At 46.3% G+C, this 72,089-nt stretch overlaps 3 protein-coding genes across 3 annotated transcripts; 1 reads left to right on the top strand and 2 right to left on the bottom strand.

Annotated features, from left to right (window-relative positions):
• Positions 1–19,917: 19,917 nt before the first annotated feature.
• PtA15_14A96 (uncharacterized protein) lies at positions 19,918–25,252 on the bottom strand (the record flags this gene model as incomplete). Its single annotated transcript, XM_053163269.1, has 5 exons — positions 19,918–20,107; positions 20,256–20,367; positions 24,637–24,792; positions 24,863–25,005; positions 25,146–25,252. The coding sequence occupies 5 exons, from the start codon at positions 25,250–25,252 to the stop codon at positions 19,918–19,920; spliced, it is 708 nt and encodes a 235-aa protein (XP_053026770.1).
• An 11,069-nt stretch (positions 25,253–36,321) lies between these two features.
• Positions 36,322–43,394, bottom strand: PtA15_14A95 (uncharacterized protein; the record flags this gene model as incomplete). The annotated part of the gene is made up of 11 exons (XM_053163268.1): positions 36,322–36,327; positions 38,763–38,781; positions 41,503–41,670; positions 41,740–41,816; positions 41,903–41,926; positions 41,991–42,224; positions 42,297–42,534; positions 42,617–42,644; positions 42,744–42,858; positions 42,922–42,990; positions 43,065–43,394. The coding sequence occupies 11 exons, from the start codon at positions 43,392–43,394 to the stop codon at positions 36,322–36,324; spliced, it is 1,308 nt and encodes a 435-aa protein (XP_053026769.1).
• A 1,715-nt stretch (positions 43,395–45,109) lies between these two features.
• On the top strand, positions 45,110–46,681 carry PtA15_14A94 (uncharacterized protein; the record flags this gene model as incomplete). The annotated part of the gene is made up of 4 exons (XM_053163267.1): positions 45,110–45,130; positions 45,206–45,298; positions 45,381–45,680; positions 46,616–46,681. 4 exons carry the CDS (start codon positions 45,110–45,112, stop codon positions 46,679–46,681), a joined length of 480 nt encoding a protein of 159 aa, XP_053026768.1.
• Between the last annotated feature and the right edge of the window lie 25,408 nt (positions 46,682–72,089).

The raw sequence follows: 72,089 nt of genomic DNA, 5'->3' as shown, positions 1-72,089 counted from the left end.
AAATATGACTAATTAGGTAGTTTCTTGGTGTTTCCGCCACTATATCTCAGGGCAGCGTGGGAGTTCTTCCATGATATTGAAACCAAAATGTTCACATGCCCTCAGAGATTCATTGGTACAGTGAATGACCACAAAACCCCCAAATGTAGCAGCCACAATGTGGTCGGTTGCCAAATATCACTAATTTGGTAGTTTCTTGGTGTTTCTGCCACCATATCTCAGCGCAGCATGGGAGTTCTTCCATGATATTGGTATAAAAATGATCAAATGGCCTGAATGGATCATGGTGTACCTTGAATGACCTCAAAACGTCCAAATGTAGCAGCCACAATGTGACCAGTTGCCAAATATGACGAATTAGGTAGTTTCTTGGTGTTTTCGCCACTATATCTCAGCGCAGCATGGGAGTTCTTCCATGATATCGGTAAAAAAATGATCAAATGGCCTCAAGGGATCATGGTGTACCTTGAATGACCTCAAAACGTCCAAATGTAGCAGCCACAATATGATCAGTTGCCAAATATGACCAATTTGGTAGTTTCTTGGTGTTTCCGCCACTATATCTCAAGGCAGCGTGGGAGTTCTTCCATGATATTGAAACCAAATTGTTCACATGCCCTCAAAGATTCATTGGTACAGTGAATGACCACAAAACCCCCAAATGTAGCAGCCACAATGTGATCAGTTGCCAAATATCACTAATGTGGTAGTTTCTTGGTGTTTCTGCCACTATATCTCAGCGCAGCATGGGAGTTCTTCCATGATATTGGTACAAAAATGATCAAATGGCTTCAAGGGATCATGGTTTACCTTGAATGACCACAAAACCCCCAAATTTAGCAGCCACAATGTGATCAGTTGCCAAATATCACTAATTTGGTAGTTTCTTGGTGTTTCTGCCACTATATCTCAGCACACCATGGGAGTTCTTCCATGATATTGGTACCCAAATTTTCACATGCCCTCAAAGATTCATTGGTTACCTTGAATGACCACAAAACCCCCAAATGTAGCAGCCAAAATGTGATCAGTTGCCAAATATCACTAATTTGGTAGTTTCTTGGTGTTTCTGCCACTATATCTCAGCGCAGCATGGGAGTTCTTCCATGATATTAGTACAAAAATGATCAAATGGACTCAAGGGATCATGGTGTACCTTAAATGACCTCAAAACGTCCAAATGTAGCACCCACAATGTGATCAGTTGCCAAATATGACTAATTAGGTAGTTTCTTGGTGTTTCCGCCAATATATCTCAGGGCAGCGTGGGAGTTCTTCCATGATATTGAAACCAAAATGTTCACATGCCCTCAGAGATTCATTGGTACAGTGAATGACCACAAAACCCCCAAATGTAGCAGCCACAATGTGGTCAGTTGCCAAATATCATTAATTTGGTAGTTTCTTGGTGTTTCTGCCACTATATCTCAGCGCAGCATGGGAGTTCTTCCATGATATTGGTACAAAAATGATCAAATGGCCTCAACGGATCACGGTTTACCTCGAATGACCACAAAACCCCCAAATGTAGCAGCCACAATGTGATCAGTTGCCAAATCTCACTAATTTGGTAGTTTCTTGGTGTTTCTGCCACTATATCTCAGCGCAGCATGGGAGTTCTTCCATGATATTGGTACCAAAATGTTCACATGCCCTCAAAGACGCATTGTGTCCCTTGAATGACCACAAAACCTCCAACTGTAGGAGCCACAATGTGATCAGTTGCCAAATATCACTAATTTGGTAGTTTCTTGGTGTTTCTGCCACTATATCTCAGCGCAGCATGGGAGTTCTTCCATGATATTGGTACCAAGATGTTCACATGCCCTAAAGGATTCATTGGGTACCTTGAATGACCACAAAAACCCCAAATGTAGCAGCCACAATGTGATCAGTTGCCAAATATCACCAATGTGGTAGTTTCTTGGTGTTTCTGCCACTATATCTCAGCGCAGCATGGGAGTTCTTCCATGATATTGGTACCAAAATGTTCACATGCCCTCAAAGATTCATTGTGTACCTTGAAGGACCACAAAACCCCCAAATGTAGCGGCCACAATGTGATCAGTTGCCAAATATCACTAATTTGGTAGTTTCTTGGTGTTTCTGCCACTTTATCTCAGCGCAATGTGGGAGTTCTTGCATGATATTGGTACTAAAATGATCAAATGGCCTCAAGGGATCTTTGTATACCTTGAATGACCACAAAACCCCTAAATGCAGCAGCCACAATGTGATCAGTTGCCAAATATCACTAATGTGGTAGTTTCTTGGTGTTTCTGCCACTATATCTCAGCGCAGCATGGGAGTTCTTCCATGATATTGGTACAAAAATGATCAAATGGCTTCAAGGGATCATGGTTTACCTTGAATGACCACAAAACCCCCAAATTTAGCAGCCACAATGTGATCAGTTGCCAAATATCACTAATTTGGTAGTTTCTTGGTGTTTCTGCCACTATATCTCAGGGCAGTGTGGGAGTTCTTCCATGATACTGGTACAAAAATGATCAAATGGCCTTGAGGGATCAATGTGTACCTTGAATGACCTCAAAACGTCCAAATGTAGCAGCCACAATGTGATTCGGCCACTATGTCTCAGCGCAGCATGGGATTTCTTCCATGATATTGGTACCAAAATGTTCACATGCCCTCAAAGATTCATTGTGTACCTTAAATGACTACAAAACCCCCAAATGTAGCAGCCACAATGTGATCAGTTGCCAAATATCACTAATTTGGTAGTCCTTGGTGTTTCTGCCAATATATCTCAGCGCAGCATAAGAGTTCTTCCATGATATTGCTACAAAAATGATCAAATGGCCTCAAGAGATCATGGAGTACCTTAAATGACCTCAAAACGTCCAAATGTAGCACCCACAATGTGATCAGTTGCCAAATATGACTAATTAGGTAGTTTCTTGGTGTTTCCGCCAATATATCTCAGGGCAGCGTGGGAGTTCTTCCATGATATTGAAACCAAAATGTTCACATGCCCTCAGAGATTCATTGGTACAGTGAATGACCACAAAACCCCCAAATTTAGCAGCCACAATGTGGTCAGTTGCCAAATATCACTAATTTGGTAGTTTCTTGGTGTTTCTGCCACTATATCTCAGCACACCATGGGAGTTCTTCCATGATATTGGTACCCAAATTTTCACATGCCCTCAAAGATTCATTGGTTACCTTGAATGACCACAAAACCCCCAAATGTAGCAGCCAAAATGTGATCAGTTGCCAAATATCACTAATTTGGTAGTTTCTTGGTGTTTCTGCCACTATATCTCAGCGCAGCATGGGAGTTCTTCCATGATATTAGTACAAAAATGATCAAATGGACTCAAGGGATCAAGGTGTACCTTAAATGACCTCAAAACGTCCAAATGTAGCACCCACAATGTGATCAGTTGCCAAATATGACTAATTAGGTAGTTTCTTGGTGTTTCCGCCAATATATCTCAGGGCAGCGTGGGAGTTCTTCCATGATATTGAAACCAAAATGTTCACATGCCCTCAGAGATTCATTGGTACAGTGAATGACCACAAAACCCCCAAATGTAGCAGCCACAATGTGGTCAGTTGCCAAATATCATTAATTTGGTAGTTTCTTGGTGTTTCTGCCACTATATCTCAGCGCAGCATGGGAGTTCTTCCATGATATTGGTACAAAAATGATCAAATGGCCTCAACGGATCACGGTTTACCTCGAATGACCACAAAACCCCCAAATGTAGCAGCCACAATGTGATCAGTTGCCAAATCTCACTAATTTGGTAGTTTCTTGGTGTTTCTGCCACTATATCTCAGCGCAGAATGGGAGTTCTTCCATGATATTGGTACCAAAATTTTCAGATGCCCTCAAAGATTCATTGTGTACCTTGAATGACTACAAAACCCCCAAATGTAGCAGCCACAATGTGATCAGTTGCCAAATATCGCTAATGTCAGCCTTAGAGTCAACACAGCTGACCTAAAAGCTGCCTTTTCTACCTTTCTACAAATGAATTACTTCATATCTTTTTCATCTTAAGAGATAACCTTGTTTTGACTTCATATTCTGTTTTCCCATGCAATTTTAACCCTAGTTACAACTTACCACTTCTTTGTAACTCTACTCCTTCCCTGAGTACTTGAGTCATGGCGCGCATGCGCAGTTGTGACGTGGCAGCGCTACCAGGCGCGCCAACCACTTGTACATATGTAATTATGTAAGCAAACTCTGAAAATTTTCGAAGTCTGGATCCCCCACTGCCTGAGGAGGATCTACAGACTTCAGCACACCAGAACCATACCCCAGAGACATCCAGGATCACTAACCAGAGGCCACTTCACTCCCAGTATCACCACAGGATATTGACAGTAAGTACCCTCTTCTACTGACCTTGTTTATCTCAGAGGAAGATCTGTTGCTCTTGACTGCTCTCTCCCTGCTTCTGTTTCTCTCTTCTGCATCAAAAGATTCACAGGTTATCTCTTGTTAAGACCTTGAAAACCAGAGCAGAGTAGTCATCCTACTTCTGAATCCCACCACCGTTTCCTTGGTGTGAGTGGAGACTGTTGCATTTCTAGCACAGTTGGCAGCCTACTTTTCCAGGTAGAGCTTGGCCCATATTAAATCATAATTAAAACAGATCAAGTTTCACTCTTCTATTTCTCTTCTCTCCACTGCTTGTATTTCTTTATCCCATAAAATTCAATCAGTGTCCCCCTTTTTTCTTGTGTCCTGTTGTCACATAAGAGACTCAGGCTCACAGCTAATTTGGTAGTTTCTTGATGTTTCTCCCACTATATCTGAGCGCAGCGTGGGAGTTCCTCCATGATATTGGTACAAAAATGATCAAATGGCCTCAAGGGATCATGGCTTACCTTGAATGACCTCAAAACCTCCAAATGTAGCAGCCACAATGTGATCAGTTGCCAAATATGACTAATTTGGTAGTTTCTTGGTGTTTCTGCCACTATATCTCAGCGCAGCTTGGGAGTTCTTCCATGATATTGGTACAAAAATGATCAAATGGCCTCAAGGGATCATGGTGTACCTTAAATGACCTCAAAACTTCCAAATGTAGCAGCCACAATATGATCAGTTGCCAAATATGACTAATTTGGTAGTTTCTTGGTGTTTCCGCCACTATATCTCAGGGCAGCGTGGGAGTTCTTCCATGATATTGAAACCAAAATGTTCACATGCCCTCAGAGATTCATTGGTACAGTGAATGACCACAAAACCCCCAAATGTAGCAGCCACAATGTGATCAGTTGCCAAATATCACTAATTTCGCAGTTTCTTGGTGTTTCTGCCACTATATCTCAGCGCAGTGTGGAAGTTCTTCCATGATATTGGTATAAAAATGATCAAATGGCCTCGTGGGAACATTGCGTACCTTGAATGACCTCAAAACGTCCAAATGTAGCAGGCACAATGTGATCAGTTGCCAAATACCACTAATTTGGTAGTTTCTTGGTGTTTCTGCCGCTATATCTGAGCGCAGCGTGGGAGTTCTTCCACGATATTGGTACCAAAATGTTCACATGCCCTCAAAGATTCATGGTGTACCTTGAATAACCACAAAACCCCCAAATGTAGCAGCCACAATGTGATCAGTTGCCAAATATCACTAATTTGGTAGTTTCTTGGTGTTTGCCACTATATTTCAGCGCAGCGTGGGAGTTCTTCCATGATATTGGTATAAAAATGATCAAATGCCCTCAAGGGAACATTGCGTACCTTGAATGACCTCAAAACGTCCAAATCTAGCAGGCACAATGTGATCAGTTGCCAAATACCACTAATTTGGTAGTTTCTTGGTGTTTCTGCCGCTATATCTGAGCGCAGCGTGGGAGTTCTTCCACGATATTGGTACCAAAATGTTCATATTCACTCAAAGGTTCATTATTTACCTTGAATGACCACAAAACCCCCAAATGTAGCAGCCACAATGTGATCAGTTGCCAAATATCACTAATTTGGTAGTTTCTTGGTGTTTCTGCCACTATATCTCAGCGCAGTGTGGGAGTTCTTCCATGATATTGGTACAAAAATGATCAAATGGCCTCGAGGGATCAATGCGTACCTTGAATGACCTCAAAACGTCCAAATGTAGCAGCCACAATGTGATCAGTTGTCAAATATGGCTAATTTGGTAGGTTCTTGGTGTTTCCGCCACTATATCTCAGGGCAGCGTGGGAGTTCTTCCATGATATTGAAACCAAAATGTTCACATGCCCTCAGAGATTCATTGGTACAGTGAATGACCACAAAACCCCCAAATGTAGCAGCCACAATGTAATCAGTTGCCAAATATCACTAATTTGGTAGGTTCTTGGTGTTTCCGCCACTATATCTCAGCGCAGCATGGTAGTTCTTCCATGATATTGGTACCAAAATGAACATATGGGGTTAAAGATTCATTGTGTACCTTGAATGACCACAAAACCCCCAAATGTAGCAGCCACAATGTGATCAGTTGCCAAATATCACTAATTTGGTAGTTTCTTGATTTTTCTTCCACTATATCTGAGCGCAGCGTGGGAGTTCTTCCACGATATTGACACCAAAATGTTCACATGCCCTCAAAGATTCATGGTATACCTTCAATGACCACAGACCCCCAAATGTAGCAGCCACAATGTGATCAGTGGCCAAATATCACTAATTTGGTGGTTTCTTGGTGTTCCTGCCACTATATCTCAGCGCAGCATGGGAGTTCTTCCATGATATGGGTATAAAAATGATCAAATGGCCTGAAGGGATCATGGTGTACCTTGAATGACCTCAAAACGTCCAAATGTAGCAGCCACAATGTGATTAGTTGCCAAATATGGCTAATTTGGTAGGTTCTTGGTGTTTCTGCCACTATATCTCAGCGCAGCATGGTAGTTCTTCCATGATATTGGTACCAAAATGATCAAATGGGGTCAAAGATTCATTGTGTACCTTGAATGACCACAAAACCCCCAAATGTAGCAGCCACAATGTGATCAGTTGCCAAATATCACTAATTTGGTAGTTTCTTGATGTTTCTTCCACTATATCTGAGCGCAGCGTGGGAGTTCTTCCACGATATTGACACCAAAATGTTCACATGCCCTCAAAGATTCATGGTGTACCTTCAATGACCACAAAACTCCCAAATGTAGCAGCCACAATGTGATCAGTTGCCAAATATCACTAATTTGGTAGTTTCTTGGTGTTTCTGCCACTATATCTCAGCGCAGTGTGGGAGTTCTTCCATGATATTGGTACCAAAATGATCAAATGGGGTCAAGAATCATTGTTTACCTTGAATGACCACAAAACCCCCAAATGTAGCAGCCACAATGTGGTCAGTTGCCAAATATCAATAATGTGGTAGCTTCTTGGTGTTTCTGCCACTATATCTCAGCGCAGCATGGGAGTTCTTCCATGATATTGGTACAAAAATGATCAAATGGCTTCAAGGGATCATGTTTTACCTTGAATGACCACAAAACCCCCAAATGTAGCAGCCACAATGTGATCAGCTGCCAAATATCACTAATTTGGTAGTTTCTTGGTGTTTCTGCCACTATATCTCAGCGCAGTGTGGGAGTTCTTCCATGATATTTGTACCAAAATGATCAAATGGCCTCGAGGGATCAATGTGTACCTTGAATGACCTCAAAACGTCCAAATTTAGCAGCCACAATGTGATCAGTTGCCAAATATGGCTAATTTGGTAGTTACTTGGTGTTTCCACCACTATATCTCAGCGCAGCATGGTAGTTCTTCCATGATATTGGTACCAAAATGATCAAATGGGGTCAAAGATTCATTGTGTACCTTTAATGACCACAAAACCCCCAAATGTAGCAGCCACAATGTGATCAGTTGCCAAATATCACTAATTTGGTAGTTTCTTGATGTTTCTCCCACTATATCTGAGCGCAGCGTGGGAGTTCTTCCATGATATTGACACCAAAATGTTCAAATGCCCTCAAAGATTCATGGTGTACCTTCAATGACCACAAAACCCCCAAATGTAGCAGCCACAATGTGATCAGTTGCCAAATATCACTAATTTGGTAGTTTCTTGGTGTTTCTAGTGCCACTATATCTCAGCGCCGCATGGGATTTCTTCCATGCTATTGGTACCAAAATTTTCACATGCCCTCAATGGTTCATTGGGTACCTTGAATGACCACAAAACCCCCAAATGTAGCAGCCACAATGTGATCAGTTGCCAAATATCACTAATTTGGTAGTTTCTTGGTCTTTCTGCCACTATATCTCAGCGCAACATGGGAGTTCTTCCATGATATTGGTACCAAAATGTTCACATGCCCTCAGAGATTCATTGGGTACCTTGAATGACCACAAAACACCCAAACGTAGCAGCCACCATGTGATCAGTTGCCAAATATCACTAATTTGGTAGTTTCCTGGTGTTTCTGACACTATATCTCAGCGCAGCATGGGAGTTCTTCTATGATATGGGTATAACAATGATCAAATGGCCTGAATGGATCATGGTGTACCCTGAATGACCTCAAAACTTCCAAATGTAGCAGCCACAATGTGATCAGTTGCCAAATATGGCTAATTTGGTAGTTTCTTGGTGTTTCCACCACTATATCTCAGCGCAGCATGGTAGTTCCTCCATGATATTGGTACCAAAATGATCAAATGGGGTCAAAGATTCATTGTGTACCTTGAATGACCACAAAACCCCCAAATGTAGCAGCCACAATGTGATCAGTTGCCAAATATCACTAATTTGGTAGTTTCTTGATGTTTCTCCCACTATATCTGAGCGCAGCGTGGGAGTTCTTCAACGATATTGGTACCAATATGTTCAAATGCCCTCAAAGATTCATGGTGTACGTTGAATAAACACAAAACCCCCAAATGTAGCAGCCACAATGTGATCAGTTGCCAAATATCAATAATGTGGTAGCTTCTTGGTGTTTCTGCCACTATATCTCAGCGCAATGTGGGAGTTCTTCCATGATATTGGTACTAAAATGATCTAATGGCCTCAAGGGATCTTGGTATACCTTGAATGACCACAAAACCCCTAAATGCAGGAGCCACAATGTGATCAGTTGCCAAATATCACTAATTTGGTAGTTTCTTGGTGTTTCTGCCACTATATCTCAGCGCAGCATGGGATTTCTTCCATGATATTGGTACAAAAATGATCAAATGGCCTCAAGGGATCATGGCTTACCTTGAATGACCTCAAAACCTCCAAATGTAGCAGCCAAAATGTGATCAGTTGCCAAATATGACTAATTTGGTAGTTTCTTGGTGTTTCTGCCACTATATCTCAGCGCAGCATGGGAGTTCTTCCATGATATTGAAACCAAAATGATCAAATGGCCCCAAGGGATCATGATGTACCTTTGATGACCACAAAACCCTCAAATGTAGCAGCCACAATGTGATCAGTTGCCAAATATCACTAATTTGGTAGTTTCTTGGTGTTTCTGCCACTTTATCTCAGCGGTGCATGGGATTTCTTCCATGATACTGGTATCAAAATGATCACATGCCCTCAAAGATTCATTGTGTCCCTTGAATGACCTCGAAACGTCCAAATGTAGCAGCCACAATGTGATCAGTTGCCAAATATCACTAATTTGGTAGTTTCTTGGTGTTTCTGCCACTATATCTCAGTGCAGCATGGGAGTTCTACCATGATATTGGTACCAAAATTTTCACATGCCCTTCAAAATTCATTGGGTACCTTGAATGACCACAAAACCCCCAAATGTAGCAGCCACCATGTGATCAGTTGCCAAATATCACTAATTTGGTAGTTTCTTGGTGTTTCTGCCACTATATCTCAGCGCAGAATGGGAGTTCTTCCATGATATTGGTACAAAAATGATCAAATGGCCTCAAGGGATCATTGTGTACCTTAAATGACCTCAAAACGTCCAAATGTAGCACCCACAATGTGATCAGTTGCCAAATATGACTAATTAGGTAGTTTCTTGGTGTTTCTGCCACTATATCTCAGCGCAGCATGGGAGTTCTTCCATGATATTGAAACCAAAATCTTCACATGCCCTCAGAGATTCATTGATACAGTGAATGACCACAAAACCCCCAAATGTAGCAGCCACAATGTGATCAGTTGCCAAATATCACTAATTAGGTAGTTTCTTGGTGTTTCTGCCACTATATCTCAGCGCAGTGTGGGAGTTCTTCCATGATATTTGTACCAAAATGATCAAATGGCTTCAAGGGATCATGGTTTACCTTGAATGACCACAAAACCCCCAAATGTAGCAGCCACAATGTGATCAGTTGCCAAATATCACTAATTTGGTAGTTTCTTGGTGTTTCTGCCACTATATCTCAGCGCAGTGTGGGAGTTCTTCCATGATATTGGTACAAAAATGATCAAATGGCCCCAAGGGATCATGGTTTACCTTGAATGACCTCAAAACCTCCAAATGTAGCAGCCACAATGTGATCAGTTTCCAAATATGACTAATTTGGTAGTTTCCTTGTGTTCCTCCCACCAACGGTGCAAGAGCTACGCTACGCTACAAAAAGCGGCGCTTTTGGGTAGCGTAGCGGAAAACCGCTGCTCTCAATGCAGAGTAGCGATAGCGCTAGCGGGGAAAACGCTACATAGAGCGGTAGCGAAGCGCTACCACCGCTACTGCAAAAATCACCTGCGCGTAGCGCAGCGATTTTTTTGTGATTTCGCTACAGAATAGTGTAGTGAAAGCGGTGTAGCGCAATGGTGCGCTATTTGCCGCTATCAGCGCTAAATGGCGCTAATTAGCGCAAAAGACGTAGCGCGTGGCCCCGCTTTTCCAGCTAAAAGCGCCAAGAGCGTAGCACAGCGGATGTCTTTGCCTTTCCAGCAGAAAGCGCACGAGGGGCGCCATCCGCTAAAGCGCAGCTATTTTGGTGGTTGTACATACCAAAAGTCTGCCCACAGGTTGAACCAAGATGATCACATATATAAATTCCGCCCAAATTCCAACATCAGTAGTAAGCCAAAGTGCCATCAGATCCCCTATCCCCTTGATTTTATTGCCCTTGCCCTTCTGCCTTGCTTCAAACTTTGAGATTTCTAGCCAACAAGTCACCCCAGAAAACCAAAAGGGCTCAGATATCCATACAGTTGGTGATGATACCCCTAATCCGTCCATCCCAATCCGTCAATCTGCCCAAAAAAGAACTGTCATCGTAACTCCTGGCTTTGTTCCTACTCAATCCGACTCCAGACGGGCTCTCCATACTAACGTCCCACCCAGACCCAAGGGGCCTGTAACCTCTGCTAGTACATCTACTCGGAGTTCAACTGCAGCTTCAAACCTCCAGACCTCTCAAGTGAGTAATATTTTGGTAGAGCCTCATTTCATGTCAGTGTAGTATGTAATCTGAATTTAATTGTGATAATGTTCAATATTTATCAACTGAAATCAGGATCATAACAATTCCACCCCAGAATCCAACTCGAAAGAACTCTACAACATTAATCAAGACTCTGATGAGGAAAACGCCAAGGCCGCTGAACGCTCAATGAATTTCAAGTCCAAGAAGACCTCGCAAGGACGGCACCGATAGCGTACTTTTATATTTTGTGCAGGTGGAGGATACTACGTCGTACACCTGTTCCTGGTGTCCAAAGATTGTGAAGGCCTCGAACTTGTCATACTACAACCTGAAGATCCATCGTGACGGCTCGAACTGCAAAGGAACCATTCGCGCTGCTTGTGCTGGTCGAACCCAAGCGATTGCCGATGGTGCCAAGCTTCCTCTGACTGCCGCTCAGGCCAATACTCAGAATAAAACCGAGTCCATGAACAAACCGGGTACCACAATTGCCTCATACATGACCAAGGGCCGCTTCGACAACAACACTTTCAACAAGCTCATTGTTTTCTGGTTGCTCCGACACTCCCTCCCATGGCTTCGAGTTGAAGACGAAACCCTTCGCATTGTCTTTGATTACCTTCAGCCTTCAACCTACCTCCACTCGCGAACCTGGGCAGCAACAACTGCACACAGTCTGTATCTTTCGCTTCAGCGTGGTGTCTTGGAAGGTATCCAGGTGTGTTGAATCTCAGTCCAGCGGGGCTCATATGATTTCATGTTTGATTCGTTTTTGGATGATGCACTGACCAAGTTTCATCAAATCTTTAGGACGCCGAATCAAAGATCAGCTTAGTATCTGATGTGTGGACGACCAAAGGGGGCCATAAAACCTTTTTAGGCATCTCTGTATGCTACATCACCAAATCTTGGGAATATCGTTCACACCACTTATCAATAAAGTATATCTCCTGGAATCACAACGGAAAGTATCTCGCTTCCCCGTTTGCCAGAGTCCTCATCAAGCACAATCTCCACCAAAAGATACGTACATTTTACTACCTCTCTTGTATTTTACCAATGTAAGACTCAAAAGTGGTTGTGAAACCCTTTTGCTGAATGGAGAAGGGGATGAAGGAGGTGCAAGCTCTGCCCTTCTATACTACCAGCTACAAGACCCACCAAGGTAAGCTTGGCAAGTTTTAATAAGTGATAGGAGTGGTTAGCTCAAGATAAGTTTCTCGTGACACAGTATAAAAAGGTTGTTATTCAGTATGTAAGGGTTGTTATATGTAAGTAAGAGGGTTGAGTGGGTACGTAAGTGTTTTGGGTGATGGGTGAGTATAAAACTTGATGAGTAATAAACTGAGGAACTACAAATGGGGGGGAGAGAGCTCCTTATATAGACAAATGTGAGGGATTTTGGCTCCAGGGAAGCCCCTGAGGGAGGTATTTTAGCTGGCCTGGGCTGTACAACATGAGGGAGTTAAGAGGGAGTGGCTGTGTAAAATTTATGCAAGGGGTGCATACATGAGGAGGGGCTGTGCCAAATGATGTCATAGTTCATGCAAGGGGCGCATAAGCTGTGCAGGGTATGATCATGTGATGTAATAAGACCAAACAAAGTGGAGTTAGAAGGAACTAGAATGTGGGGAACCATTCAGTTGAAGGGGCACAGCCTGCAGGGGCAGTGCTGCATGATGTCATGTACACAACAAACAAACCCAAACCAATATATGTAGTGGGGATAGAATGGTGCGGGGAATGTGTCTTGAGGCACCTGACAGGTGGTTGACTGGGTGCTACAGGTTGTCCAAAGGGTCTAACTTCCAGTGTAGTGGGGCTTCAGTGATGCTTCCAGGGGGGACTAGGGGTTACTTTAGCCATGGAGTCCATTTATGGTGTCCAATGGATGGTATCTTGAGGCCTTCTGTATGTACATGAGAAAAACTTTTGATTTTTCCACATTTTTGCGTACCACACCGACCGCAAACGTTTCTAAATCTTCAATAAGCTCACTTTACGGTTTTTTTCTTGTTTACATCCTTTCGAAGACGACTGATTCAGGTTCAAACAACTTCACCATGGTGAAGGAGTTATCAAAGCTGATCAAACAGCACGATGGAACTACCTGGGACCCTTCGGTGAGCCACCAGCGCTGCTTTTGCCACGTTGTTGCTTTAGTTTGTGGTGCAGGCCTCGCTGTAATCAAGCTTTCCACCGCCGATGGTCCCCCCCACTCAAAAAAACCCAAAAACTTCCCAACCCTTGAAACAATCAGGAAAGAGGGAGAGATGATCAATGATGGCATCGAGGCTTCAGAAGCTGAGGACAAAATTGATCCCAAAGATGTATCTGATGAAGAGTCGCAAGCCGAATCCGAATCTGAAGTTGATGATCGAGACAGTTCTGGGGGCGGGGTGACTAGTAGTAGCAAGAAGTCCAAAGCAAAGTACGCAACAAGTGGTATTGGTTCCACTTTAAAAAAGGTCGGTCCAATCAGTCTCCATATGTCATTTCAGTCTCATCAAGCTAAGTCAACTCGCACCTTTTGCTTGATCCCTTCTAGATCGACTATGTATGTCGCCGAATAGCTAGTTCCCCTGCGAAACAGGCAGAGTTCCAAGTCTGGGCGCATAAGTTGGGCTATGATGGCCCAGGGATCATCGGAGGCTATGGTATATGATGGAATATTGCATACGAGAGTAGGAATCGAGCATACCAAGCGCGAAAAGTAAGTTGAATGCTTTCTTTCAGTCAGATTGACCGACCATCAAGAGTCTTAGACTTGATGTTGTACTTTTAGGTTGTGAATCAACTCTTGGCCAACGAAAGTGAGAACGGTAGGGGGAACTTTTTCAAACGGTATGAGTTCTCATCTGGAGAATGGGACAACATCAAGGTTTTGAACAGCGTTCTCAAGGTACTCCGCAGCTTTTTTATTGATGCATTTATGATACTCACGTTGATCGTTTTCTTTAACTTACCCACGACAGATATTCCTGGAACTGACCAAACGAATGGAGGGTGATGGACCCTCTTCCTTGATGGTCCTTTACGAGTACAGCCGCCTTCTCAATACCTTAGATCAGCTCAAGACAGCATGTCAAGGCAACATCTTGGAAGCTATGTTTGATCCAATGATCAAGGTGGCCACCAAATATCAAGATCTTGCTCTTCAGTGCAAGCCTATACTGATGGCCACGGTATTACATCCTGCATGGAGGCTACTTTTTTTCACTAACAAATTCCCTTCACATCTCGCGACCGTTCAAGACCTCCTCAATCAAAAATTTAAAGAATGCCAGCTGTTGCTCAAGCCAACCACATCTCCATCAACCAAGGAAGCATCGCAAATCGTGGCCCCCGACAATGATGAATACAATTTTTACCCAAGCAACCTTGGACCCGACAATGATGAACAAGAACTGAGACGATACCACGAAACAAGCCTCTCCCTCAGTATCAAAGGGAAGGTCTTGCTCTGGTGGAAGGTACATGTCTGCTTGTCTCTACTTTTTGTCTGATTATACCCTCTAGAACTAACACTCATCTTTGCCAATCCTGTTGTGTTTACAGGCTCAGGCCCCATCCTTCCCTGTCCTCGCCTCCCTTGCCGGGGACTACCTCACATGTGCGAGCAGCTCAGCCTGTGTTGAGCGAACGTTTTCAGCGGCTTCTGACATTGCTACAACGGGATGTGGCTCGCTTTCACCCCGAACAATTGAAAGGGGCATAAGCAGCCACTTGTGGCTTCGTCAAGGGGTCAGGGCTGTGGGCGAATTCGATGACTGTATCGCCGTTCTCGACGCGGCCAAGAACAACAAGAAGTTTCATAAATCCCTTCAAAATGAAGACTGCTCTGCTTCATTTGCCCTCATTTCACCAAACATACCATACACGAGAATCTTGTAGTAGACACACAACACATATACACGGAAACCTTAGATTTCAATGAAATATTTTCCTTTTTCTCTGCCCGCCGCCCTCTTGCTAAATAAGCGCCAAATAAATCGCTAAAGTAGCGTTATTACCGCTACTTTAGCGGCTAGCGAAGCAAAAAGCCGCTCCGTCAGCAGCAAGCGAAGCGCCAAGCCGCTACTGGCCGCTAATATTAGCGCGCTATTTTCCTGTGTTTTTTCGCGGAAAAAAAATCAGCGAAAAGTGGAGCGCTGAGCCCGCTACTAAAAGTGTAGCAAACAGGGCCAAATTCGCTACGCTTTTGCTACGCTGCCGCTTTGTGTAGCGTAGCTCTTGCACCGTTGCTCCCACTATATCTCAGTGCAGCCTGGGAGTTCTTCCATGATATTGGTACCAAAATTTTCACATGCCCTTAAAGATTCACTTTGTACCTTTAATGACCACAAAACCCCACAATGTGATTAGTTGCCAAATATGGCTAATTTGGTAGTTTCTTGGTGTTTCCGCCACTATATCTCAGCGCAGCATGGTAGTTCTTCCATGATATTGGTACCAAAATGATCAAATGGGGTCAAAGATTCATTGTGTACCTTGAATGACCACAAAAACCCCAAATGTAGCAGCCACAATGTGATCAGTTGCCAAATATCACTAATTTGGTAGTTTCTTGATGTTTCTCCCACTATATCTGAGCGCAGCGTGGGAGTTCTTCCACAATATTGACACCAAAATGTTCAAATGCCCTCAAAGATTCATGGTGTACCTTCAATGACCACAAAACCCCCAAATGTAGCAGCCACAATGTGATCAGTTGCCAAATATCACTAATTTGGTAGTTTCTTGGTGTTTCTGCCACTATATCTCAGCGCAGCATTGGATTTCTTCCATGATACTGGTACCAAAATGTTCACATGCCCTTAAAGATTCATTGTGTACCTTGAATGACCTCAAAATGTCCAAATGTAGCAGCCACAATGTGATCAGTTGCCAAATATCACTAATTTGGTAGTTTCTTGGTGTTTCTGCCACTATATCTCAGCGCAGCATGGGAGTTCTTCCATGATATTGGTACCAAAATGTTCACATGCCCTCAAAGATTCATTGGGTACCTTGAATGACCACAAAACCCCCAAATGTAGCAGCCACCATGTGATCAGTTGCCAAATATCACTAATTTGGTAGTTTCTTGGTGTTTCTGCCTCTATATCTCAGCGCAGCATGGGAGTTCTTCCATGATATTGGTAAAAAAATGATCAAATGGCCTCAAGGGATCATGGTTTACCTTGAATGACCTCAAAACGTCCAAATGTAGCAGCCAAAATATGATCAGTTGCCAAATATGACTAATTTGGTAGTTTCTTGGTGTTTCCGCCACTATATCTCAAGGCAGCGTGGGAGTTCTTCCATGATATTGAAACCAAATTGTTCACATGCCCTCAGAGATTCATTGGTACAGTGAATGACCACAAAACCCCCAAATGTAGCAGCCACAATGTGATCAGTTGCCAAATATCACTAATTTGGTAGTTTCTTGGTGTTTCTGCCACTATATCTCAGCGCAGCATGGCAGTTCTTCCATGATATTGGTAAAAAAATGATCAAATGGCCCCAAGGGATCATGGTTTACCTTGAATGACCTCAAAACCTCCAAATGTAGCAGCCACAATGTGATCAGTTGCCAAATATGACTAATTTGGTAGTTTCCTGGTGTTCCTCCCACTATATCTCAGCGCAGCGTGGGAGTTCTTCCATGATATAAGACACCTTACTCAAATCTGGTACAAACGTTAAATCAATCTCAGGCATAGTAGAAATTTAGGATATTGAATATGATGAGTCATATATATAAGCCATTAAATTTGAACAAAGTTGATGTAGCATGATATATTGAAGCTGATTGTTGTTTTTTTTTTTTTTTTTTTTTGGAAAGTAGATTTCAACACTTCTGCAAGGTTCAAGTGACAATGATTCATGCCTCCCCATTCCTCCTCCCCCCTTCTCCTCCCTGCCTGACTTAACAGACTATTTTTTCTCAGGAATAATTCATATGAGTATGTAAAAATGACCTATTTGATCTGACAACAAAATGAAGCTTTCACTATGGTTGAAAATTAAGGAAGGAGGAAATCAAGAGAAAGAGAGATGATAGAAGGTTTATTATGTTGCAGGAAGGAAACAAATGAAATAGAAATTTTAAAAAAAAAAATGATCAATATAATTTGATCAATATATGCCATATTGATCAATATATGCCTTCCCAAATTCATCCATGTTTGTAGTGATATACTGTAATCTTTGTCGCTCGACACATACGTACATATCGACAATGAGCTCTTGGAGCAGCGATTGACCGGCGAGAATAGGTGAGAATCGTCCGACGCGTTCAAACAAAAGGTAGGCGTACCACTCCAGAGATCCTACTTTCCTGCCTTTGACTGGAATAATAATAGTCAGTATTAGGAACGTGGTGGGAAGTGTTTGTACTAAACCCTGTTGGTCCACGCCTGGTAAAGGCAATCCCACTGCTGTTCACCTCGTGGAAAAAAGAGTGGATACCTGAGGGGAAAGTAAGACGAGTGCATGTCGGAAATCGTCTGGAGAATTCCGTTCTTCCTGTGCAGGAGAATCTGCCTCTCCTGGATTATGTCTCCTTCCCCTTTGACAACCACAGCAATTTCGTTGACAGTAGGTTCGTTGTATCTTTTCGGATCGCTTCCCGGTAGAGGGACACCTTGAAGTTTGAAGGTCCTTGCGGCGCTTTCAGAGAGTACTTGACGTGCGGTTTTGAAGAATTGTGCATACGGATTAATCTTGTAGAGTACCCGTAAGATAGTGGCGACAGTTTTAGGCATCATTTCGGCTCCCCTGCCGGTAGTCCCGGCTTTGCCCTGAGCTTTCGCGATCCGCAACTTGGATTCGTTCGTACCGCCGTCGCCCACAACGTAAATCTGAGCATATCCAGGGTTATTGATTTCAAGTGGTTCGATACTTGAAATCATGTGCGCCAACCCGCCGTGCATCCTAAATACAGTAACACCCTTTGGACCTTGGAATGAATGATTGACTTTTGCTCGGAGAGAGGTGAATGAAACAGCGTTATTGTACATTTGGATCAAACGCTGGAAGTTTGTTGCAGCTATAATTAACTGTCAGTAAGGTGTACAAACAAAGTGGTAGATTTTCACTTACTCGGATGTGTCGCCTGAAACAGCTGTCGCAGTTCAGAAGGGTAATGTTTCGCAGTTTCGTCGAAAGCGGGAAGCGTCACCTTGTCCTTCTGGCAACACGTCGAAAAAGAAATGGCCGACTTTCCCCTATCAACTACAGTTGCTTCTTCATTCCAGTGCAGAGCTCCGCAAGAAACACAGGCGCGGTCGCATTTTCCGAGGCAATGAGGAAGTGTGAACTCAATCGCGGATTTCAGAGCTTTTTCACAATTTTCGGCAACCGATCGGACTGCTTTCCGTGGTAATCCAACCATGGCCGTGTAAGGGTGCAGCTTGTCGGTAATAGTGCACGCGCCAACTGGTCGTGCTCTTCAGGTAGTCTTGATGGTTACTTGTGAAACTTCGCGTAAGCAGGTGTGGTCCTGTAGAGCTTCTGACAAATGGTTAGTCAATAGATGGAGCGACATATCAGTCAAAGCGGCCAACTGAAGATAAAGTGAGACTGACCCGAATGCCACTTTCGAATAAGGGTGTTTTTGTAAAATGACCTGAGTCAATGGTAATACGTTGGGTAGAACTCAGACGACGAATAATGTGCTGATAAAGTTGGGGGTCGTACTTGCAGTTTAAGTTAATTTTTATGTGGATGATGACAGCGTGAGATTGATATGGCGAGCCGGACGCGAGCAGAAGGGCGATAGCAGATTAACTGGAACAGTGATGTTAAAGTCGAACCCAATAAGATATGCAGAAGAGTAGGTGTTGGAGACTTGGTAAACAGTGTGGTCGCAATGGAGAGGTCGTTTTTGTTTCAATGCCCGGTCGATACAGCACATAGACTTGTCAATCAGCATTGGCCACTCCACGGGTGTGTTATTTCGTCTATTGAGTGTCTAACACTAAAATAACCGTGCGCTGGTTAACTTTAGCTATAATTCAGGCCAAAGTTTGTCTGTCACTGAGTTACAACTTTAACGTACATAAAGTATTGATGAAGTGAGTAAGTGGAAACTGATTCCACCATGCAACAGCATTATTTACGGCACAATTGTTGGGCGTCGTGGTCGAACTCAACGTGTCATTTGCCTTGTGATGGTCGGCGAACTAAGATAGCTGGCATAACAATTTCTTTAGTTGGGTGATCGTGCTCAGCGAAGTGGGTGATTGAATTTGAACACAATTTGCAACAAAGCGCGGAAAGCAAACAGTAAAATAACAGTTGCTGGGCCTGCTTACATGAGTGTTGATCACAAGTTATTTACAAATATTTACAAATATAACACAAGGGAAACGGTTCCATGTAAGCGAATGATCACACAATAAGTCTTGCGGCGCGGGGTGAAAAATGGAAATGGAGATGATCTTGTAAGAAGAGCGGAAGAATAGGAGCTTGGGGGTCGAGGAGTTGTTAGCACCTCTTTTCCAAAGTAAGTCGACCCGCGCCTGGCGGATTGAGCATCTTCTGTAGGAACTTTCAATGTTGGGTGAAAATTTATTGACAGGTGGAGTGGGGTTAACAGCTCAGGATCACATGTCTTTGAGTCTGCGTGCGGCATCTTTGATGATCGCTTTCCTAGGGCGACCTTGACCCTTCTTGGCGGGTGGGGGCGCTTCGTCAGGCGACTGGTCTGATTGACTTTGATCGCTTTCGGAGTCAGTCTCTTCGTCTGTTTCTTGGAGCTTTGGCTCATTGGCCTTGCGCTTCCCATTCGCTTTGCTGGATGATGGGGAAGGCTAGGAGAAGTTTTCCTTGACCTTCGGAATCTTGGGATTGGCTGGGCTTCCTGAAGTTTTGTTTGGGGAAAATTTCACACTGAAAAGGAACGGTCGGTGTCGGGATTGGCGAGGTTAGGAGGAGGGCTTACATGGTACGCCCGTCTCCTGCCGATTTGACGATGCTGGTGGAAGCAACGGGATTTTGTTTTCCGATGTGATGACCGCTTGTGACGCTGACGTCAATGACCTGTGGGACAACTACTTTTAAAAAGTGTGGTGCAAGCTGAAATAGGGTAGGGCTATCATACCTGAACTACGGCCATATGTGTTTCCATTTCAAACCCGACCAAAGAGCCACTGATCTCCACCTCCCGTCCGACGACATACAGCACATGCGTCTTGATATAGTTCTTAGAAGTTGGTATTATGTACTTGACCGAAAAGGATTTGTGACATCTCTCCTGCGGTAGTGCAAAGTCGAAGTTAGAATCGTGGGTGCGGAAATGTTGTAGGCTGCTTACCTTTGAAGACCAGTCGTGATGTAAGACGGTGACTTCCAGATGTGTCGGTTGGTCAGGGTTATTGGATGCCACTTCACTACGGTGTGTGACCATACCAAGTCCAACGATGTTCGCTTTGTTTGTCATGTCAACGCTACAGTCCGAGGTGGAGCAAATCCGGGTTGTAGAAGCTTGGTTGTAAGTAACCGTGGGTGTGGTTCCATCATTTGGAGCAATCAGTTTACCGGCGAGCTGATAAATTGTAGCGGGCTCAAGGACGTTAGTGAGAGCGGTATTGGTCGTCAAATTTACTTCAAAGTCTTGAGGGTTCGAGTTATCAACTCCGGAACATGAAAAAAAGCTTTTGGTATTAACGTTTCCGTACTGGTTGGCGCGTACGGCTTCAGGGACGGACTGGGTATTTGTGTCAATGGTGTGTAAACGACAGTCCATAGAACATAGAGCTTACATGATTCAAAGGTTTGAACAAGCTGACCAAATGAACCGGGTGGTTTGGTGCTCGAATGCCGGCCAGGGTTTGAGTGGTCAGGAGGTGAAGTCGGGGTGAGTAAAATCAGGGAGCTGATCGTCAAGATCAAAGCGGTTGATGAAAGGGGGGCTGTGATTGTGTGAGTTAAAGTGCAAGAAAAATGTTGCGATAGAGTGAATTTGAAGGGTGCTTGGTGATGAGTGAAATGGGATGGTGGGGATGGGAGACTCGGTGGGGAAAATCTCGAGGTATTTATATTAGTGATGGGAAGCTATTGTTAATGATTTCAGGCGTATCGATCACTTATGCGGTCGAGCTTGATTGGTTTATTGACGCTTAGCAGCCCTGGTCGGTTGAGTTTTGCCTGGGCTGGGTATTTGTTACTGTACAGACTGAGTACTGCAACATCTGAGGGTTGTTGTTGCTGCGGTCCAACGAGTAATCCTAGTGTTGAGCCGCCAACTGGCCCGGTCGCTTGAGAGATGTCAGGGCAATGTGGTGTTTGGGGATATAGTTGGTCGGAAACTGCTATTATTTTGGTCTGCAAGTTGGTTGAACAAAGCCGACGGTATGAAGATTCCAGGAGAGGGTGGTGGTACGTATTCTGTAGCTTTGCGGATTGAAGTGAGCGGTGTAGAACAGAAACTCTAAGCCAAATATTTGGTCATTTTACATTACGCCTCGTTGTGAGGCCGCTATGAGTTTGGATTGATGGATGTGGATGTACAGGGTTTGGCGTGTTTGATGAATGAAAATCCTGGGTCAGGGTTACTACATGATCGGATGGGAGGGACATGCCTGGTCGTGGGAAAACGCGTTGCCTGTATTGTTGTGGTGTATGAGCGCGTCTGGCTTGGCAAAGTGATGGCTCGTCGTGTGTTGTCATGGAAAGGTCGCGCCACTTGCGGAGCGTATGAAACATCGGAAGGGGGTGTGGCGGTGGGTAGGATGAGGCATTGGCCAAGGAGAATTACCTGAAGGGTTTATAAGAGTAGCTGATGTCTCGTTGGGTGTTTTCTCTGGGCTCCCCCCGTTGCACTTGCGCGGGTTGGAGTCCTCACAGACCCGACTTTTGCCCCACGCACTTGCGCCAGGCTGAGCGGGTTAACGCCGGTCTCTTTTCACCTGTGGCATGTCACAGGTTGGGAGTTCGTTAAACCTGCTGCTTATCTTGTACATTAGTATATATCTATTACTTTATTTAGGATCTGTCCATTGTATTATTAACCTGGCTGTGGAATTATTGTATTTCTGTTTATTTTGTTAATCTACAGGGGAAACCCTTGAATTTTTTTTTTGGTGAATCTGTGGTTTTAATAAACTTAGATAAAATTATGCAAACCAACTTTGAACACCATAAATACCGGGTGCGTGAGTTTTACAAGACTTATTTTACAAGGCATAACCCTTGTAAAAGTGGTCCTTTGTAATTTTATTACATGCACAGGACAAAACATATTTTTCCAAGGGATTCGGACTTTTCTTAGCCCATGTAAATAATTCATTGTGAAACATGCGGTGGAAAAATACTGTGTACAGGGGTATTGCATATTATTACAAAGTATGTTTTACAAACTTTGTAATAACACCTATGTATTTTCAATATTTGAACTTGAAACTGTATTTTTACGCGGTACAGAATACAAGGCTTGTTTGATTCCACTGGAAAAATTCATCACCGCAAGGTCAAACAACAATTTTACATGCCTCAACGCCTCGGTTCTGTAGGCCCCCCTATTTGTAAGTTTGTTGTTTGGAGTCCCGCCCCCCTCACCGTTCCCTCCATCTGCTAATTTTCTCTCAGCACATTCTGCTTTAGCCGATCTCTGTGAGCTGGTGAGATTACATTGAACACGTCAGCCAGAAGCCATGACCTTGAGGATTTATCCCATCCCTCTCCCATACACCCCAATAACGAGCCAATCAATGGCTAAAAAATTTCTTTGCCGCTACCGGAAACAAAGAGACTCGTCCACCTCCGAAACCACTGCTCTCAAACAGGTCCAAGTCTACGTTGACAGTGTCAGGTGACCGAGGTCAGTCTCTTGGCTCCAGGTACCTACGCCCCCTCTGATATTGGGCCTGATACCTTGTTGTTGTGTTCTGATTTTTTCTTGGCTATGTATTTGTGTAGGCCGGCGGACAAACACTGGTGTGGCTGGACCATCCCGAGGCCACTCCTTCTACCCCCGAGCTCGCCAAACCCTCACTCGTCACCGCACAAAAACCGCTGACAGGTCGGAGCAGCCGAGGAGGCCAATTAGAGGAGACTGACCTCAAAGATCAGCTCGACCAAATTAGAGGAGACTGACCTCAAAGATCAGCTCAACCAGCTGTTCTTTATCTCTACACCTTCTGAGCAGCTTCATGTAGACATTCAGATCTTCAAACAGCCAGGCATCATCATTGTCAGCCGGGCTACTAGACTACGTTAGATCCCAGCTAACTACTCTACATGCTATGCATACTATTAGCGGCGCAGAGCGCCAAGTAGTCACGAAACCCACACAGCTTCAGCGACTACGACTTTCGGAGCATTGAGTGCGGCGCAGAGCGCCGCAAATAAGAATATGAATATGCAAAAAAGCCTCCCCTTGATCGATTGATAGAATCAAGGAGAGAGCGTACAAACTCCGGCCGCAGGTATCGGCCAGAGAAAGAATAGTAGCCATGATCCAACAACCTGTTCTCAGGCCAAGAGAACAGGTTTGCTATTGTTGAACTAACAAAAAACCCGTAGAACATCCTACAGGAAACGGCCGGAGGAGAGTAGCGAAGCAGTAAACTGCTGCGTCCCCCCCGGCCGAAGATGAACTACCAAGAAAGCGTCATCAAGAGTGGAACTCTTCCTCGGACCGAGGAAGAGTAACACCTGCTGTTGAGTAAAGAGAACAGGAGCTATGCGAGCAATAGAACGCTCTACTACTCCTGTTCTAACTAGTTCTTCCCGCGGCTGAGAAGCCGCGATGAATTTGAAAATAGACCAGCGACCCTACCGGTCGCCGCAAGGATATATAAAGGGAGGCTTCTGAGCGAGAAGGGGCCTCCCCAGATTCATACCAACCACCTCGTCGCCGTACCAGCCCCGCCCCGTCTATCCGACCGGTCGCTCGCCTGTATTGTCACGATCTCGGTTTGTTGAGTCGTTTGCCGTCCTTTTCTGCGGACCCTCTTCACGAGTAAGTCCGCCGTTTTCATTTCTTTATCGGGATCTCTATCCCCTAGCCTGGGAACGATTATTCATTTGAAAAACACCCTTAGTCGGGCCCCAGAAGTCACAGGTCTCCTAACCACCCCTGCGCATCTATTGCGCGGGCCCTGTAAGATCACCGGAGGGCACTTAAATACCCCAGGCGCTCCTGGCCCCTCCGTTACAACCCTTTTGGGTTTTTTCTCCTAAAAATAACTTTAAGTTATTTTTTTTTACCTTTCTACCGCACTTTTATCGCGCTTACCACCGCACTGCGGCGCAGTCACCGGTGTAGCTAGAAGAGTTCACTTACTCTTGGCATCACCGCGCCTGACAATCATTATCAGGACCTTCATCCAACGCTGGGTCATCCAGTCTGTCACGGTAGGTCTTGTATTGTTCATAGGCTTGAGAGGCTTGTTGGATACGTTGGTAGGCTGCCTTGTCGAGCTTAGGGCCCTCGGGGGATCTCAAGATGACCGCCATCAGATTGACATTTTCACTTTCTAAGGACAGCAAAGATGGGAGAAGTGAGTACAAGCAAGATGATCAGCGCGCGGAAGATTGGCTACTGACTGGCATCCTCTTCGCAAAGTTCCTGGATCTCTCGAGGCGCTTCAACAAACTTCTTGATTCGTTCACAAAGCCTATCATCAGCAATCTTCACTGCAACCTTCTCGGCATCTTCCTTGAATTCTTGAATCTCCTTGTACAGGCCACTGCGTGTTTCGAGTATCTCAGTGACATACTCAAAAGAAAGGAAAAATGTGTGTATTTTTTTTGGAGATAATCAACTGATGATGAGAACATCCAGCGGATGTTCTATGTTCTCATTGTCAGTTGAGCAAAGTGTTGGGACAGCGGTTCATGATCAGAGATGACCCCCGTTTGTAAGCGAGGAGACTTGGATACATTGGGCGAGTTGAGGATCAAAATGAAAGTCTTGAAGACTGCAAAGACTCCCATCTCCCGGCTATGGAAGCCGCCTCGGATCTCCTTTCTGGCTAAATGGCTCCTGCCACCTGTTCCTTGTCTGTTCCTTGTCTGTTGACCGCTCTTGGTCCTCTCCTGTTTGGGTGCTGCTCTTCGCCTTGTACATATTTCATTCTCTTAACCACCGCTCTCAGCCTATATATATATAGGCTGAGAGCGGCCCTCTTGTAGAACCTACTACGACCTGCCTTGCAGAAGCTTGCCCGTTAGATTTCTCTTCAGACTCGGTCTTCTTGTATCGCAAGAGTCCCATTAGATGGGACTCATCACTTCTCTTTTGTATCTCTCTCACTAGCGACCTGCCGAACATCCTATTGTTCTCCTCCAACATAAAAAGGCCTCTGACTTGCTGCAATGGTATGAGAAATAAGTTTGCTTGTACTTTCCCTGCTCTTGAAACCAGCGAGCATCACAAGACTAACAATCCGCAACTGACAATCACATATTCAAACATTGAAGAGAAGAAATGTCCAAGCAAAGGAAAGCAAGCACGCAAGCAAGAGGACTATCAAGCCAAAAATCAAAGAGCAAAAGACGAACAAAGTCAAGGAAACCAGCGACCCAACACAGAAGACCATTGAGCCCAAATGCTTGGCCACTCAATCAAGCACCCACAAGGTTTCCCAGGGTTCCCAATGCTGAATATGTGTGGTGAGTCTCAAGACACACTGTTTTTCATGAGGCAGGCCATCTAAACTTTCTTTTTTTTTGTCTTTTTGGGGGTGGCAAGTATCCTGTGTAAATAGTTGTTTGCCTCGTAAAATTCTCATTTTTGTCCACCAGATGTGAATTTTACAACCCTTGTGAATGCAAAAAAGGATCCCATGTAAATTAAACCTCAGAAATTTGAGATTATTGTGCCTCACGTACCTTTTTGCATGGGTTTTTTTTTGCAAGGCAAATCCTCGTGAGAAAATCACTTGTGAAATTATATTTCAGTCCCACAAGCCAAAAATTTACAAGGTATGTTTTACAATGGTTGTTTTACAAAGTAGGCAAAATTTGAAGAACCCTTGTAAAAGTACAATAAACCCGCAATGGAATGTAATTTTACAAGGGATCAGCTTTACAAGGCATAAGCCTTGCAAAAAAAGGGTTGTAAAATTCAACCCCCCCGTATAATACGCTTTCAAAAACCAAATTCAGACAAAGTAAAAAAGGAGTATCTTGGTCTTTTCAAAATGCTTTTAGCTGCAGTGTGGGGGATCAAGGGAGGGAAATAAGTTTCAGATGGATCAGGTCTTGTGACAATACATATACAGGCTTGTAAAAACAACTCCCAAAATTTTTTTGATGTTGTGCAGACAGCCAGCTTTCAATGTCCACTGGGACCCTCTTTTGGGATTTGTCAGCCAAATCAGTGGAAATTTGCGAATCATTGACCAATTGGAGGACTTCCTGTCAATCTGGAAAGTCAGATCTGAGCTGACAGATTTCAGATTTCACATGGAAATCTAGGTCCTGACTCCCTGAAGCTCCCCAAAGTGATCCAGAGCTCCATATTTCAGATTTCCCTGCGAAATCCGATACTCCAGATTTATTCAAAGTTCACGGGAAGTCCGGCTGGAGGGACTCGTAAGTGAAAACATTATCTCAAATGTGAACCCCCCTGGTGCCGAAGTACAACATGACCCTCTGCTGCGGGAAGCAAGCCCCTCGCTACGGCGCGCTGGACGCGGGGAGCCTTCGGGGCTCCCAGTTCGGGTGTTTTACATGTTTACATAAATATATAAATCGAGTCAGCCAGTCCGGATACCCCTCCAGCACCGAAAAACCCACCGGAAGGAGCCAGATGTCTAAGAAAACGTATGTCAAGTTGATGCTTATCTCTCCAGATTCGCGCCTGTGAGAGCTTCTTAACCTTCTTTTTTTGGCAATCACAGGGCAGCCTGCCCGCTATTGATCCGACACCGGTACCAAAACCCTTTTCCTCCGCCGCCGTTCCCAGCCAAGCTTCTGCACATCTCCACAGACTCAGTCCGGTATACTGACTACCGATTCCTGCGGAACATTGAGAAGGAGAGGGAGGTGCCGCTGATCTCGGATGCCGATCTGGGGATGCCAATCGAGTTGGGAATCGAGGCTGATGGGACCTACGGGCTCGGGGCGTACTGGCAAGGAGACCGAAAAGGTCGGTTGGAGCCGATAACTTGGATGAGCAGGTGAACAGGACACCTCTCCACCTACAACAACCGGGTAAGGCAATCAACCCCACCAAGAAACCCGGACCGGAAACCCCGCGAGGCCCTAGCAACCAGAAGGGAACTGGCAGCAAGGACGGCGGCTTCAAGGGAAGCAAGTGGGGGCCAAGCTACGACCGCGACGGGGGAGGCTCGGGAAACAGCGGCGAGGGAAACAGTGGTGGTGGAGGAGGTGGTTTTGGGAAAGGGAAGGGTTATTAGTTAGCGGTTTTTCCTTGTTTTAATCCAAACAGTCTGTTTCTTTGCAGGCCCGACACCAGAGCCGTTGCAGCTGTCTTGTCATTGCTTGTTTTCCATCTATATTCACAAGATAAATGGATACAATCTAACTTACCGGCACCCAATTGGGTATAATTTGTGTGCAGTGAGGAGAGTCATGAGAGTAACAGCTACAGGACAGGGGGTGTACGGAACGGACAAGTTACACGTTTAGGTCACCAGCAAACGGCAGAACAATGCCATCAACCTAGTGAAGCCAGATTGCCAACAGGCATCTCCTGCGAGATGAATATTGATGCATGGGAAGCGGCGCTATGGCGCGCAGACCTCCTTCCAAGATTCCAAGATGTGTTAGATGGGTTCCAGGACAGTTTGGACCAAGGGATCCAAGAACACCGGTTATCAGACAAGACACCTTACTTCACACCCCCAAATCACACCTCAGCACTATTAGCAAAACCAAGATTGAGGAATCCATCCGCAAGGAGCTAGAAGCTGGCAGGATGTTTGGGCCGTTCACATATGAACAGGTACGGGAATGGTTCAGCTTCTTCAGGACAAATCCTCTGGGGGCTGTAATCAATGGCAATGGATTTACTTTTGGCGGGGTAGCGGGCTGCGGGTCCTTTGGCCAACCGGCAGACACATGGGAAGAACTGATGCTGTCCAAATTTGATGTCCTGAATATTATTCAATGGTTCAATGACAATCTATTTGTCAAAAAACCGGATTCAGAGGCCCTAATGGCCAACATAGTAAAGAGATCAGACAAGTTGGGGGTAAAGACAAACAAAGAAAAATACTCACCCTTTTTGGAAGAACATAAGTATGTGGGATTCATTTGGAACGGCACCAACAAGACCGTACGGCTTCCGGAGGCAAAACTGCATAAAAGGATCATCCAAATCCAAAACTTCCTCAAAATAGGTGCAGTCTTCACGTACAACAAAGTAGAAGTAATAGCGGGCAGGTTGAATCACATTGCATACATCTTACCACAGCTAAGGTGCTACTTGTGCGGACTTTATAGATGGCTAAAGGATTGGGTGCATCGAGAAACAGCCCGCCCAATACCCCCAGATGCCGAGGAACATTTGCACATGTGGCTAACAACACTATCCAATTTCAAACCATCAAGATTGATTGCAAGGCAGGAACCGACAGAAGTAGGATGGGTCGGTGATGCATCAACTGGATTTGGAATAGGAGTGATCATTGGCAAAAGATGGGCTCAATTCCTCCTGCAATTGATGGCGGAACTAGACAAGAACATTGACAAGGAGAAAAAACAAGAGGAAAGAATCTCAAGATTGGAGACCATCGCAGTGCGGTTAGGACTACTGATGCTGATAAAGCTTGGGGCGAGGGGGGGGAAGACATTCATTGTCTGGACGGATAACACCACAACGGAGAGCATTGTCACCAAGTGGAAGTTGAAAGATCGGTTTGTCAATGCCGAGTGGAGAAAGATCCAAGCAAGGCTGATTGAGCATCAAATAAATCTCATCGCAAAGCGCGTCACTTTGGCCAAGAATCGTGCAGACAAACTATCCAGGGGGATTAGACAGAACCATTGGGCCCGCTACCAGCTACGGGTTGAAGTCCCTCACGATCTAGGCGAGCTAATAGAGCAAGTAACGGAGGGGGAGGATTACTGAAGCAATCTTTTAAGGCAAGAGATACAATGGGCAATGAATTCTGGTTCCGTTACATTATGAGAGGGAAAGGAGAGGCACGTAGCCTCCACTAAGACAGGTTTCCTGGAGTGTTGGGTCTGAGCAGGCTCCAGGCCACCTGGAGTAACGGGTTGGGCTCAGTCCCCCGCATCTTAGTGCTCACATGGGAGGAGAGGCCACACTTCCTAGGAGCAGTGACCACTCCCCCAACTCATCTTTCCGTCGCGCCAAACCCTGCATCACGGGGAAAAGGGCATGGCAAACAGGAAGGGAGATGAGAAGAGGACCTTTTCCCATACTCAGGCGGCTTGGGGTGTTGTAAGGACAACTCCAGGGTCACCTAGGCATTCTTATACAACACAAGATTGCAAAGAGAAACTCACAATGGCTGAGTACCGTAGAGGATACTCAGCCCAACCCCACGCGGAACAGTAGCGGTAGGATTGGACATACATATATTTACTCACCCTAGGCCTCAAGATAAAACCAAATGGACCTCAGAAATGGATTCTAAGGCCAATTTTACCCCTAGTCACCACTGGAAGCATCACTGGAACCCCGCTAGATTGGAAGTTACACCCTCTTGGACCCTCATGGACACGGCCAGCCCCAGTCATTAACCTGTCACAACCCTCAAGTCACCTTTCCCAGGTATACACATACTCAGCCCCAGAAAATTACATACTCTTTTCTATCCCTCTTATCTCCACTGCATATGCAGGGGACTAACCCAATTTCTTCTGTATTTGACATGTCCCCGCTTTGTTTATGTGCTCCTTGCATTAGTATGACATCATCTTTCATTTCTCACCCCACTTTTTGCCTGTATACAGTATCTTCTGACACCACTTGTATGCAGCCCACCAGCTAAAATCCCTCATCCAGGGTCCCCCTTGTAGCCAAAATCCCTCACATTTGTCTATATAAGGAGCTCTCTTCCCCCCCAGTTGTTTTTTCCTCAGTTCAGTACCCACCAGTTATACAGATATCACCCATTAGCCTTTATCATCACCCTTACACTTTATAACATTACCATATCATCCCTCTCATCTGCAATAACCACTGAGCTCACTCTCATATTCTCATACTCTCATATCTCCTGGTTGCATATCACACACCTGTCACAAGCTACCTGGTTCCTGGTTCAACTCCTGACTGATGCTTCTCAGTCCAGACACTCTTCTCAAATTTTTATCTCACCCTCTCAAGGACCTGTGTTCAACCCCCACCGGAAACATTGAGTCAACTTTCACCCTTTCCATCATCATAAATCCTCTCAAATCTCACATGTTGAAGTATGCTTATATCCATTTCACTGTATGCTTCAACCATAACACTAGCAACTTGTATATATCTTATACTAAGTTGCTCTAGAAGTTTCCTTCTTTTCCTTAGTGAATCAGATCATATCCTTTTCTCACTCCTGAGTGTCACAAGACTGTTTAGTCTGTGAACTTCAGTGTTCATCCCATTCTCCCCTCAACATCACATACCTGTCATCAAACAACTTCATCTGGAACTAGACCAGACCTATCACTTGATTAAAACTTGCCAAGCTTAGCTTGGTGGGTCTTGTTATCTGATAGTATAGAAGGGCAGAGTTTGCACCTCCATCATCCCCTTCTCCATTCAACAAAAGGGTTTCACAACCACTTTTGAGTCTTACACCGGGTACGTTTAGTAACCCCCTATTTTTTTTTATCTTTTTTTTAACAGCCTGGGATACTGAAGAATATTCTAGATTTAGAAGAGAGGAGGGTAGAGTTGCTTAAAGATTATATGTATACTAGGGGCAAAGGCGGCTTCGCTGCTGCAGGGTGCACACCCCCAAGGACATCCTCATTTTGCCTATAGAAACTCATCCTGGATATACTGAAAAGTCATTCAAGCTCACCTTGATCAAGTTCTGAAAATTGCAGCAAAATGCATCCAGTGTGAATTCATAAGTATGGCAAGATGTCATTCCCGCAAGCCAAAATGTCTATTTATTTTTCCAACCACTATCAACATTAGGAAAAACAGAGCCAATAAAAACCTGAGTGCTAAGGGTGCAGAACTGAGAGGAACAACATGAAAAATGAGAAGGAAAAAAAGGAGAGACTGATTGCAAAGATAAGAGCTGCTCACCAACATCTCCATGTACCAACAATGCTGGTAGATGCTCAGCCGGATAGCCGCATTCAAACTCCGTTGAATGTCTCCTTCATCCGTGTAGAACTCTAAAAGTTTCATCCAAGCTTTGGCCAAGAACTTTGCCTCCAAACATCACTGGAATGTGTCCTTTGTCTCTTCCTTATGGTGCAATCAGAACACAAGATCTCTGAAGATCTCCCACTCCGTCCCTGTTTTCCTATACAGCATGTGCTGGGCCTTGAAGTGCGCTAATTCGGCCCTCCAAAGCGTATAAACCCTCAGATCCTATTCAAGCACAAAAAAAAATCATGTGAGCATTTGATACTCTCTTGATTTCTGTCGCTTGAAGCTCACCTCATAGAGCACCATAAACAAGTTATCCAACCACCTTTCACAGAGCCTCTTGTTCATGAAGGTATTTTGGGGTGCGGCTGTCGTGGCAGTTGCTGCAATTTCATCCTGCTTGTCCGTTATACCCGTCAATTGATGAGCTGCAATCGGTTTATCAACTCCTGGCTGAGCCGACCATTGAACTTTTAGAAGGCTCATCTGGGTCGTCCGGAGGATCCGGGTTCGGGCCGTCATCCTCTCTGGGAGAGAGTTTGACCGGACCTGCCATCTCAGGCGGTTGAGGATCTTTTGAACCTGAGACAGCAATTTTTGGGATAGGGCTTGGGGGAATGTAGGCTGTGGAAGATTGTGGATTGGGCGGGGGAAGACTCTCTGCACAAAGTCCCATTGTCTGTTGCGTTGTTCGGACCTCCATTACTCATAGCGGAAGTACTGAATTGCTTTGCATTTGACTGAAGCAATCGTTGCTGCTCATTCTCTGATTGCTGTTGCCGATATTCTTCCTCCATCACAAAAACAAGTCAATAGCAAATTAGCCTCAGGCGGAGATGAGGATTAGGACACAACTGGGGAGTGCCTAGCTGCAACTCAGCCGGATTTTTGCTTGGAGCAATTGGAGAGGGTAATGAAGTGGGGATGGTCAAGTTTCCAAGAGGACGCTGGCTGGCTCGCCCAAGATGTCAAAAGCTGTTAAGCCAGGTGGAGTGATGGTTGATGGGAAATCTGAATCTGGAGCCACCAGGACAAGGGGCGAGGGCCTCTTGAAGTTGACCGGTGTGGTAGACGGAAAGGTTCTACTACATCAAAAATAAAAAAATTCTTTGTTTTCTTTTCTTTACATAATATTCATCAGAAATCATGGACTATGGCGCAAGGACGGGACTCTACAGGACTAGAAGTTACATTACAAGCTACATATACACCTCACCTCCTATTACAACCTCATGTTTACATACACAACCCAGCTGCTGGACAGCTAGACATACTCATTTACACTGCATAGTATGTACATACATTCTAAATTAGTGGATTTTCACAACTGACAGCTGCAGGTGACATCATAGAAGTACCACATTAAATCCCTCATGTTCTGACCAATCATAGTCACTCATTCAGATGTTTGTACCTGCTACACGTCATGTACATTTCCGACCAACCACATTCACTGATTCAGTTTACCTGCAGCTAAAATCCCTCATACAGGGATTCCTTGTAGCTAAACTCCCTCACATTTGTCTATATAAGGAGCTCTCTCCCCCCTCAGTTGTCTTTCCCGCAGTTCAGTACCCACCTATCACATACCCCACAAACATTACATACCATCCAAACCCCTTTACACATTATAACAACCCTTACCAACTCAATAACAACTGAACTCACTCTCATATTCTCATATAGTTCATTACTCACCAATTACAGTCACCACAACATTTATACTCACCAATTACAGTCACCCCAACATTTACATAAACAACCTTACATATACTTAAAAAACTATGTGCGTAAACAACCCTTACATTAAAAATAACAACAATTTATTCAGTGTCATCAACAAGCTCATCTTGAACCAACCAACCCTATCACTTCATTAAAACTTGCCAAGCTTGCCTTGGTGGGTCTTGTCATCTGATAGTATAGAAGGGCAGAGTTTTGCACCTCCATCATCCCCTTCTCCATTCAGCAAAAGGTTCTCAGGAACACTTTTGAGTCTTACAACAGCGTGGGTGGAGTCATAGGCGGCCCAGGGACGAATGGCGTAGCGTTCTTGTTGAGATGCTTGAGGGGTGAGACCACCATCCTTATGTTGAGTTGTCTGTTAGTCTGCTACCATGATGTATCACCACAGTATGGAGGGCTGTTGGATCGACCCATGAGCACTACCAACCAACCACCCAGCTGGCAGCCACAAGCGTCTGTAGCCTAGTTGGTAAAGGCAGCACTCTAGTATGTGTCTCAGCATAGCTGAGGTCGTGAGTTCGACTCTCACCAGACACATCTTCATTTTACAGTCTCTACAGGTTATGAGCCCAGAGCTACCTGAGCGCTACTCGCTTACAATAGAGACTTGATGAATTTGTGAATGCTTACTTGTAAGACCACGCAAACCCCTATAAGCCTACATCTAGATCACGGGTTCAATCCCTACGCTGATCATCTTTCCTGGGTCTCATTCCCACTCTCTCTTGGGGTCAATCCCCACTTCCCATCATGTAGCAAGGGGGGGTGTTGAGTTGTCTGTTAGTCTGCTACCATGATGTATCACCACAGTATGGAGGGCTGTTGGATCGACCCATGAGCACTACCAACCAACCACCCAGCTGGCAGCCACAAGCGTCTGTAGCCTAGCTGGTAAAGGCAGCACTCTAGTATGTGTCTCAGCATAGCTGAGGTCGTGAGTTCGACTCTCACCAGACACATCTTCATTTTACAGTCTCTACACCTTATCATAGCCCCCGCGGCCCCGCCAGCGCAGAGCGCAGGAATGTTTGACAAAAAGATGCAAGCTCATCAATTCTAGCATATGTATGTAGCATGACTGGTCATCACCATGAAAAATCCCGTCATCAAAGGCACGCTCACGGTTGTTGAGGAGCTGGAGACGCAGGAGGCGGTGGGAAGGCTGGTGGCTCCAGGATCAGTCAACAGAAATCACAGAAGATGGGCTGACGCTTTGCCCTAGTTGGAATTCTGATGCTGGTAAACTTTAATTGATTTAATAATTTTGGGGCAGGCTTTAGGCACGCCAAAAAATTCCCAGATGCACGCCAAAAAAGGCGTGCGCTCCTGAACACTCCAAGATTTTTGGAGTGCAGGATGGTTTACTCCAAAACCAGCCCCCATTTGGAGTGCACAACCCTGCACTCCAGGTGGTATGGAGTGAACACCCCGCCACGCCAAACCCAGCCCTCAGCTCCCCTCGAACGCCGGTCTGCGGCGGCTACACATGTCCCTCTCAATGACCGGGACCGACCAGTCATCGAGAGGACAAACACAGCACTCTCAATGACCAGGACCGACCGGTCATCAAGAGGACAAACACACCCCTCTCAATGACCGGGACGGACTGGTCAGCGAGAGGACACACCCCTCTTGATGACAGGCACAGACCGGTCATTGAGAGGACAAAGCCCCTCTCAATGACCGGCACAGACCGGTCATTGAGAGCTGTATCCCTTGATAACCGGTCCGGTCTGTCCCGGTCATCGAGGGGGGGTTTGTCCTCTTGATGGCCGGTCGGTCCCGGTCATCGAGAGTGCTGTGTTTGTCCTCTCGATGACCGGTTGGTCCCGGTCATCGAGAGGGACATGTGTAGCAGCCGCAGACCAGCGGTTGAGGGGAGCTGAGGGCTGGTTTTGGCATTGCGGGGTGTTCACTCCATACCACCTGGAGTGCAGGGTTGTGCACTCCAAATGGGGGCTGGTTTTGGAGTAAACCATCCTGCACTCCAAAAATCTTGGAGTGGTCAGGAGTGCACGCCTTTTTTGGCGTGCATCTGGGAATTTTTTGGCGTGCCTAAAGCAACACCGCAAAAGCTACGCTACGCGGAGCGGCAGCGTAGCAAAAGCGTAGTGAATATCAGGTCGGCTTCGCTACGCTACAGGAAGCGGCCATGCCGCTTTGCTTTTCAGTTCAGGAATGGGGGGCAGGAAGCCAGATGATAATAGCGCACTATTTCTAGCGGAAAAGAGCGGGCTACTGCTACGCTTCACGCTATAAAAGCGGCAAAACCGCTACATAGCGGCTATTTAGCGGCTTTGTGCCGCTAAAAAGAGAAATCAGACCGCTGGTGCGCTTTTCGCTACAAAAGCGTTGGGTCAGTACAATCAAATGTATTTTATTTTGTAGATATTCATATTCCAATGGCAGTAGCAAGCACAAGCGCTCTTCATGGGTGTATATTGGATTTGTATATGTAGGGGAAGGAGTCAGGAAACAGCAAATAAAAACAGATTGATGATTGATTCTTATTTCTTGATTTTGGAATTAAACTTGGGATTTTTGTCAGCAGCGTCCAACAACAATTGACAATCCTGAAAGTCGCCTGCAGCCTTGACACCATTGCGAATCCAGAGATGCAAACTGATGCACTGTTCGATTGTTCCAGGGGCAAGAGAGCTCCTGGCCGACGAACATATGTCCAAGGCTGCTGAGAAAGTTCACTCAACACAAGCTGAGCTGCTTGCGCAAGCAAGGTAATCCCTGGCGAGGGATGATAGGACAACAAAGGAAGCCGATTGGGCCTGGATTCAGAAGACCAAGGACAATAAGTGATTTGCAAAATCAACATGAGAAGACGGTCAAAAAAGTCCATACCTTCCACCACAACAAGACATCACCCTTAATTCCAAGGGAGAACTTTGAGTCATGATATCGCAGAAGCTCTTCTTTGCCGTCTTCCTGCCCCGGGCCGGTCGGAAAGAAGTTGTACTCTTCGTCTTCGGCAATAATATCTGGTTGTGAATTACCTCTGTTTAGCAAAGGGGTGGGTGGTTCTAGTATCGCTTGTCGTTCTTTGAATTTCTCAGTAAGTAGCTTTTGAGCCTTGGCGTGATGCGGCTTGAACTTGTTCCAGAACAAGAGCAATCGCCACGCCGGATGAAGCATGGTTGCCATCAGGATAGGTTCACACTTGAGAGCAAGCTCCACATACTTGTTGGCCACTTTGATCATTGGATCAAACATGGCCTCCAAGAGGCCATTCTTACTTTCTTCCTTGTGTTTCTGAAGCGTATCAATCAAGCGACTGTACTCGTATAAGACCATTGAACAAGAAGGGCCATTGCTCTCCATCCTTTTGGTCAATAACATGAAGTCCTACAAGTTGTAGTTTGTAAGCAAGTTATCATTATTGGAACCGAGTGCAAATCAAGTAAGGCATACCTTTAAAACCGCATTGAGAATCTTGATATTTTCCCATTCTCTCAAAGTGAACTCGTATCCTTTGAAGAAGGCCTTACCCTTGACGTTCTCGGATTCATTGACCAGAAGCTGATGTATCACCTAATTAATCCAATCAATCAATATCAGCCAGCAAGAATTGTGATACTATTATTGTTGATCTTTCTACCTTTCTTGCGTTGTAGGCTTGATTCCTGCTATTGTAAGCAATGTTCCATCGAATGCCGTAGCCACCAATGATTCCTGGACCATCGTAACCAAGCTTTTGAGCCCAAACCTTGAACTTGGATTGCTTTGCGGGAGAGCTCGCTATTTGACGACACACATAGTCAATCTGCAAGAGTAAACAAGAAGTTCATTGAGTGACTAATTGATTGTAGTGAAAAAGAGATTCCGAGCGTATGAGCGTGAATAGTAGCTCACCTTGTGCAAAGTAAAATCAATGCCACTTTTGGCATACTTTCCTTTCTTCTTGGTTTTTCCTGTAGGTTTAGGATTGGTTTTGGCTTTGGATTTGGCTTTGGATTCCGATTCGGATTCCAATGATGTATAATCTAGATGTATATCAATATTGACCTCATCATCTGAAGCTGGAATGTCTTCGAGCATCTCTCCCTCTTCACTAATTGTTGGAAGGGTTTGAATCGAATTGGGTCTTTGTGGGGCAAGCCCCTCGGAAGTTGAAAACTTGATTGCCGCAAGGCCTGCGCCTAAGATGAGGGATAGCACATGACAGAAACATTGCTGGTGGTTGACCAAATGATCCCAGAACGTGTCGTCGTGGGCACCGATTAAACGAGATAATTCAGCTGTCATTGTAAAATTATTAGAACCCAAATCAGTCGTCTTTGCTAGGATGTAATTATAGTAAGCAATGTATTAGCATTTTGAACCAATATATGGTTTTGAGCTAAAAAAAAATGCACTTATCTGTTTGTGAAGGTTATTTTTTTATGAGGAACTTGGCCAACGGCGCCGCAAGAAACTTTCCGTTGTGATTCCATGATATGTATTTGATGGCGAGGTGCTGTGATTGATAGACCCACTCTTTAGTTATGTAACACGCAGAGATTCCGATGAAAGCCTTATGGCCTCCTTTGGTAGTCCAAACATTGGAGACTAGGCTGATTTTGGAGTTAGCGTTCTGAAAACAAGTATTTCAAGTATCAGTGCCGAGAATATTAATCTTGGATATACATTGCATGCACTCACCTTGATGTCATCCAGAACTGCTTGCTGAAGCACGAGATAAAGGTTTTGAGCAGTTTTTGCTGCCCAAGTTCGGGAATGGATGTTTGATAGGGGATTCATGTTGTCACAGACAATAAGCAAGGTCCTATCTTCGAATCGAGTCCAGGGTAGTGACTTTTCAATAAGCCAGTAGACCATAAACTTGTTCGCAGTATGATTGTCGAAATGGCCCTTTGCAACATATGCTGACATCACAGTACCTGACTTCTTGTCCGACTCCGAAGATTCTTGAGCTATTTGAGCTGCAGTTGGTGGTAGCGTGAAACCTGCGGCAATGGCTTGGGATTGATTGGGGCAAGCTGACCGGATCGTTCCTTTACAGTCGACGCCATCACGGTGAATCTTTAAGTTGTAGTACGAGGAACTGGAAGCTTTGACAACTTTTTTGCACCAAAGACAACGGTAAGAGAAAGAATTTTCAATCTGGGTGAAGTACACGAGAACACTATCCGTTCCATCCTTCCGAGGGGCAATCTTCTTTTCGGCTTTTGACTTAAGTGATTGTGCGGCCGCTTTTTTGTTTTCGTTGTCTGAGTCCTGCAACATGTTGTACATCTTTTCAGGTGCAACACCGGTGTCTTGGCTTGAGGTGGAATCAACTTCCATCTGAAATATAAATCAAAATGTGATACCAATTAACGTGAAAACTATACGTTGGATGGAGGCAATAAAACTTGTGAAAACCATTACCTGGCAGTGCGAGCCCGTTCCAGAGTTTGAAAAATTTGATCTGGTTGTGTTTCTGTTGCTAACAGTCGGGACTTGAAGGGTTCTGCGAGAATCTGTGTCAGTTGAAACAAAACCTGGGTTAGAAGTTGGTTTTTTTTTGCGGGCAGATTGCCTTATTGTTGGCGGAATTTGTGGTCCATGGGCAGGAGTACTAGTAGGAACAGGGTTTGAGATGGCTTGAATGCCATCTGGAGTTGAATCACGGTTTGCGGCTGCCATTGGATGAGTGGTTTTTGGATTTGAACGGACAAGTAAGTAAACCAGGAACTTGGGAGTTTCAAAATCAGTTAAAGAGGCCAGGGCCACCGGATGCTGGGCACCTATCAAGTGTGGTGCAGCATTGTGGCGGATTGCACACAAATTGGTGAGACTGTGCCGCATGCCCCAGATGCGCTTTTCAAGTGCTGATAGCGGTGTAGTGGGATTTCCGCGCTATCGCTACAAAATAGTGCACTGGTGCGCTACTGCGCTAAAGCTTCGCTATTTCATAGCGATAGCGCAAAAAAATCGCTTCGCTACACGGAGTTCAGTTTTAGCATAGCGGGACGGTCGCTACGCTACCACTAATAGTAGCGACCTCCCCGCTTACGCTTTCGCTACCTGGCTGTAGGAATAGCGGGGCTTCGCTACGCTACGCTAATATGCCGCTTTTCGTAGCGTAGCGTAGCTGTTGCGGTGTTGCCTAAAGCCTGCCCCTTAATTTTTTGCATACCCCCTTTTCCCAAGTGTGTACTGAGGGAATATCTTTTTTCTTACATTTACCAGGGTTCCAAAAAATTGGGTGAACATTTAAACATGCATTTGAAGCTTCCTTTGAAATTTTTGATAGAAAAAAACAGGTATGTGGCGGGTATGTGGTGTGCTTAGTAGAAAAATGACTGCTACCTGTATAACTTTTTTGTTACACATTTAAAGAGTCTAAAAATTTCAGAAATGTTTCTATGGTGTATATTCTGTGCGCCATTAAATTTATAGCAATGGTGTAAACACCAAACATGAGATATAGGGGGGCCAGGCAGCCTTAATAGGAACAATTTGCCTAATTGAATATTGTTTTTGATAAATTTCCCAGAAGTCTAAGGACTTGAGGGGTTATATAATGATGAATATTCTCTGCGCTCTGAAACTTTTGGCAATATTGCTACCTCAGAACATGAAATATAAGGGGTGTGTGGTACAGTCAAACCTGTGAAACTGCATACTGGTATAAGGGCATAACCTCCCAAACCACATACTCATCTGGGTCCACCAAAATCTCATTGTGGCCTGTAGCTAACCCTTGTAACCACATAACCTGCCAAACCACATAGCAAATTCAGTCCGCCAAGGGGTATGTGGTTTCAAGGGTTTGACTGTAGTCATATTGCCTTACTGCGCACCCCTCTTTATGATTTTATGTAAACCGTGACATATGCAATTTTGAACACCATAATAATCTGCCTAACAGTATAGAAAAAAAATTCCCCGTATTCTTGATTGCCCAGAAAAATCACCATCTCTAAGGGCAAACCTGCCTAAAGTCATACCAAAATCCTTCTCCCAAAGGGCATACCCTTGGACAGGTTTGACTGTAAATCTAACTTAGCACAAGTCCCCCCACCTTGCCCGAGTTGTAGTTAGGACTAGAACATCAGAACGTACATAATGTTTTCATTCTTTTTATTCCATTAGGGGGGTTCACAATAGGATAAAAATAAAACTTTAGAGCCAATTTTAAGGCCTTTATCAACAACTTTTTAAAAATTTGGTAAGATGTACAGGGTTGAGTGTCCCTTGACATTCAGAGACACTTCTTCATTTTTAAAAACTTTTTCCATAAAGGGCTTAAAATTGGCTCTAAAGTTTTATTTTTATCCTATTGTGAACCCCCCTATTATGTTCATCTTCTATTTCTTTTCTCTCTGTGATTGTTTAAGTTCTTTACTACTGTTAGCTTTTGTTTTCCGCTGAAATAAAGTACTTGATCTCAAATTATCACACATAAGCCCGTAAGACAGGTGTGCATTTTGCTAATGGGTGGCATGGACAAAGCCCTGACCATTCTGATGGCCATTTGGCGCCAAAATGGATAGTTTGGTGTGTGAGCTGTCTCTTTTGGCGTGATTTCACCATAATTTTAGAAATTTTGTCAAGATTGGCGCTTCAGGGCCGCATACACGCAGTGACCATACTACTTCTCCGTGAGTATAATTCAAAATTATCATGTGGCAGTTGTACTAGTGGAGTGAGTTGCAAATATTAAACTACAAATTTTATTTCCTACTAACTGCCAGTTCAAACCTTGAAGTGTGAAAAAACACATCAAGCCGGCCCTCCCCCATACAAAAAAAAAAAAAAAACTGAAAAAGCAAGTGTCTGTGGCGCGCCATCTGAGACTGAGTCAAAACCTCCAAGATCCTGAATGTAACTGTGGTGTCAGAAAATCAGCTTGGACTCATGAGCCCAACGAACCTGACTGGATCAACTTCTCTCAAATTGGAAGCTTTGCGACGTTACGACAAGCATGCATTGTATTTTTCTCCTTTTGGGCTTCCGCGAGGTCTAGCCCATGATGTCAATGAAGGTGGTCAGTTCAGCACGTTTTTGCTTTCATGTCGTGAACGCTTATGCCAAAATTCATCTCACCAGGATTTCTGAAATCACAGACAGGAAGATTTGCGATGCACTCGGCCGTCAAGTCTTTTGGAAACCCGCTTTTTTCCCAAAGAAACTTGTCAGTTGATAGCTATGAAGTAACAGAATTAGAATATTGTGGGGTACTTACCTAGATTTATAGGGGTCAAAGTTCGACGCGCCATGATTCAATTGGCAGAAGTAGGATTGTTCGGTTAGGTATCGAACGGAGATTCCGTATTTCTTGGAAATTAGGTCGGCGTTCCACCACGTGTTATGAACCTTCTTTTTACCACCGGAGTGGATGATGTTGAACATCCTGCAAAATGAAGCAGACGGTTTTGTAAGACTTTTATACCTGCCGGAGTAAGAATATAATTCCACTGACGTTCCATTGGGAGAGCAGTAAGACAAGTGGTTGTGGGTTTTCCAAGCTCCACCTGGACCCTTTCCAGTACATTTACCCTACAAAGGACGTTAATATCAAAAAGATGGCCTGCACAAAATGCAATGATCTCAACATTCAGTGACAGAGTGTTGGGGATGCTTACACTTTGGATCGTCACGAATGCTCCCTGTTGGTTTCAAGGTTAGGTAAATTTTGGTTGATTGCGGTCACCAGGAAGAACATGGACTCACTTGGCTTCTAAGGATATCCGTCATGATGCGAACCGTGGTGGTGTTTTTCAGGTTTTCGACTAACTCGGCTTCATTCAAGCTGGGGCGCTCGCGAAAGAAGGTACCGTTCTTCAAAACTGTTGAAATACCCTGGGGGGAACTGACACCTGAAGCAATGATACTTCTCGTAGAGTTTGCAATACCTTTTTGGGTGTGTTTCTGCCATTCGGAAAGATAAAAGGCGTAGACGGAAAACTTTGTTTTTCGGGGAAAAAATAGGATTCAGATTTTGGGTGTGGTCCTTCTTACGGTAAATAATTGATATACTTTATCAAATGCATTAGGTCCGCGATGTTTTATTGCCTCTTGTATTGATATGATACCAGCGCCTCCGAATATAGTTGCCGTGGCACTCAAGGTCACGATCGCAAGAACACTGGCTGCAGTGACAATGGCAATTCCGGAGAAGAGGGCGAACATGTCAATAAAACCGGCAGTGACAGCGGCAGCCAAATTGAAACTCGAGAATAAATCCCATATCCCACCGGTGTGGCTAGGTGGGTACCTGTTGTTGAGCATTACTTCAGCAAGTGTTTGATCGAAGGTTTTGTTGCGAAAACCGAAATGGCAAGTGCCTATACACGCACAAGTCAACCACAAGCGAGCTAGAAATAGCTGGAAATGTTGAAAAGGGTTTTGTTCAGAGATCAAGGTCTTGTTAGGAGGGAGTTTTGGTGTATTGTTCTAGCGCCCCGACGAAACACATTGGCTTACATGTGACCATTTGAACTGCAGTGCCCACGGCTTCATAAAATTTGTTCTGATAGTTGTTCCATTCTTGGGCTGCAACTAGGACTTCCCAACCAGGTGCTTGGACTGGGCTGCACAACTATGGCCTCGGCATCAGCTTAGAGAGCGGGCAGAAGTGCTGAGTAAAAGCATAACTATTTACCTGCCCAGCCTGACACTTTTCTCCTACGCCACAGATGAAGTCAGGAGCTCCAACCGAAGCTGCATAGTGCTGTTTGGAAAGGGCGCGACAACTGGCAGTGAGTTGATGCAAAACTGTTTCATATTTTCATATTGGAAGCTTACCTGGAGATTCAAAGAGGCACCATTAGGTAAATTGGCTAAATAGTTGTCTATCCCCAGTTGAATCCAAGTACTGTTGTTAAGTGGCGGCTGAACGCAAGCGGAGTTGCTGGGGGTGGTAGCGGTAGCCTGAGGCTGCACAGGGGTTGGTACCGAGGCGCTTCTAGGAGCCGATGGAAACAAGTTGCGCCGAGTAAGACTAGACCATTGGTTGGTAGACTCGTCATGAACAGGATTGATGGCAGCAGTGACTGGAGTGAAAAGAGGAGAAGATGCAAGTAAAAGCCATATCTCTGGGGAATATGTTGTTGGTACTAATGAGCGTCGGACCATGTCTTCTCTGGTGAAAGTTGAAAATTCGATATATAAATAGTTACTGCGCTGAGCAAGCGGTTGGCGCAGGTGTCTATTTAGTCTCGTCAGCCGGGCCTCGAATGTTGCGGCTGTGATGCACGAAAGGAGTGGGTTTGTATAGGTGTGAGGGAACTTGTGGACACCCGGGCAAGACAACTTAAGCCTAGGCATGCTGCCTTAGTCGAACGGAAGTTTGTCACGAATCTGGCTTGAATTCCGAGAAACAGGTAACAGAAGCTGTAAAGGTCTTCAGTGTGTGTCCCGGTTCCACCAGGGTTGCAGACCATGATGGAATTCACGAGGTGATTACCGCTGTTAAAACTTGAGAATGGGTGATGTAACACGGGTGAACTCTTCAGGCTTCGTTTTTCGACCCGGCCAAGTCGTTGGTTCGCTTGGTTTTCGACTGTTTTCGATGAGTCACTGACTCACTGTACATGTACATACAAACTCAACTAGGTCCCTCCCATAGGGAGGCCTTCTCTCCCTCTGGGAGGGACTTATTGTAACGACCCGGAGTGGTTAGCATAACTTAATATGTATGAGGGAATCATGCTGATTAAGCCTCAAAGTTTGTGACTTTGTTATGCAGCTCGATTGGCATTGGGATTTCTCCGATGAACGTTGATTTCATTTAGCATGTTCATATCTACACCACGGGTGCACTAAAAGTTTCCAAGGTGGTCTTTAGAACCAAAATGGTTGGATAGTGGTTTTTGGGACCAAATTAGTCTGAATTTGGTTTGGGAACCCATTTGGTTACCAACTTGGTTCCCAAAACCATTTTGTGAGAGAATGACCACCGTCCTCTAAGAGATTTGGTTTTCAGAACCAATCTCACAACTTTTTCCCAAATGTTGTGGGATTGGTTCTGAAAACCAAAACGGTTGGTGTAAAGGATATCAAAACCAAAAACGCTGGCAGAGCGGTTCCCAGAACCAAACGGAAGTTCCCGGAAATATTTCTCGGAACTGTCCTGACATGGGCAGGCAGTTCTGAAAACTCAATCGTGGTATGCCGAGGACTGCGGGCTGCGCAGCCATTTATACCATTTGATATATATTGTGTTTTGAATAAAGCTTGGATGATTTCTCAAATTTTCTGGTTTCGTTGACCAAGGTCAACTCCATGTTTTTGATGTCCTTTCCACATGGTGCATCTTGACAGATGTCAGATGAGGCCCAAGGCTAAATCCACCCCCGGAGCCAATTTCCTCCAGTAGGGGGTGAAGGAGTTGGATTAGAGAAATACCGAGTTCATTTTCAGAACCAGAGCAGCTTCTTTACCCCACCCACCACAGGCCATGACCATTGGCCGTTGCCCTCTGCCAGTATGGGCCGGGCAGGGAGAGGCCGACCAAGCGCTGGGTCGTGACACAAAGACATCCTGGGTGGAAGTCAATTTCAAGGTTTTGTTTAAAGTTGGGTCTGGCTTTTACAGTTTGGTGTGAAGTTTAAAATAAAGTTACTACATAACAAAACCAGAAAATTTGAGGAAAGATCCAAGCATTATTCAAAACACAATATTTGAAATATCCCCCAGTTGCTTTCTCCGACAGGTGACTTGAAATTCCCCCAGTTGCCTCCACAACTTGCCCATCATCAATCCCCTCTGGAACGAGGCCCTCCGCCGCTGGAAACTCCTCTTCTCCCTTAATGTCGGCCATTGCCCCTTCTCAAGGAGGCCTGGGGCCAATGGCTCGGCCAGCGCCAATCGTCCGCCGCCCGCTTCCTCTCCTGTGTGTGTTCGTGGGTGGGTGCTTACTGGTTTCTTCCCTCTTCAGGAAGCAGAACATTGACTTGGTGCTCTCGCCGGCCAATCCGGCATGGATGACAGAGCTTGTCGACGAGGCCTACCAGACCATCGTCCTGGCCAACCAGACGGTCACCACATGGGTCTTCTTCTTCCGGGATTGCGAGCCTGGTGTGTTGAGCCAGGCATTTGTTTTTGATTTGCAGGGGCCAGTTTGAGGACGAGCAGGGGAAGCGATCCCTGCATCCGCTGATGGTCGAGTTCCTGCGCGAGAAGCGCCGGAGACTGCTGGGCTCGTACAGCCCGAGCCATCTGATCAGCTGGATGAAGCATCCCCCGCCGGCGCAGGAGAGCGAGCTGGCGGTGGTGGCCATGCGGGCGGCGCCGTTTGACCAGGCTGGCACGCTCGTCCAGCTCGCCGTCCGGTTCCGCTCTCGCCAGAGCCTCAAGATCCGCGACAAGCGCGGGCTCGTCGTCTTTGGCTCCCACTCCGAGCCCCAGCCCATCATGGAAGTCAGTCCCCTTTGTTGCTTCCCTCTGCTGAGCCTGTTTCTCTCTCTCTCCCCGGCATTGGGATTTCTCCGATGAACAATGATTTCATTTAGCATGTTCATATCTATGACGTGTTGGTTTTTTTGATGATGTCATCAGCGCTCTTGTTACTCCGTTGGTTTTGTTGCTCTCCTTGTTTGTTCTTTCTCCCTCTTTCTTTCTTTTGTAAGGACTGGAAGTCCTTCACTGAATGATCAGTGGAGCGGAGGGCCAAAGGCCTGAAGTTCTATGAAAAGAGTGTGGATTTTGAATGAATGACAAAGAAAGGGAAACCATAGTGAAGACCAGCTTGAGGAGAAAGGAGAGAAGTCCCTTCAAACGGGAGTACAAGATATATCAGGCACAATATCATGTATAAGCATAAATACATATGTGTCTAATGAGTTGAGTTTGAGTAAGGGTGAAACGTGAGTGAAACTCTTACATCTTTCTTCTCCCATTGGGATATTCTTTGTTATAGTCTTTCTTCACATTATATTTTGTTATTTGAGAATCCAAACTCAAAATATAATCTACATTATATCATCATCGTGACCAAAGACCCCAAATCTGAATTATCCTAAGTTTACTAAACAAGCAATTGGTGAACTATCCTCTTGGACAGCTTGATAGCCACTTATAGCAAACTGTTTAGTAGGCCAGGCTTCACACTTATGCCTTGTCAGTGAAATTTGCCTGAGAGAAATGTCAATAACCCTTACTTTTTTATGCTAAAGCACCTGCACAGTGCCGTCTTGGTGTAATCACCCTCTACATTTACACTTAGACTCATCAGATGCCTGGCCATCTCCTGCCACCTTTGTGTGCATTTTTCTCCTTCCCAAACCCAAGATAAAAGGTGTGTAACTGTAAGCAAAAACTTCATCCTGGCAAAAACAGTCGAAGTAAACCACAAGAGCAATTTCAGCTCCCTTGGACCAACAACCCAACGCCAAGGAGGCACACATCGGGCTACCATGTGAATACATGGCAGTCCGTTGTCAGTATAAGGACTCAGAGCTATATGATGATAGCACAGCGTAGTAAGCTCTCCAGACATCCGGGTCCGGTCTCCTAATCTCGATAATATTGCATGACAACACTAACCTATACAATGATAGCACGGCGTGGTAAGCTCTCCACACATCCAGGTCCAGTCTCCTAATCTTGATGAGGAAAGAGAATAGGAGCCGGGCCGGGCTACCACATATAGTCTACATACAAGGTTAGGTTTTGGGAACAAGCAGTCTCACTCTACTAGGTTTGGCTGACAAGGAAGTACATAGTATGGATATGTACTATGCAATCTTGATCAGTTGTCTAACAGTCAGGCTCTCGCAACGTTCAGTCCGCCATACAGTGCCCCCCACAACTGCTCAACTACCCCTTGCCTGCAAAAAAAATGGAACTTTGAACAATGTGTTCAAAGTCACCAGACATGTTTCACCTGATAAAGCCATTCCTGAAAACTTAAAAGCTTGCAGTTGGGTAGGCCCAAATTTTGGACTGCTATTTTCAGCCTCAAAGCCTGTATAGCCCCTGTATGACAGGCTGCATACATTAATGTGATTGTAAGAAAATCATTACTTTCTTTGTTTTTAACTTTGGGGCCTTGAGGGTTGCACCATTGGAATCCTCGAGCAACTTTACACTGATCAGACCCTTTGCCGCATGCCCCTCCCCTGCCCTGTGGCCAGCGCGGGACCCTTGTTGAGCCAAACAGCCGCCCAAAGGGGTTTTGACTGCCTGTACAGTGAAGCTGTACAGGCTTGTGGCTGAAATAAAAAAATTCTTTTTTTGGCCTCAAGCCCGCAAGCTTTTCAAGAATGGCTGTATGTAAATTATATGTTTTGGGGGTTGAGAAATCCAAGTTTATTAAAATCACAGAAACCTGGAAGGCAAGATCTAAGTTTTTGCCTATGACTTTTAGCAAAATCATTCCACAAATTTGAATTTAATCCCCAAACACCCCGGAGGGCACCTCAGATTGACCCTCCAGCCTGTGCCGCAGCAACAGGCAAAAGAAGGTCAGTCAAGCATTAAATCAAGGAGGCCCCAATCAAGCAATTGGCAGGCTCCAGGAAGGGGGTAGGACGAAACTGGACCCCCACCGTTCAACATCATCCAACGTCCGCTACTTAAATTGACCAACAACTCGCGGTGAGGAACTCTTGCCGGTGCTAGGCCAGAAGCAGCTGGGGGAGGGGAAATGAGAATTGAGAATTGGCTGCGTATGCCCTCCGGGTGATTGGCCGTGAGTGAGCAATGAGAGTCGGGTAAGCGTGGGGGGGGGAAATGATTTTTCTGACGGCTGGAGTTGCGCATCGGCGGTTTTGTTTTGAGGGAGAGCCGGGGATACTGCCAACGAAGGGTAGTTATGCTACGCGTAACGCGTAGATAACGGTAACGTAACAAAATTTTTGTTGTTATCTACGTGTTACGCGTAACGGCAGTGCAATTACGTTATCGCAACACGTTGAGCCGGTTTTTTTTATGCTTGTTGCGTTAGCCGGGCGTGCGGGGCCCTTGAGAACGGGCAAAAAATGAGGCTAAAAAAGCCTTAAATGGTCCATTATCGCGTTATCCGGGGGATAATGCGATAACGGGCCTCAAAAATGAGGCCTGTTACGTTACGCGCGGGGCCTGAAATGACCCCGTTACTAGTAAAGTAACGGGGGGCCCCGGATAACTGGGGTAGTTACGTTACCAAAATTGCCCGGATAATGCAATGTAACGTAACTACCCTTCGTTGATACTGCCGGCGGGGTGTGATCTAAACCAGAGAAGTGGAGGAGATCGACGTTTGCGGGGTAAAGAACTTTAAAGATGGGAGACTTCGGGCAGACAAGTGCCAAGACGTGAACTTTGAATTTTGATGGATTTACTGAGAATTTTTAGGGTCAGCCTAAATGCACTCCAAACTTTTACTTCATGCACTCCAAATTTTTGGCTTTGGGGGGCCAGCACTCCAAAAAAGTTGGAGTGCCTTGATTTTGTACTCCCAAAACATGGAGTCCCCAGATGGGCACTCCATGTTTATTGGAGTACACAACGGGGTACTCCAAAATTGACCAAAATAGGGGAGTGCAGCTACACCAGGAAAAAACAATGATCACTTGTCTGCAAGTGACATCAAAAAGTACAAAGGCCCCTTTGTACTTTAATGCTATGTCACTTGTTGGCAAGTGATCATTCTTTTTTCCTGGTGCTAGATGCACTTCAAAAAAAATGGAGTGCAAGCCCAAGCACTCCACCTTTTCAGTGGAGGATTTTGGCTTTGCACTCCAGCTGGCAAATACCAAATGGAGTGCATTGGGGTGCACTCCAATGTCTCATTTTTTTTGGAGTGCCCACAATCACACCTCTTGATGACCGGTCTGGACCGGTCATCAAGGGGCACACAACCGGTCATCCAGAGGACTCATACCTCTCGATGACCAGCGCGGACTGGTCATCAGTCACACCTCTCGATGAATGGTGTGTACCGGTCATCGAGGGGAGGTGCTACTCTTGATGACCGGTCAGTCTGACCGGTCATTGAGAGGAGATGTTACTCCTCTCGATGAACGGCACAGACCAGTTGTCGAGAGATGTGACTCACCTCGATGACCGGTCATCACCGGTTATCGAGAGGTGTGAGATGGTGTGAGTCCTCTCGATGACCGGTGGTGACCGGTCATTGAGAGGTGTGAGTCCTCTTGATGACCGGTCTGTGCCGGTCATCGAGAGGTGTGAGCCCTCTGCATGACCGGTGATGACCGGTCATCGAGAGGAGGTGCTACTCTCGATGACCGGTCGGTCTGACCGGTCATCAAGAGGTGTGAGTCCCCTCGATGACCGGTCTGACCGGTCATTGAGGAATGTGACTCACCTCGATGACCGGTCATCACCGGTCATCGAGAGGTGTTATTACCCTTGATGACCGGTCTGACCGGTCATCAAGAGATGGGACTCACCTCAATGACCGGTCTGACCGGTCATCAAGAGATGGGAATCACCTCGATGACCGGTCTGACCGGTCATTGAGAGATGGGACTCACCTCAATGACCGGTGATGACCGGTCATCGAGAGGTGTTGTTACCCTCAATGACCGGACTGACCAATCATCGAGAGGTGTGAGCCCTCTCCATGACCGGTGATGACCAGTCATCGAGAGGAGGTGTTATTAGCCTTGATGACCGGTGGTGACCTATCATCAAGGTGTGAGTCCCCTTGATGACCTGTCTGTGCTGGTCATCGGGAGGTGTGACCGGTCCGCGCCGGTCATCGAGAGGTGTGAGTCCCCTCGGTGACCGGCACAGACCGGTCATTGAGAGGAGATGTTACTCCCCTGGATAACCGGCACAGATTGGTCATCGAGAGGAGATGTTACTCCCCTTGATGACCGGCACAGACCGGTCATCGAGAGGTGTGATTTCCCTCAATGACCGGCGGTCCGGTACAGACCGGTCATTGAGAGGAGATGTTACATAATCCGCTCAATGCCGGTCTGTACCGGTCATGGATATCAGGAGGATCAAGTGGGGTGTGTTTTTACATAGCCCGGTTGAAGTTGTAGGCACTCCAGCTCTGGCTGGAGTGCACAGTACTGCACTCCCCTTTTGAGGAGGAGAAATATCAGGAATGGAGTGCTAGGGGAATGCACTCCAATCTGATGGAGTGAGACTCATGGGCACTCATTACATTTCCTGGCCACTGGAGTTCTTTGTGGTGCACTCCAAAGATTCTTGAATCCCCGGTTCTGCACTCCAATCGAGTTGGAGTACTCTAGTCTGTACTCCAACAATCATTGGAATGCACACTCCATACACTCACTTTTGGAGTGCTTTTGGGATTTTTTTGGAGTTCATTTAGGCTGACTCAATTTTTATGGTTCAGAGTAGGTCCCTGCCGCTCCAAAGCCGGAGTTCCAACTGAACTCAAACTTTGGAGCTTGTGACATCTAACAGACAGCTCATCACAACCTAGCGCACACACGCGCGCTACAAACAAGACAAGACAGAAGACAGGACAGAACAACAACAAAAACAGAAACCAAAACCAACCCTCCCCATCCAAACCTGTCCAAAGCGCGCAGAGTGAAAGATAAAAAAAAAACCAACAACATGATGAAAGATAAAGTAACAGGAAAACAGAGCCAAGAAAACAAAACCCAAAGAAAAGAGAAGAAAAGAAAACCTGGAACGCCTTGAGGATGCGCACCATGCCGCGCCCTTGAATCTTGAGAAAACCTTGAGGGCTGAGAACTTGAGGCCTTGATGTCTTGACTCCTGACGTCCTCTGGCGCGCGCCATGTGCGGCAAAAAAAAAACTTGATCCTACGCGTGTACCAGATTGTCCACCACATCCACCCACAACTTGCAGTCTGTCCCTAGACTGCTTGTCCAGTACCGTGCCTAAAGGGAATCTAAGCCCTGAGAGAGAAAGAGAAACAAACCAGGCGCTCCCGTGGTGCTCACGAGCGTGGCAAGAAGTAGAGTTTTCGAAAATCGCGGTAGTAACTACCCGCGAGGTGCACACTTGGAGAGGAACTTACTTGTGGTCAGCAATGTCCTCCCGGGAAAAGAACCTCTTCACTTGATCCGCGGCAAAGCAGCGCTTGAGCTCCGTGCCTTCCAGTTCCGCCAAGACATAAGAACCGCCTTGAACCTGCTCCACGACGCGATACGGGCCGTTCCACCGATGCGCAAACAACTGGCCCCAGTGCACTTCCAGTGACCGGTTGTAGGTGAGGACCTGATCGCCGGGCTTGAGTGGTTTGCGAATCTTCGAGCCTTGCTTCTCCTCCCAGTACCGGACCGAATCACCCCTAGCATCCATCATTTTCCTGTAGGCGGCGCCGCGGGTCTCTTCGCTTCGCTCCAATTGCAGGGAACGCGCGGCCAACAGATCCGCGGTAGTCTGGACCGAGTCCCAATCCACCCCTAAATAAGATTCGATCTCCAGGTCCAAAGGAAGCACGGCCGCTGGCCGAAAACAAGTTCATAGGGCGAATAGCCCGTGGTCCTTTTTGTTGAAATTCGGTCGGCAAACAACACCAAAGGCAAGAATTTGCGACAATTCTTGCCGCTTTCGCCCGCCATCTTCACTAGAGCCGCCTTGAGGGGACCATGGCCGCGCTCCACCATGCCTTGACCTTCAGGGTAGTAAGGCGTAGACACGCGATGCTGACCTGGTAGAGCTCGCAGCATGGCCGCCAACGCGCCGCCGAGTTCAGATCCGCCATCAGTAGAATAAGCTTGCGCCAGACCGTAGCGCATGGTCCAATGTTCCTGCAAAAAGGCAGCCACGGCCTCCGACGTCAAGTTATTGAGGATTTTGGCTTCGACCCAGCCCGAGAAGCCGTCCCTTGCTACAATTAGGTACTTCGCGCCGCCAGCTTTCAGATGCACAGCGTCTAGAGATACCCGCCCGAAAACTGTTGCTTCGCCCGTCGGATAACGCAACTCCTGCGGGCGTCGAAGGTCTTTCTTTTGACACGCCTCGCAACTCCGACACCATCTCGCCACCGCCTCCTTCAGGGACGGCCACCAAAAGCGTTCAGACACTCGTCGATAAGTTTCCGTTGAGCCACGGTGTCCCAAGTCCTCATGAAGCTTCGCGAGAATCTCGCGCTGCTTCGTCGGCATTGTGACCACTATTCGAGGTAGGGGACTTCCTCTCTTCATGAGGCGTCCCGATTGCAGAAAGAAATCCACCAATCGACGCTTCATCGCTCGAAACTCCTTTGTATCCATCCCTACCGGCTTAAGTAGAGTCGCCAAGAAACGCTCCAAGTCACGCCAGTACCCTTGTTGAAAGCCAGTGTAAGAGTCTTCCGCGCCTAGCGCATAGGAATGCTGCGGCTTGATGTGTGACTCATCCTCGTCAAAGTCCGACGGAGGTTCAGATTCGTCATCTCCCTGCGGGCGGCGTGAGAGTCCGTCGGGCATTGTAAAAGTCTTTCCAGGCCGGTGCACGATGTCGAACAAAAACAACTGAATAAACGCAACCCAACGTGTCATAGGCGCGTTGGGAAGACTCGGAGCATTGATCATCTTGATCAAGGAGTGAGCATCCACTTGCAGCTCAAAGTGCTGGCCCCAAAGAACGGTCTGCAGCTTCTTTAAGACCCTGGCCACGCCGCATAACTCGAGTTTTGGTTGGGAATACCGAGATTTGACGTCAGAGAACAACAGCGATTTGTAAAGCGCCGACCGGTCCAAACCCATCTGATCCTCCTGCGTAAGGACCGCTCCCGCAGCATGGAAGCTGGAATCTACTGCAAGCTTGATCTTGCCCGCCTCCGGGCCGTAATCGATTTTCACTAGCACATTGTCCTGACCAACGATCGTCTTGAGCTTCTGAAACGCGGCTGTGCATTCAGCGGTCCATATCCATTCAGAGTCCTTCCGAGTTAAGCGTCGCAGCGGGAGACAAATCTTGGACAGCGCGGGAATAAAAATGCGCACGTAAACCACGACGCCCAGAAACCCTCGAACTTCAGTAGGGCTCATAGGAGTTGGCCAAGATAAAATCTTGTTTACTTTACTTTTAGCCATCTTCCGCCCTTCCTTGCACACGACATGCCCCACAATCTCGAGTGCCGGAACGCAAGCGGCCAATCTGGAGGCAGAAACAGTCAGACCGAATTCTTCAATGCGGAAGAGAACCCTCTCGAGGGTAGTCGCATATTCCCAGATAAAGCGCTGGATCCCAGGGTGCCACGTCAGCGTCTCATTCCCGTAGTCAGAAGCCGGGCCCTTAATGCCCCCATCATCAATGAATATACCCGCATTATCAGGGATTTTGTCCTGTAGTATCCAGACCATTTGCGCCTGGTATACAGCAATGGAATTTGTCGCTCCCTGCGGTAAACGTGTGAGCTGGAAACGTCCAAGAGGCGTGTCAAAGGTTGTAAGTGGACGAGATATGGGGTCTAGAGCGCGCTCGTCGTAGCCACCCATAATATCGCCCAAGCCGTAACATGCTTGACCAGCGAAAGACTCGACGAACTCCTCCGTAGCAGGCGGAACACCCGCGTCTTTAATTGTCACCTTATTCAAAGGCTGCAAATTGTGGACGACTCAAATTTTGCCGTTACTCTTGAGGACGCAAAAGACCGGGGAGGTGTAACTCGACGTTGACTGTTTGTAAAGTCCCGTATCTACTTGCTTGCGGACCACTCGGATGAACTCCTCGAGCTTGGCCGCCGGAATCGGGATTTTTCTTTTCTGCCACGGCTCATGTTCGACGACCGGTATAATATAAGGCATTCCATATGACTCCTTCAGCAGGCCGCGCTCTTTCTCCGTAAACGCTATGGACCTGTTGCGCTCAGCCAACACGTTCTTGATGAGATTCAACTCATCTGGCCACAACCACCCCTTAGGACCAAAGTTCACTACGGATAGCCGATATTCAGTCACTCGACCTTGTGGCGCGAAGGGTCCCGCTAATGATCTGGAAAGGCCGTAATACGGGTCACAAGAGAGCGACGGACAACACAGAGGGGGGTTGAGATGCTGAGGCATGGGCTGGTTCACCGGCTTGATCTTCCTCGACACCGGTTTGTATTTTGCCGCAAAGGACAAGAAACCTCCACCACACCAGGATTTTGCTAGCGCGTTTTGAGAGCGCAAACCAAGTCCACATTCCAAAAGTCGCCATGTCCAATGCTCGCCAAAATCTTCAAAAGCTGCTTTCTCTGCGAGAGTGGAAAGGAATGCCGGCGTTTTGCTCACGAATGTGGCCCGAGGTAGGGTTTTCGACATTGATATGGCATCTTGCCCGGAGGTGCACAATTGGGAGGGACTTACTTTTGGTTCTCCCAATCCCTCCGCCACCATTCAAAATTCCGCTAGTTTCACCTCATCGCAGAGGGTCATTAGTTTTACCTCGTTGCGGAGGCTCGGGAGTTTAGGCTCGTCGCGGAGCTGAACTAGATTAATCTCATTGCGGAGGACGTCGGAGGACGTATCTAGTTTATCCTCATTACGGAGACGGGTAGGAATTGAAGACGACACTAGTTTTCCCTCATTGCGGAGGCGTGACTGATAATCTGAACGGTCCTCTGGGGATGAAAGACGAGACAATTCAAAGGTAGGGCTCACATATGTGGCATGTAATGTTTTTGACGGTGCAGTAGAGCCCTTGGAGGTGCATAATTGGGAAGAACTTACTTTTAGTTCTCCCAACCTCCGCGCCAGCCCTTGTTCCTCCTCTCCGCCCGCTATTCCCGACTCATTCACCATAAAGGAGGCCCTTGGGCCCTGTACCGCATCCGAAACTTGAGATGACTTGAGAGAAACGTGAGAAGACTGAGAGGAATCTAAGTAGTCGCAAGAAATGAATTTTTTAAGGTTTTGAAGGTTTTCTGATTGTTTTTTGATGTTTTCTGGATGTTTTTCCCGATGAGAGTGAGCAAATAAGGAGAAATAGCGCCCTTGAGTTCCGGAAAATGCAGTTGATTCAGCGGACAGAGTTTGGAACTCAAGATTAGATCTGCCGCCTCCCGAATCAACCGCGCCTACAAAAAATGACGGCCCTCCAATGGGTTGTCACGAGCTTTTCCCTTGTGAGAAAGGACCGCCTTGCGTCCGTGTCCCGGAAACCCTCGCTCCCAGCGTCCGGACTCCACCGAGCATAAAGAAACCTCGATCTTGCGGCCTGTTGAATCTGGCAAGAGAATCCGCTCGCCCACTTGATTGTTGAAGTTCAAGGTTGCGTTGAAATCCATGAGGAACGGCCGGCCAAAAATGAGGGGTCCGTCCATACGGGTGATCCAGAAATGGCACAAGCCAACGATAGTCTTCCCAACTCGGATCGGAACGTCCTCTGCAACCCTGACGAGTTCACACACCTGATTCCCAATCCCATACACCGCGGAGCTGAAATTCACGCGAGGACTGATGTTAAATTTATTAGCCATCGAATCCGAAATCAGGTTCAACTGGGAACCAGAATCAATTAATGGGAGAGCGTTGCTCTCCTCATCGCCGACCAAACACGGCATATAACCTAACGGGCAGGAGTAGAGCCTCATGCCATCGATCCGCCCTTCCCCTTCCGAGTCTTCCGCTAAAGTCCCGGAAGCCACCTTCAGTTCCTCCGGCCCGACCTCCACGCGTCTTCGCGACACCCATCTCTTCATTCCTTCGGCTACAGAAGGGGCCACCGCTAGCAACTCAGCCACTGTGACGTTAGGCACCGGAAGGTCGAACATCTTCCTGAGCATGCCATCCACCGCGTTAGGATGGTCCTTTGAAACGCCGCGTTCAAACCGCACCTTAGGAGACGATGGGGTTGCCTTAGGCGTCGTAGGCGTGTCCAGGCTATCCCTTGCCGTGTCTTCCTTGGGAGGCGCAGCCGGTACCCTCTCAAACAACTCGGGGTCAGCGTCCATCTCCTCAGTGTCTGATCCAGATCTCGGGGCTGGGGACTTGCGCGCCGGTCGCCGTGCCAAGGAAGGAGGGACGACTGGTGCCTTGAATGGCTTGGGAGCCTCGTGCTTCTTCTTTGCGGGGTCTGACTGATACACTCCTGAAAACGATTGGGAAGAAATAGGCGGCGGCTGCCACGGGTCAAGAGATCCGCACGTTGTCCTGAATTCAGTCTCTGACGCGCTAGCAGTCGCAGCCTTCGGGCTGTAGGATGCTACAACATGTCGGATGGGGCGAGAGTTGTCTACCGGAATGAGCGCCCCGTTCGGAAGGAAGAAACTTCCACCACGCTGCTCCACCAGCTTGGCCTCCTTATCCTTCTGGAGCTCTGCGCATCGGCCTAGACCGTGACCCTCCCGATGGCAGTAATAACAAACCATTGGTCCTCGCGGCGTTGATGGCCGCGCCTGAGCCGCGAACTTCTGTTCCAAACGCTGTTCAAACGACTGCAGCATTCGTTCCAAATCGTCCATAGTAGCAGGCGTCCTTGCTTGATTTGGCGCTTCTGAGGGGCGACGCTCGGCCTCCATACGTTGCATAACGTCATTGGAATTCTTGAAAAGGGCCGCGGGCACCGGAACCTCAGCGCGCGAGCCTTCGAAAGTGAGAGCAGTCTGGCTCTTCATCACCTCCTCGACTGCCTTCTTCAAGATCTTGAATGTCGGCAATTTGAAACAATTATCCTGAGTGGTAATCATCGTCTTGTCTTTAATTAACTGATCTCGAATCCGTTCCTGAAGACCCACGGAAAACGACTGATAGTAAAGGCGTTTGATCTCTTCGACCGAGTCGATGTGATCCATACGCAGGAGATAGGACTGGATCGGCTGCCAGGACTTGCAGAAGTCTTGAAAGTCGACCACTGACTTAACGCCTCCCTTAGCTTTCCAACCCTGGACCAAGTCCTCCAAATCCTGCGTCGTAAACCGGGCCGTATCGATCCTTCCCCAGTGCGACAACATGGCTGCCTTTAAAGCCGTCCAGTTCGGGGGTTCGAACCCATCAAGCGTCTCGACAACGTCCTTGATCTCAGCACCGCGAATAAAGAAGCGGACCTGTTGCGCCATGTCGAGCTCCGAAGCACCGTCCAATCTTGCGGCAAGTTGATAGTCTGCCAGGAACCTTTCGACGCTGGTACCGTCGAATCCCAGCGTCTTGTCCTGGGGTTTGATCTTGATCATCCTGGATTCTTCGGGCAGTGCGGGCATCCTAAAAAAAAGTGATAATTTGCGAGGCTCACAGACGTGGCGGCGTAATGTTGCGAAAACTTCGTAGTAAATGACCCGCGGAGGTGCACAATTGGAGGGACTTACTTCTAGTCTCCTTGCCCTCGCCGCTGAACCCCAAAAAAAAGAAAACTTTAACTGAAAACAAAGACCGCCAAGCGTCTCGAAACCGTCCAAATCGGCGAGACTGTAAATCTTGAGGTCGCTGGTTTGATCCCGGCTCGGGGGACCAAATGAGGAACTCTTGCCGGTGCTAGGCCGGAAGCAGTTGGGGGAGGGGAAATGAGAAATGAGAATTGGCTGTGTATGCCCTCCGGGTGATTGGCCGTGAGTGAGCGATGAGAGTCAGGTAAGCGTGGGGGGGGAAATGATTTTTCTGACGGCTGGAGTTGCGCGTCGGCGGTTTTGTTTTGAGGGAGAGCCGGGGATACTGCCGGCGGGGTGTGATCTAAACCAGAGAAGTGGAGGAGATCGACGTTTGCGGGGTAAAGAACTTTAAAGATGGGAGACTTCGGGCAGACAAGTTCCAAGACGTGAACTTTGAATTTTGATGGATTGACTGAGAATTTTTATGGTTCAGAGTAGGTCCCTGCCGCTCCAAAGCCGGAGTTCCAACTGAACTCAAACTTTGGAGCTTGTGACATCTAACAGACAGCTCATCACAACCTAGCGCACACACGCGCGCTACAAACAAGACAAGACAGAAGACAGGACAGAACAACAACAAAAACAGAAACCAAAACCAACCCTCCCCATCCAAACCTGTCCAAAGCGCGCAGAGTGAAAGATAAAAAAAAAACCAACAACATGATGAAAGATAAAGTAACAGGAAAACAGAGCCAAGAAAACAAAACCCAAAGAAAAGAGAAGAAAAGAAAACCTGAAACGCCTTGAGGATGCGCACCACGCCGCGCCCTTGAATCTTGAGAAAACCTTGAGGGCTGAGAACTTGAGGCCTTGATGTCTTGACTCCTGACGTCCTCTGGCGCGCGCCATGCGCGGCAAAAAAAAAACTTGATCCTACGCGTGTACCAGATTGTCCACCACAGCGGGTGGTGTACCCCTCCTACCAACTAAAGTCCAAAGCATCACCACATTCACCCATACTTATTACAGCCCAACCCTGTCGCCCCTATTGTCAACATAACAATGACACCATGTTAGTCCAGCCCACAATTTTTCATCTCTTTGCTTTTTTTCAACTCGGCCCCCAACTCCATGAACCCGCGCCATCGACTAACAACTTATCCTTTGTGTACCTGTGTCCACCAAATCCAGCCTCACCACCATTCTTACGTCCTATGCTGTGGACCCGTGGTGCCTTAAACTCCAGTCGCATCACCAGACTTATCCCGTTTTTGTTTGTCTCGTGCGCACCACGACTGCCCGCTACCGCCCAACCCGGCCCTATGCTCAACAGAACAACAAGAGTGCCCAATTCCGCCCAATCCGCTCACCCCACTGTTGACATAACAACAAGTCGTCGTGAACCTTCATTTGCCCTCCTTCCTCATCAACGCCACCCAAACCACAAGCCACCCGCGGCATTGACTCCCACTTGCTCAATTCAGTATTAAGTATTCCAGATCACTCCTTTCATGCATCTACCCAACTCCACAAGGCATCAAAAACTGCCTGCCTCATACCCTAACTACAAGACCGCAGATACAAATCCCGACTTGGACCTCATTATTTTTGCGCATTGTCACGCTGCTTGGAGAGTCTAAGGTTGCAGTTGACTTTGTGTAGTAAGCTTTGAATTAACTGCCTTCATATTCGACGAACTTGATAAAACATGGCAAATTAGCAAGGCGTGATATTGAAGTAGAAGGTGGTGGCGTTACTCGCAGAGTTTAGCGCTCTGAAGCTGCCGGCGAACGCTTACTTTTCTTGATCATGATGACTGCCAGCGTGCGGGATAAGACTTATGGTATTCATTGTTGAAGTAATCGTGATATGATAGTGAGCTGCCTACTCTTTGCTGTGACATTGCCTCTTTTTATCATCATCCTGAGAAAGGAGGCCAACCAATAAGTTTTTGAAGAAAGTGCGCTGAGCTCATCAGGCCATGCCAGCCTGGTGAGTGGAAACAATACTATCCTCACTTTGAGTTGATTCTATGGCGAGGTGACACGTGACCATATGCTTTTGTTTTGACTGAAGTTAGCCTGTTGATGCGCCAAGGCAAGTTGGGGTGGGGATTGCCGTTGCGCATGGCAGAGGTGAGGATTGTCTTGACAGATTTGGGTGTAAGGTAGAGCCGAGTGATGATAATTGCGTCAATGCACCCCGGCGGTGAACATAGCCTCATTTGTGCCGTGAAGACTCATTGAATCAAAGGGTGTGTTGAGATATTGTGAGAACTCAACTTCAACATTTGCATACCCGGGGCGGGTGGACAGCGGCACTTGACGGAGTGGTTGGGTTCGGGGTACTGCCCCCGGCTGTGGTGAGGCAAGTATTTCACACGGATATTGCTTTAACGTAGCGCATTTTGCACAGATTGTCTTTGTCTTTACCCTCAATTATGTTTCTGTTTGTCAAGTGGAACCAATCGCAAGACTACCCTACCATGTCAATACCAAAAGGCTTAAGGCCTCTCGTCCTGCTGACCATGAACACCCCAAGTTGTCAAGGGGTTCAAATTTTTGTCGAAGAGCTCAAGTGGCATTACAAATTTGATCTTGTTCATCACTTGTTTGACGTGCGCAAGGGGAAGCAGAAGAGTGAGGCATTTCTGGAGCTCAACCCAAACGGTAAGCACTAACTTTGGCGGATTGATTAATATGCTGACCTGTGTTAAGGTTATCAGGTCAGATTCCACTTCTGATCAACAACAATCATAACACAATCAACACAAACTCTTGACCGTTTTGCGTGATGGAGAGTGGGGAAATAGTTATGGTGATCATATGAAATCATCACTTGAAAGTTTTGTGATTTTATGATTTTATGCATTGAAAATTTTATGATTTCAACTTTGAACACCCTTAGTGTGGATTTTAATTATGTGACTATTGTTAGTATCTATCCTCAAGGATTGATATCAAAAATGTCTTATGCTTCAAGGAACCGCACAAAAACACGGAGATGATCCAGTGGGCGACTTGGGTTTTATCTGAGCTGGCGCCAATCATGAATGAATACATATTTTTCATTCCTAAGTATCTTAGATGAAGGCTTTGAGCTTGGTAATAATTTAATTGACCATTTTTCTTGATCAATAGGATATGTGGGCAATAAGGACAAACAACTTGTGGATACCCTTTGTGCGCGGTGAATCAAATCATTGAGCATGCTTGATTCCCACTTGAGAGGCGACAAGCTTGTGGGATATTGCAATTACCTTGCGGGAAAGGGAGGGACAAATTTTTTGGGGGAAGATGTAGTCCTCTGGCAGTGAGTGGTGTGTTGTGGATAGCCTGTGGCGTGACAATTATGCTGATGAATGGGATGCAGCTGAGTGAATGTTGCAATCTCTGTTGCCTGGACAATATGGCACTCTCACGTGTCCCATGCCTGGTTCGATGGAGGGAGTGCATTAAGGGGCGGGTAGGTGTGGTGGCTGGTTGTGCGAGTAGACATGAGATTTAGGGCGGTTAATTGATTATTTTTTTTTGCTGTGGAGAACAATTTGGGCCGAATGAATGGTAGCTTAGTTCTTAACCTGCACCCGCCATCGCTGCCAGGCTGGCATGCTCCCCCGGTCATGGCAGGGTCATACCAGCCTTTGGTACGGAATGAAATGTGAAACACAATGGCTAATGTGATAGTCTCAGATTGTGGAATGTGGTGGTGAGGGGTTGGGGAGCGGGGGGGGGGGGGGGGGGGGGGGGGGGGGAGGGTGGTTCTTCTGGGGCGATGTAGGGTTGAGGTGTTTAAGGTGAAAGTGAGGGGGGTGGTTGTTAAATATGGCCAGGCGGGGGGGGGAAGGAGGGCAGTGTCCCGGAGCGTTGAGTTGCAGCGACAAAGCCGCTTTGATCTCTAGTTGACTCCCATAAATTACAAAATTGACTCCCAAATGGAGTTTATGTTGTGCGGACCGCTTCAAGACATCTCCCTTGGGTCCTCATGACCAAATTTTGACCTGGGGGCGTTTTGGGAGTCAGAGTTGTAATTCCACAATCCCAAATGGCAGTCAGGATTTTAATTTTACAAAAAATCCCACAAAATAGAGAAATTTTCATATCTCCTCACTGAAGCACCCAAACTCTCCCAAACTTTTACAGCCATCTAGATACACTGTCTAGACCCAAGACCTTCTTATAGCTAGGACTCTCCAACTGGAAAACAGGGACTCCACTCTTCAATTGGCACATCAAAAATTACTGGACACCAGAAAAACATCTGTGGACTACTTGAACAAAAAGAAAAAACCCAGACAGCCTTTACAGACATGAGAATTGGTATTAGTATACAACTGGAGGACAGAGGCGGCTCCGCCGCCTAAACTGATTTCAGCTTGGTGTCTTATGCTCACAATCCTGTGCCTCTCCCAGTTTCTGAAACCCATAGGGAAGTTCACTATTGGATCACTTGACTGCTTATTTTGTCTGTTCTTGCACCTTGCAGTAAGGTTTATGCATGATAAGTTGTTCCCATAGGCCAGCTGGCCACCAAACCTTCAGGAGAAAAATCAATTTTTTGACTACGTTCACACCAGGAAAAAAAAGTAGTCACTTGATGGAAAGTGACATGAAACAGCTTTGTTTTCAGCTCCAACACTGCTCCAATGCTGATCCTCTCCACCAGCACATCTAGGGCTCACATGAAAGGTGTCAGGATCAAAGCACTCAATGTGACAAAACCAGATGATTCTCATCTTTGGCCCTGGCCCAGCTGATGCTCAGCTTTTACCCTTGTTTCGCTGATGCTCAGTTTTTTCCCTGTACCAGCTGATGCTCAGCTTTGGCACCAGCCACCTGATGATCATCTTTGGCCCTGGCACAGCTGATGCTCAGCCTTGGCCGTGGCTCAGCTGATGCTCAGCCTTGGCCCTAGCCTAGCTGATTTGCAGCTCTGGTCCTTTCCAAGCTTATTCCCATCTTTTTCCCTGGCCTGGCTCAGCTGATACTCAGCAAGCTGAGCATCAGCTGGCCATCTGGCCCAGGACTTGGTCAAAGCTACGCATCAGCTGGGACAGGACTAGGAAAAGGCTGAGCAAGGACTGGTAAAAAGATAAGCATCAGCTGTGCAAGGACTAGTACAAAGCTGATCATCACCTGGGCAAGGACTGGTCAAAATGCTTTATTCCAATTCTGAGAGTGAGCTGCGTGAAAAAGCTGAGTATGAGCTGGGCAAAAAATCCGAGTATGAGCTGGTTACCAAAGCTGAGTATCAGCTGGACAGAACTGAGGATCATTTGAGCTCACAGCTGGACAGAACTCAGGATCATTTGAGCTCATCAAAAACTGAACAGGGACTCCTTGATAAATTTTGGAAGTTCATGAGGAGATGGTTGGTGAAGTGACTCAGGTGACAATGATGATAATAATAGCACTCACAGCCCGGACAGAGTCCGGGATGTGGAAGATACCGCAACTGCGGCGAGGCTCAGAGTGCGTAGCCCAATGGGGCTACAACACCCCCCCTCTCGCCGCAGGCCCGGTACTACCTACAAGTAAAATCAAAGAAAGAAGAAATAAAACAAGGAAACAATTGAAGAAGAAAAAAATAAAGACCAGAGAGGAACACTGACTCAGGGCGCAAAGACGAACTAGCTAGACATGATTCTATTTCTCAATGTGACAAACTTATTGGGGGTCATGCACTTGGTAAAGATATCAGCTAGCTGGTCCTTCGTACCTACCCATTGAAGCGACGTCTTTTTTTGAAAAAGTGACTCATTCGTGATGTAGAAGTCACGGTCAGTATGGCGTGTTCTCTTGTTGGACGCGTCATCCGTCGACACCTTAATCACCAATTGGTTATTGCAAAACAGATGACCCACATAACCCCTCTTCAGAACATCCCTCAGCAAATGTCTCACCCAGAGTGTCTGGCGCGTGGCTACTCCCAGTGCCATGTATTCCGCGTGACAAGTGGACGACGCCACTGATTGTTGTCGCCGTGAGACCCAAAGAACAGGGCAATTTAAAAAGGTGATTAGTACACCATAAGAGGAACGGGAGAACTCTCCTCCCCATGACGCATCTGCAAAAGACTTAAGTTCAAGATGATCAGCAGACGGGAACAAGTTCAAGCGCAGGTCTTTAGTTGTGGCCAGATAATTGATGAGGTGCGTTACCCCTTTCCAGTGCAAGACTCCCGGTTTTGCCGCAAAACACGCCAGATAATTGACTGCAAAGCAAATATCTGGCCGCGTCCCCACCGCGAGATAGCTCAGGGAGCCTATCACTGAGAGATACCGGCCTGAGTCTTCTTGCACACCATCCACATCTGTCGTCGCGTTGTATCCCACAGGCAGAGGGGTCGACGCTTTCGAATAACCGTCCCAGTGGCCGTCCAAAACCGCTGACACCAGTCCCTCTTGAAAAAGCGCGAAACCCCTAGGCGATCGGACAACATTTAGACCAACGATTGTGTCGAGGGAGTGAGACCACTTGATCTTGAGGATGTCTTTCAGGTCGTCCTCCAGGCGTTTCAGCAGCGTCGGGTTCGACGCCGTAACTACTCCGTCGTCCACGTGCAACCACACTACTCCCTTCTCATCAGGGTGACGAAGGATGTAAAGGCTGTTATCGTACTGAGAGGGCGAGTATCCAAACTTGTCCAGCACGTTTTTAAGGTGTAGCCACCAGCACCAAGCTGCTTGCTTCGTGCCATAAAGCGCCTTTTGAAGCAGGAGGGCATGTCCTGGGGCCGTCTCCATTCCTTCTGGCGGTTTAACCCAGACTTCTTCGTTGATCGGCGAGTTTAGGTAGGCAGCTACAAAATCGAAGCTGTGCACCGGCCAGTTATACGCCGCCGCCACCACCAACAGAAGTCGAAGTGATACAAAAGTAGCCGTCGGCGCAAACGTTGCGTTGAAGTCTTCTCCTTCAATTTGAGTAAACCCTTTCGCCACATAACGTGCTTTGAATCGCACTCCCGACCCATTGGTGTCCGGCTTCGTCGCAAACACCCAGCGTCCCCCAAGCGCTTTCTTATCCTCTGGTTTCAATTTCAGCACCCAGACCCGCATGCTCTCCAGGTTCAACAGCTCCACCACAATAGCCTTCGACCACGCTTCCTTTTCCGGTGAGTTCATCGCCTGCTTGAAAGTCTTTGGTACGGAGATTCCATAGAATTGACAGAGACTAATGATCTTGTCAACAATAAGCTCCTGATTGGTAAACTCGATTTCCTGGGAGAAATTGCCGAGTTGGAGAAGGTTCATGATGTAGTCAACAGATAGCTTTGGTCCTGGATCTGATTCGACCGTGCTTTCATCTACTTTCTTCACCGGTCCACTCGTTGATTTCATCTCCGACAGGCTCGTTGGGAACCTGACCATTGCCGAGGTCACAAACTTCTTCTGAGACGGAATCCAAAAAAGCCACCCTTTGCTCTGTTCGAGGTGTGCTATCACATGACCTTCCAGAGCCCGCTCATCTAGTTTCTTCCGTTTTTCGTGCGGAATGTGGACGTATCCCATGCTCCCAAATACCCGGAAACTGTCGTACTGAGTTTTCCTCCCAAACATAGCCTCGTATGGTGTCTTGTCCCCGCTCTCTTTGTTCGGCACTCGATTCAGAACATAGGTCGCCCATACGAAAGCGTAGCTCCAGAACTCATTCGACAACGGGCTGTCAATCAGAACTGTCCTCCCCATGTCGGCCACTGTTCTATTGAAACGCTCGATCACCCCGTTTTGATAGTGATGGTATGGCAAGGCCTTCTCCGCAAGAATCCCTTTCTCCGCCAGGAAATTGCTCAACTTTTGGTTGACAAATTCGCCTCCGTTGTCGCTCCTGAGCGTCCCCAGTCTCTTTCCTGTCGCCTGTTCCAGGCGTACAATGGTGTCCATGATGTGCGCATTTGCCTCGGACTTCTGCTTCAAGACTTTGACAAAAGCGCAGCCCGTCGCTACATCACGCATGGTTAGTAGATACTTTCCGCCATCAATTGAATCGACTTGAAAGGGGCCCATGAGGTCCGCCGCCATGACATCCAGGTGCTCAACTTTCCTGAGGGTAGAACTCAGGGGGTTAACTTGGGTACTTTTGCTAATTGCACACACAGGACAATGAATCTTCCCAGGGGGTAGGTTTTCCGGCAGGCCGTGGCCAAGATCAAGTTTTATCAGTCTCCTTATATGTCTAAGGCTTGCATGACCAAAAGCCCTATGATAATACAGCAGGGTCTGTTCATCTTTGCTAAGCGCCTCACTTTTCCACTGAAAGTTGGTTGATTTTCCCAACGGTTCCTTAAAGACTTCATCAGGCTTTGCCACTTTCACTTTAGAGGCAAGAACTAGGATGTCATTGCTGCCTGGGAGTTGAGCAGGAGGCTGCACATAGGATGGAACAGTCAGATAAACACTGGGAAAAGGAGAGCCTTTGATACGGTCGGAGGGAAAATCAGGAGGGGAAATGGGAGGGACAGAAGACAATGGTGAAGAAAAAAGAACATGACAATTGAGCGGTAGTCGAGAAATCGCAGAGTCTGCCCTGATCATAGGGTATGGCATACACCATCGGTTTTTTGTTGGTTCAAACACGCAATAAAACAGACGCTCGCCAGTTGCTCGAGAGATTTGAAAAGCATCTGCTGCGTTGTCATAGGCAACACGAGCGTTAGCTTTACGGAGAGCTGCCATCAATATCAGAGTGGTCTTTGCTTGCTCACAATAAAGAACTTGTCGCAAGACGATGACGCTGCCGTCGGGAACCTGAAACTTCAGGTTCCCCATTCCAGTGATCGATGATCCGGGTCCATTGGTAGCTACAGAGACACCAATGGGTTTAGGGAGGGAACGGAAATCATGGAGAAGATACTTAGAACCGGTAAAACCATGAGAGGCTCCCGTATCAAAAATCGCGACTTCACTCACGAGGTCTTCTCCAAGGGCCATCGAATGAAAGTCAAGGTCATCCAGGTCATCGGGAAGACCGTTGACTTCCACAACTTGCGCCGTCACCCCCCCTCTTGCCGAAGATGTTGATGTTGGGTTGGATTGCTGAGTCGCCTGGCTATTGGCACGGCTTGCCGCCTGGTATCGTGGGCGGTAGTGATCGGCAAGCTGTCTGGCATGTTGCTGATTTCTGGAGGGGGGGTTAATTGCTCGCCTAAAGTCGGCCCGCGGGAAGCGCGTGGAGTCGACCGCCATTCCACTGGGGAGGTGTCCGTAAATCGTTCCAACAATTGTGCTGATTGCCTGACCCGTCCTTCTGTTTGCCGTCCCTGCCTTCTTGCCTTCCGGGCAGTTTCAAGCGTAATGGTTCTCGCCTCCGCACTGGAAACACTTGTGGGCCGTTAGCGCATAAAAGTCGAGCGCATCAACCCAGTCCTCCTTGCCTACGTTGTGGAACTTCTGCGCAAGGCGTGATCTGAGCTTGGAAGGGAAATAGCAAAAACTAAGTAAGTTTAGGCTAAAGGTGCTTGAAGGGCTGCCTTCCTATAATAAACTCTGGAAGAATTTTACACTAAGAATTTAGTGTGGCTAAATCAGAAGAAGTATTCTTAAATATTTCTACTACAGACCCTAAGAACCAGGACTCTGTGCGTGGGATGAGAGATGTTATAGTTTGACGTAAGTGACTTTTTTTTAGAAGGGTCAATTTATATTTGTTATGTTATCAAGTTCTCAATTTATAATTCAATTTATATTATAATTATTACTATTATGATCTTACTATTTAGATGGGTGATGGAAGCGGAAGTAATTTCTTAATATTACTATTTATGCTGGCATGGGGAAGAAAGGGAACAAGAAGGGGCAGAAGAGGCCTCCTTATATAGTAAATAATCTAGTCTGAGAGTGGATTTTACAAGTGTGAAATAGAATACTACTTTGGGATGCTGTACAGTTGTAGTGTGAAATAATAACCTATATTGGGATGCTGTACATGATATTTGTGAAATAGTATTCTACTTTGAGTTGAGATCACTTGGCTTGTTCCTCTTTGGGGTGAAAACATGATCTAAGAGTAGATTTTCTAACATGTGATAATGGAATCTTTCAGCAGTGTCCCTTTCAGTCCTAGTGTAGATTTGTACTATGTAATGTGTGTGATTTGTATGTGAAAACTAGAATTCTACTATGTACTTGAGTATGTAACTAAATAGACTAGTACTGGTTTTCTGGGTGATAATTTAATTGACAATTCTATGTAATCTGTAGCTTGTATGTTAATTTGTACTAGAAGGGTTTTGTTTGTACTTTATAATATACTATTATATTAATTCTTCCCTATTTTTGACGTGTTTGTAAGTGGATTAGTCTTACCACAACGTCTGTGAGGAAAGACGATACATCAAACACTTCAGAATCTTGGGTAGATACCACCAGACTCGACGGCGGATTTGATGTCGCAAAAGCCGGACCGCTGCCCGACACTGATTCGACTAGGTGCTTGTGTTGGTCTTTGCATATGTCGAGTTGCTTCATGATGTTTTCAAAGGTCGGACACTTCCCCGCAGGATCGTTTTGCACTATTTGTTCGACGCGGAGCTCAAAAGCCGTCTTGTATGGCGCCGACGAGTCCATAACCGCTGCTTGCAGAATGAAACCGAGAAACGAATCGATACCGAACTTCAATCCAATCGCCAGCCATTCTGCATACATATCTTTCAGAGTAGACGCAATACCAGCATTGGGACTGTCCGGGTCAACCGAAAAGGTCCAAAACTTGTAAAAGATGTTCATTTGGGCGGCCCTGGATGAAGTTTTGAATTTGCCGAGCAGCGAGTTGTACATAGCATGGCACGTATGAAGAGACTGCATCTCAGCAACTAGAGAGTGATCAACGCTTGCTATGATGACAGCCCGTCCGATTTGTTCATACGTCGTGTTGTCGCACTCCTCAAAAAAAAAACCGTGCCGTCTTCAAGTTTGCTCGCGCAACCTCCGCCAAATTTCGGTACCAGTCGCCGAAGTTTGAGCCATCCGCTTTGAGAATGTTGACGGATCTGAACTGAGCTGTTGCCGTCTGGATAGCGCCACCGACAAGCTTTCCTTGTTTCAGATAGAACTCAGCTTCCTCGAAATCTCGCATCTCCTTCGCCAGCTGCGCATCGAGGGCCATTTGCCGGGCTGGCGGCTCTGCAATGGGTACCACTTCCTCTGCACGCTTGGCTTGCAGTTGAGGGGCCTTGGGCAACCGAGGATCCATATGTGGAGGGACTGCTCGATTGTCCATTGGTTGACAAGGAGTTTGTTGATTCGCCGGACCTTTTCCTTTCTTTTGAGCAGCTCCTGCGGTCGTCTCCGGGCTCGGAGGCATCCGTTTGAAATTTGCTTGGAGCAGCTCCAAGTCCTCCGCCAGGCGATTTTGATGGGACAGATCGTCGATGTGCCAGTTCGAGGCTCCTGCCGAGGTTGAGTTCGAGGGTTGATTGCTCGCCTGGTTCATGATCGGTGTCTAGATGAGGAAGAAAAAAGCTGTTTTTTAGAGAAGTTGATATAAGGGTGTCAGAAGGATTTGTGGGGTAGAGGATTTGGATTTGATAGGAAAAGGTGAAGGGGAAAACAAGAAATACGGGGAAAGTAAGAAATATGAGGTTTGGAAAAAGTTAAGGAGGATATTGAGATGGGATTGTTTGGTCGGATATTTTTAGGGTTGTGAATATGATGGAAAAAGGAAAAAAGAAAAAAAATTGGACGCCAAAGGTCGAGTATAATGTGATGAAGTAGAAAAGATCCACGACCGGTGTCGAGCGATAGTTAGATCCTCTCCCTCTAAAATCTGACAGCGGATCAAGACTGGGCCACAGTCTCGGACTTCGGAGAGATGGCTAATCTCCCTAGCTATCAAAAATTTTCAAGATTAGACTTTCACCACGCGTAGAAGAGATGGTTGGTGATTCTGAAGATGCGGCGATCGTTCGACAAGGTTTTATCGAATTGAATAAGCAAGCCGATTAAGGTTGGCAATCGCTGATGAAGATCAAGAAAGAAGATTTCCAAGGTGAACGTTATGATTAAGAATGATATCCGGATGGTTAGACCGGCGACTAATGAACTATGGTTAGTAGAACACTGCGGATAGTGATAATCAAGAGATATAAGCGTCAAGGGCTCATAACCTGAAGTGACTCAGGTGACAATGATGATAATAATAGCACTCACAGCCCGGACAGAGTCCGGGATGTGGAAGATACCGCGACTGCGGCGAGGCTCAGAGTGCGTAGCCCAATGGGGCTACAACAGTTGGGAGATCGGGGTAGATAGTGGGTAGATATTGGATAGATGGTGGGTAGCTGGCTGGAGCTGGTGTGATGTCACTTTTGTTGAAGTGTCAATCTAGCACTGCTTAACACATTGTTGCTTACACATCCAATCACCATTGGAGGCAACACCACACATCATCATAAGCATACATCTACTGTATTCAACTGCAACATAGCAATGTGTACTTAGCTCAATGGTTAGAGCATCACTCATGAATGCTGAGTATGTGAGTTTGACTCTCACAGTACATGAGGTTGTGGGTTCAACACCCACTTCACTCAGACCTTTCTTTTCACTTGTTCAATAACTTTTCAGCAAATGACTATTTTATTTTCCTTGTGTCATTGTGTGCAAAAATGTTTCATGATTGCACTACAGGTTGCACAGTCTTGTCACCCCTCATGACAGATGTGTGTGTGCCATGAACTGTCAACTTTAAATGACATGTTGCCTGCATGAAGCTGTTATGAGAGTGACAGTCCAGTGAAACCTTCTGCACAGTTACTGCTCACGTGACATCTGCCCCATGTTGCTTACATGACATCTGCATGAAAGGGAGACCTGTAAAATTACAGGTTCTCCATGTCACACACTTCATACAGGACAGTGTAGCCTGTCCCTTCATGACTCAAATTTGCATGCGGTGATTTACAACACCTGAATTTTGACTGGCTATCTGTACAACTAACAAATCAGCTACATCCCGCACACGCAACATTCCTACATAAAATTGCCCATGGGCAAACACAGGGCTCTTTAAAAAAAGTGATATGTGCTTCATACTTTGGCCCTGGCATTTATTAATGGTCATAGTAAATGCCAGGGCTACGGGGAATTGATACCTATAAAAAGAAAATTTGACACTCAAATCACCTTGGTGCAGAAGAGTAATTTTTGGAATTGTGACCTCTTTGCCCTTGGATAGTTTGTCCATTTTCACATCTCCTATATGATGGATAAGCACCTTTGACTAAAGTAGTTTCCTTGTCAAATGGCTTGGGGAACCTGAAACTAAATTTGCTGTTCTTTAAGCAGCTCTGTCAAGCGCAAGGGCCATGTAGCATACACCACCCCACAATTCAATGCAATTTTGGCTCCATTACTGGGTCTGAAATTTCAAAACGCAGATAAGAAATGTGATAAAATTCTTTGTTGGCATGCCCCTCATGTAGGATAAAGGGTGCTCTGTACATCCATCACAAAAGTGGCCACATATGGGCATACACATTCAGTGGCCAGCCTGTTGTCCACTGAAAGTTGACACCAAAACCCAGTAGGTTTCTCTGAAACGGTTTTTGTATTTATCTTCAGGGCACACACCAAAAAGCTGCCAGTTCTTTTTAAGTTGTTTCTATTACACATGGTTAAAACTTTGGATGGATTGTAGTGATTTTCAGCCTTAGAGTCAACAAAGCTGACCTAAAAGCTGCCTTTTCTACCTTTTTACATATGAATTACTTCATATCTTTTTCATCTTAAGAGATAAACTTGTTTTGACTTCATATTCTGTTTCCCCATGCAATTTTAACCCTAGTTACAACTTACCATTTCTTTGTAACTCTACTCCTTCCTTGAGTTCTTGAATTGTGACGCGCATGCGCAGTTGTGACGTGTAAGCGCTACCAGGCGCGCCAAACCACATGTACATATGTAACTACATAAGCAAACTGTGAAAATTTTCAAAGTCAGGATCCCCCTTTCCTGAGGAGGATCTACAGACTTCAGACACCCTGAACCACACCCCAGATATCCCCAGGATCACCATCAAAGAGTTTACAACACTCCCAGTATACCTACTGTCACAGGTAGAGATCACCGAGTGGACCCGGGTACCCGTGGCGGGTACGGGTACCTGCGGTCATTTTGGGCATATTTAGGTACCCGGACTCGGACCCGGCACCCGTAGGGCGGTGTGGTGGACAATCTGGTACACGCGTAGGATCAAGCTTTTTTCCGCGCATGGCGCGCGCCAGAGGACGTCAGGATTCAAGACATCAAGACTTCAATTTTCCGGCCCTCAAGGCTTCCTCAAGATTCAATGGCGCGGCGTGGCGCGCATCCTCAAGACGTTTCAGGTTTTCTTTTCCTTCTTTCTTTTTGTTTCTGTTTTTATGTCTTTGTTCCCTTTCTATTTCACTTTCATCATGTTTTGTTATTTTCCTCTTTCATTCTGCGCGCGTTGGATAGGGTTTGGATGAGGAGGGTTGGATTTTGTCTTGTTTCCTTTTGTTTTGTTTTGTGTCTGCTGTTTTGTTTGTTGTAGCGCGCGCGTGCGCGCTAGGTTGTGATGAGCTGTCTGTTAGATGTCACAAGCTCCAGGGTTTGAGTTCAGTTCGAACTCCGGCTTTGGAGCGGCATGGACCCACTCTGAACCATATAATTTCAGTCAATCCATCAAAATTCAAAGTT

This window comes from Puccinia triticina, chromosome 14A (assembly GCF_026914185.1).
Source record: "Puccinia triticina chromosome 14A, complete sequence".
Classification (NCBI taxonomy): Eukaryota; Fungi; Basidiomycota; class Pucciniomycetes; order Pucciniales; family Pucciniaceae; genus Puccinia; species Puccinia triticina.
Note: the sequence above shows the minus strand (reverse complement) of the source record. Positions and strands in the feature narration are given on the sequence as shown.